We start from the raw sequence: 72,089 nt of genomic DNA on the forward strand, positions 1-72,089 counted from the left end.
GGTCAATCTAATTAAAAAAAGGAAAGAAGAAAAACAAATTAACAGTATCATAGATGAAAAGGGAGACCTTACCTCCAATGAAGAGGAAATTAAGGCAATCATTAAAAATTTCTTTGCCCAATTATATGGCAATAAATATGCCAATCTAGACAATATGGACAAATATTTACAAAAATATAAATTGCCTAGACCAACAGAAGAAGAAATAGAATTCTTAAATAATCATATTTGAGAAAAAGAAATCCAGCAAGCCATCAAAGAACTCCCTAAGAAAAAACGCCCAGGGCCTAATGGATTCACAAGTGAATTCTATTAAAAATTCAAAGAACAGCTAATCCCAATACTATACAAATTATTTGACATAATAAGCAAAGAGGGAGTTCTACCAAATTCCTTTTAGGACACAAATATGGTACTGATTCCAAAGCCAGGCAGGTCAAAAATGGAGAAAGAAAACTACAGACCAATCTCCCTAATGAACATAGATGCAAAAATCTTAAACAGAATACTAGTAAAAAGACTCCAGCATGTGATTAGGAGTGTCATTCACTATGATCAAGTAGGATTTTACCAGGGATGCAGGGTTGGCTCAATATTAGAAAAGGCATCCACATAATTGACCATATCAACAAGCAAACTGACAAAAATCACATGATTATCTCAATAGATGCAGAAAAAGCCTTTGATAAAATACAACACCCATTCCTATTAAAAAAACTAGAAAGCAAAGGAATAGAAGAGTCTTTCCTAAAAATAATCAACAGTATATATCTAAAACCATCAGCTAACATCTTCTACAATGGGGTTAAACTAGATGCATTCCCAATAACATCAGGAGTAAAACAAGGATGCCCATTATCACTTCTATTATTTAACGTTATACTAGGAACACTAGCAGTAGCAATTAGAGAAGAAAAAGAAATTGAAGGTATTAACATAGGCAATGAGACCAAACTATCACTCTTTGCAGATGATATGATGGTCTACTTAAAGAATCCTAGAGAATCAATAAAAAAGCTAATGGAAATAATCAACAACTTTAGCAAAGTTGCAGGATACAAAATAAACCCACATAAGTCATCATCATTTCTATATAGTTCCAACACAGCTCAGCAGCAAGAATTAGAAAGAGAAATCCCATTCAAAATCACCTTAGACAAAATAAAACACTTAGGAATCTATCTGCCAAGACAAACACAGGAACTATATGAACACAACTACAAAACACTCTCCACACAACTAAAACTAGACTTGAGCAATTGGAACAACATTAACTGCTCCGGGGTAGGATGAACTAATATAATAAAAATAACAATCCTACCCAAACTTATCTATCTATTTTGTACCATACCCATTGAACTACTAAAAAACTTTTTTACTGAATTAGAAAAAAACATAACAAAGTTCATTTGGAAGAACAAAGGATCAAGGTTATCCAGGGAAATAATGAAAAAAAAATACAAAGGAAGATGTCCTTGCAGTCCCAGATCTCAAACTATTCTATAAAGCAGTGGTAATCAAAACAATTTGGAACTAGCTAAGAGACAGAGAGGAGGATCAGTGGAATAGACTTGGAGTAAGTGACCTCAGTAAGACAGTCTATGACAAACCCAAAGACCCCATCTTTTGGACAAAAATCCACTATTTCATAAAAACTTCTAGAAAAATTGGAAGACACTGTGGGAGAAATTAGGTTTTAATCAATACCTCACACTGTACACCAAGATAAACTCAGAATGGGTGAATGATTTGAACATAAAGAAGGAAACTATAAGTAAATTAGGTGAACACAGAATAGTATACATGTCAGACCTTTGAGAAGGGAAAGACTTTAAAACCAAGCAAGACATAGAAAGAGTCACAAAATGTAAAATAAATAATTTTGACTTCATCAAATTAAAAAGGTTTTGTACAAACAAAACCAATGTAACCAAAATTAGAAGGGAAGAAACAAATTGGGAAACAATCTTCATAAGAAAAACCTGTGACAATGGTCTAATTACTCAGATTTATAAAGAGCTAAACCAATTGTACAAAAGATCAAGCCATTCTCCAATTGATAATGGGCAAGGGACATGAATAGGCAGTTTTCAATTAAAGAAATTAAAACTATTAATAAGTACATGAAAAAGTGTTCTAAATCTCCTATAATCAGAGAGATGCAAATCAAAACAACCCTGAGGTATCACCCCATACCTAGCAGATTGGCTAACATGACAGCAAAGAAAAGTAATGAATGCTGGAGGGAATGTGGTAAAGTTCGACATTAATGCATTGCTGGTGGAGTTGGAATTGATACAACCATTCTAGATGGCAATTTGGAACTATGCACAAAGGGCGCTAAAAGACTGTCTGCCCTTTGATCCAGCCATAGCACTGCTGGGTTTGTAACCCAACGATATAATAAGGAAAAACTCTTGTACAAGAATATTCATAGCTACACTCTTTGTGATGGCAAAAAATTGGAAAATGAGGGGATGCCCTTCAATTGGGGAATGGCTGAACAAATTGTGGTATATGTTGGTGATGGAATACTATTGTGCTCAAAGGAATAATAAAGTGGAGGAATTCCACGGAGACTGGAATAACCTCCAGGAAGTGATGCAGATCAAAAGGATCAGAGCCAGGAGAACATTGCACACAGAGACTGATACACTGTGGTACAATAGAATGTAATGGACTTCTCCATTAGTGGCGGTGTAATGTCCCTGAACAATCTGCAGGGATCTAGGAGAAAAAACACTATCCTCAAGCAGAGGACAAATGGTGGGAGTAAAAACACCGAGGAAAGGCAACAGCTTGAGTACAAGTTTGGAGGGGATATGATTGATGAGAGAGTCTAAAAGAACACCCTAATGCAAATACCAATAACATGGAAATGCGTTTGAATCAAGGACACATGTGATACCCAGAGGAATCATGCATCGCCTATGGGAGGGGTGTGGAGGAAAAGAAAATGATCTTTTTTTCTAATAAATAATGTTTTAAAATAACCAAACAAAATAATGTTTAAAAGAAATATTCAAAGACAACAGAAAGTAGCCTTTAGCATCTGAACCACATTTACCAAATAAAAAGGAATGAAAAAGTAAACTAGTGTTGGTGAAAGGATAGACACCGTGGTGGGCAGTGCTAATACTAGCTTTGGGGTTTGAGCTCAAGTCAAAATCTTAGAATTGTAAACCAGCTTAATAGAAATATTATGGCAGCATCATTGTACAGAACTGTTGCTAAACTTGAGGAAATTTTAGAACAGTGGCTATCTTTTTATAAATCGAAAGGCCCTCTTTTTTTTAAAATTCTTTCATTTTTTTAATATTTAAAAATAAAATCACATAGAAGAGTTCGATGTATGAGTACAAACTGTTTTTTTTTTAATGTTCCTTAGGAACCCAAAGTTCCTCATACTATGGTAGAATGGTTTGGAGAAAATTGATGGATGGGAAATGAATGACATGAAGTTAGTGATTTTAGTTCTCATAAACTAGTTAACTAAATTTTATTTCAAAACTTGCTATTCCATTATTTTTAGGTATTTCTTAACATGACTATATTTACTATTAGAGTATCAAATTCCCTACTGGTATTAGCTTGTATCAATGGCTAGTTTCTTTTTTAATTTTAACTTTTTTGAAAAGGTAAATAATGTGGGTGTAGTGACAGTAATGATTTATAAATTATATATTGTATACATATACACACTTTGTTTTTGTCATTTGTTTCTTTCTATGTGTATAGAAATATTTGTGTACATTTAAGAAAATTTGAAATTTTGTTGATGCGTTTCAATTGAATCAGTTTATACTTTAAAATAATGCATAAATAAATTTTATATTAAAAAACATTGGGGAGTCTCTACTCTCAACAGTCTCATGTTCAATTGGAAAAAACAAATATAAGACATTTATGAATATAAAGTATCTTTATTTTATAAAATTGGCATTAATTTCAAGAGAAATCTTGGAGATAGAGCAATTTCACCTGTCTCCTAAAGGAAATAAAGGGATTCAAGGAAGCCAGGAGATAGTTGAGAAGAGACAGAACATTCCAGGCATGAATACAGCCAGCAAAAAGGGAAGGAATAAATAAAAAAAGAGTTATATGCCAATAAAAGTGAGATAGTGTCACTGGAACAGAGTATATAGTAAAGAGTTGCATGTAAGAATAATGGAAACATAGTAAGTGGTATAAATGTCAAACAGAAGATATGTTTGATCCTGGAAGTATTAAGGACCTACTGAAATTTTTTGAGAAAGTGGGTGATGTAAAAACTGAGCTTTAGGAGGATTATATCAGTAACTTATTGGAGGTTGGTGGAGCAGGGAGAGAATTAAGGAAGGGGGAACTACCAGTGTCATTGTAAACACAAGAAAAAACTCATAGAGATAGTCATGTATCAGAATTGTAACACATATATTCTATAATGAGTAGGTAAGCTTTATAACAATCAAAATATTCCTTTTTAAAGAAACATAAATTTTAAAATAATCACTTTAACCAGCAAGGGGAGAGGACATGACATGTATAGAAACAAACAACTCAAAATTGGAACTCAAAGTACAAATGATGGGGTAAAATAAATTGTCAGGAGAGTTCAGTGGGGAAAGAGAATGTCTAGATTGAGAATGTGAAAGAAGGATTCCTAGAAGTGGCATTTGAAGTGGTCTTTGAAAGAGAAGTTGGCATCCAAAATGGAGAAATCAGTGATGAGACAGAGGTAGACAGAAAGGATATGAGGAGGGAGAATTCCAAACTTTGGAGGAAAGGTGAACAAAGTTGGACATCGAAAGTGAGTTGTCTTCAGGAATGAGCAGATGAGAATAATTTCTTCCAATAGCTATGAAAGCAGCAGAGAAGAAGGTGCTCAGAGCACTTAAAGCTTGGTGTGACATCAAACAAGCCAATTATCTACTACATCTGGAGGCATCACCAGTTATCTTAGCTTTTGTTTTACCACTGGACTTTGATGACTCTGGAAGAGAGAGTAAGGCCAATGACTACATGCAAATCTACCTCATTTAAATCCAATTTTGAATGTCTTTGAGTATGAAAGACAACAACCAGCCATGTGGTAAGCACTAAGCTGAGTACAAAAAAAAAAAAAAGTAAAACAGTGTCTCCTCAACAAGCTTACATTGCATTAATGAAGATACCATATACATACAGATGCATGCAAAATGAAACAAGATAATTTTAAAGAAGACACTAGGACCTTCAGATATCAAGAAAGCTTCATGTAGAAAATTATAGTTGAAGTGAGTTTGCATGGAAACAAGTGATGAGAATTGACAGAAATGAGGAAATATGTATATCATCAGGATAGGCCATGTAAAGACATAAAGATGAGAGATAGAAGATGAAATACTATATGTGATGGGCAATAAGAATGCCAGTTTTCATAGACTGCGGAGTTAGTTAAAAGGAGTAAGGTATATCAAAGCTTGAAAGGTCAATTATATAGTATTTGTGAAGTGCTAAACAGAGGAGTTTGTATATGATTTAAAAGGTGATAGGGGTGTGGTAGAGACTTGAAGAGAGAGAGGTTTTGCAGGACAAGCCAAGATGCAAGAAACAAGGCTGGGGACCTGTCTGTCAATCAAGAAGAAGGTTCCAAATGGAATGTTCCTAGGAGAAGGCAGTTGAAGTGGGCTGAAGGACCCTTGGGGGGCTGGCTTGGCTTGGTGCTATCTAACAAAAGGAGAAACCTCTGCTCTCTCTGGGGGGTTTGGCTGACCAAGGAAGGAGACAAGCCTGCCTGTAGTGGGAAGAAGCTGAACTTATCCTTGTAACTTCTGTCCCAGGCTAAAGGACCCTTGAGGGGGGCTTCTGAAATCAGGCTGAGAGAGCTTGGTGGCTTTGTGAAGATGAAACAAGATTTTAACTGTTGTCTTCCATCTCTCTCTAACTGTGTCTGAGTCACAGTTGTGACAAGACTGACTATTTCCATAACCCTCCTAAATTCTTATTATGGATTAGGGAAATCCTCAGCCCTCTTTCCTCAATCCCCACCCTGTTTGTTTCCAATAAACCCCTTACCTGAGAAAGGAAAAAGAGTATCTTTATAGTCCACTGGGGGGGCAGGGTGGGCGGAAGCCAAAAGGCTTCCAGAAGTGGGTGGTTAAGGGAGAGAGTGAGGGAGGAAGAGGATAGGAAATAGATTGATCCATTAGCCTTCAAATAGGGATCAAAAGGCAAACCCCAGAGCATTCCCCTGTGGCAGCATCCCTCTATCTCAGACAGTATCTCTCAGTGTCTCTCAAAGTACTTCTCTCTCCATCATTGTAATTAGGTACCCTCAGGTGTGTCCCCATACTAGTAGTAGCTCTTTCTAGTCACAAGCCAGAGTATATCAGTCACTGCAGCAACAAGAAATAGTCACACAGATTAACACTCTCTATTTCAGGGGCCACTTGAGTTCACTGATTAAGGGAGTGGCATGAATTTGTACTTTAGGAAAACCTTTTTGACATCAGTGTGGAATGTAAAAGACTTAAGGTGAGAAAACTAATGAGGGTCTTTTGCAACAATCCAGAAAAGAGATAATGAAGGATTAAATTAAAGTAGATGGCTTTGTGAGGAAAGAGAAGGGGACCATTAAGAGAGATGTTATGTAAGTAGAAAACACAGTCTTTTAAAACCTACCAGATAAGTTTCATGAGTGGGAATGGGAAGCTGAGGAAAATCCTGAGCCTAGGGACTTTGGTTAGGTGACTGGAAGAATGGAGGTAATTTAGACAGACATGAAAATTCAAAAGATGACTGGATTTGGGGGAATATATGTATTACCTCAGCATGAGAAATTAATACTGCCTCTCCAGTTACTTAATTTAGCTTTTATTTCTGTAAAATATGTTTTGTGATTGGAATCATCTATTTCCTTTTTGTTTCTCAGATACTTTATGCATTTTAGTTATCTTTAAAGGAGTTTCTTTTCCTATATATTTCTGGATTATTTTTTGTTCATTTTATATTGTAGTATATAGGGAAACTATCAATTTTTATGGAATTACTTTTGATCCTCTGATTTTTCTGACGATATTGTTGAAATAATTTTGAGTTGAATCTCTAAGACTTTCTAAGTTAATCATCCTAGCACCTCAAATGTGATAGATATTACAGTTTTCTTTATGCTTAATATTAGGATAACTTAAGAATTTGGGATTTAGTAGGATTAAGGTTGAGTGAAGGTGACTGTCAGCTCAGTTTTCAAGCCTAGCTTAGAACCTTGGGCCAGAGTTCCTGCTAGGAATTCTGAGGTACCTGAGGAGCTAATTTTCTAACTGTCAAAGGGTTCTCTTTGAGGGAAGCTTACCTTGGAGAAGCTGGTGATTGCTTGCTCTCTAGACTTTTCTGGGGAAACTTGGAATATCAGAGGGACAGTTTGGAGAGGAGAGAAATTGTCAGTTTGGGAGTGGATGGAGTGAGAAGACCAGAAGAAAGAAACACCTCTTCTTTTACCTCTTGGTGACTGCAGAGTTGTGTAGACTGAAGCCTGTCTAGGCCCAAAGCCTACTGGGCCCAGAAAAGTCACAATTGGAGGAATGAGCTGACAGAATCAAAGGAGGCAGTAATTTTAAAGATTATATAAGAATGTTAATAAATTAGCATAACTTGATTTAATATAGGTTTGGGGGGTTTTAGTGGTAGTTTTAAGGAGTTCAAAGCAGTCCAGGAGAAATCCTGTGCACAAAGCAAGTGCACAAGGACTAGTGGGAGTGGGATAAGGTAGCACCCTCTTAGAATTAGGGAACCTATCCTCAAACTTTGTTATATTGATCCTTTCCTTCCCTTAAACCTTTAAACTTATTAAAATAAGGTTTATTTTTGTAAATTGTCTTCAAGCTGTTCACTTGGTCAAACCTGACTAGGCCTGAACTACTCAACTTCAAAGAGCAATCAGCTGATCCTTTACTAATAACAACAAACAACAGAGACTATAAGATATGGTATCCAAATTATACTCAACACTAACCTCATTCTCTCAATTTTTTTTCTTTTTACTATATTTAGCATTTCAAAAAATACATCAAATAATCATTGTGAGAATGGACATCTGTGTTTTCCTATTGATTTTATTGGGAGTATATCCAGTGTTTCTCCTCTAAATAAAACATTGTTTCTTAATGGTATCTCTATTTCTGTGCCTGGGACAGCTAGGTAGTGCTGCTGATATAGTGTCAAACTTGAAGTCAAGAAGTCATATCTTCCTCATTTCAAATCATATCCTCAGACACTTCCTGGCTCTATGACCCTGGGCAAGTCACTTAACATCATTTACTTCAGTTCTTCCATATTTAAAATGAACTGGAGAAGGAAATAGCAAACCACTCCAATATCTCTGCCAAAGAAGAACCCAGATGTGCTCATAAAGCATCAAATATGATTTAAAAGTGCTTGAACAATAAATTTATCTCTGTATATGTTTATATCTATGTTTCTAATTTCTATATATGTAAGAACACATGCATATAATACATATAAAGAGACAAAACTAATGATATTAAGGAATAGTGCATTTATTATTTTTAATATTTAATGAAAAGGTATATTATTTTGTCAAAAGATTTTATGAATATGCTATTTAATATTTGGCAGTGATATTCATTGTGAATATTGATTAATAGATTTCTTTTCATATATATTTTTAAAATATATAATAGTATAATTAATTATTTTTGAATAATAGATTCTGCCAATAAATCTTTCAGTTACTGGCTTGTAAAAGGCTCCAGATTTGAATATATTGTCCAGCCATGCCTCCATATTCAGTCACCTATGGAGGTGGGCTATGTTCCCAATAATACTGAAAGATGAGGACCAAACACTTTTTGTCTCCAAACACCAGATCTTTACATTGGTTTCCTTCTTCCCTACCTGTCCCCATTAAAGGCACTGGCAGGCTTTTGATAGTTTTCATGTAGACAATCCTAGACTATCATTTACTTTTGGTTTTCTTGTTCCTTCTGATGCATTTTTAATATTTTGTTGGACTTTCTATAAAAATCTGGGCACTTCTCTAAGACCCCTTACATCAATATCCTAACAGAAATTCTTATTCAGAAATGTTCCACTGAACCTGGAGAACTGGTTGAAATAAGATTTGAAAGCTAAGTTTGAGTTAGATTGATGAGGGTGTTGTCAGAGCACTTTAATTCCTATGGAATCATAGTCTTTCTTAGTATTTAATTCAGCTTTTTTTCCTTCCAAAATATGCCAGGACAGATGATAATTCAAACAGTGGAAGGTTCTGTTCTGACGTGTTCTAATGAAGCACATATGTCATTACAGATCATATATAGAATTATAAATGGAACATACTAATGAATAAAGTAATTAATATTCTCCAATTCCTGTTTCCATTTTGTGATTTATTCCTTTTTATATTAAAATATTTAGTGAAATATGAATTCACAGAATGCATGCCACATTGGCTTAATTTTATTGGTAAGTCAGAACTTTTTTCTACATGAATACTTCAAAATTTATATTAAAGCAATATTAAGGATCTGCAGAATAAAATTAATCAGGAACTATACCTTGTGTACAATGAGTTGTTATACTAATGAGCTTGAGAATATACTTAGAATTTGATCAGTTTTAATTTATAACACATCTCCATCAAAGAAAACTTTATTTCATTACATAGTACATTAGCTCTCATGGTCAAAGTATGAGGATTTTTATATTTGATGTAAAAATGAAACTTAGGAAAAAAGCTTGTCGGTGAACTATTTGCATTTCAGGCCAAAAAATAATCTTTGTGAATCCCAATCTTTGCCTATGCATATAAATTAATTTTAAGGAAAAAAAATAAGTGATCAAGCTATTACAAATAATTAACTAGTCATTGTTTTATAAATTCTGTAGTTGATGAATATTTGTCTTAATTTTGGAAGGCCACCCATCTCATTTTTTTAGTGATACTTTTCTACCTCTTACATTTTATTGTTGTTTAGTTATTTTTCAGTTATGTCCAACTCTTCTTGCCTTGTTTAGCAATGTTCTTGCAAAGAGAAAAGAATGGCTTCTCCAGCTCATTTTAAAAATGGAGAAACCAAGGTAAACAAAGTTTAGTTTCTTTCCTTCTCTGTCCTTTTCTCCCCTCATAAAGGACTACTCAAAGTACTCATATTTTATCCTTAATGAATTTATTCATGATTTTTACTTAATATTAATTTGGTATATGTCATATCCATTTATTAGTTAAGCTCTATGAATCACACATATTTTCTTCCATCCTAATACAATGCACTCTACACAGTGTAGGTATGTAGCTTAAGTTTAAGAAATAAACATTTTATTATTTTAATTAACTAATTTTTCTGCAATCCAAGACTAAAGATCCAAAGACATAATACATAAAATAAATTAATTCTAAGTTGAGCTGGACTTGATCAATGTAATTGCTTTTGTTTTGTTTTGTTTTGTTTTATTTTGATTTAACATCAGAATGTTAGGATAGAAGGGAAATTGGAATTGAGTTAGAAGACTTGGGTTCATGTCCCAGATCTGCCTTTTGTTCTTTCTGTATCTTTGCAAATGCTTTAACTTATAAATTAATTTCCTTATCTCTAAAAGGTAAGAATTTAATGTGTTAATATTAAACATCTTTTACAACTCTAATTCATACCATCTTAAATTGTAGTCCTATAAATCCTCTTTGACTGACCTATAAATCTTCTGAAACCCAGAAACATGGCAGAAAAAACAACTCCTGCAAACTTATGTGTGTCTTGGGCAAATCACTGGGCTCCTATTTCCAAATAGGTAAAATCAGAGGCTTAAGCTCAATGGCCTCTTATTTCTCTTCCAGCTTTAGATCCATAATTCAATAATTAGAATATAACTCCTGTTATTGCAAAGCTATTATTATGTGGATTAGCTGATGGAGTCCAGAAAAAAAATAATAGTTTCTCTTCATATAAAACTAATTATGGAGTCTACAGCCCAAACTCTCAATTAGACCTACAACACAAATTCAACTAGTTAGAGTTCAAATGTCATTAAAAACAAGTTTGTCTGCCATTGGTCACAGTTTAATTAAAAAATACAAATGAAATTAAATTAAGAATTCAAAACAAAAATGAGTTCATAGGACACCATCTCATTATTTATTGCAAAGAATATGGGACTTATTTTGTCAAGCATAAGAAAGAATGATTAGTAAATCTTTGGATTAAATTTAAGGTATTAATTTTAATAATAAGTAATTTAAGTAAATCCTTTTTCTTTGATCAGAGATTTTATCATAATGAACATGATTGTCTTTATGCATTGATTTGGACACATTGCTAATTTGCTCAAAAGTATTTAATGGTGACATAGAAGTATGATGTTTATATGGGTTTATTTTATATCCTGCTAGTTTGCTAAAATTATTGATAGTTTCAATTATTTTTAGTTGAGTTTCTAGATTCCCTATCTATATAATAACAGCATATTATCTTTGAAAGAGAAAGTTTTATCACTTCTGTCCATTCCGATACCTTCAATTTCTTTTTCTTCTGTTATTGTTATTGCTGGTACTTCTAGTACAAGATTAAATAATATTGGTGATAATAAGTTTCCTTGTTTTACTCCTAATCTTATAGGGAAGGCATCTAACATCCCAATTCCAGACAATGTTTTCTGATGGTTATATATATATGCATATATATATATATATATATATATATATATATACTTCTTTTTAATCTAAGGAAAAATAAATTTGTACTTCTGTTTTCAAGAGTTTTTAATAGGAATGAATGTGAATGTTGTATTTTGTTATTTTCTGTGTCTATTGATATAGTCATATGATTTTTGTTATATTTTGTTGATATAATCAATTATGTTAATACTTTTCTTTTATTAAACTACCCTTCCATTCCTGGAATTAATATTATTTGATCATAATTTATATTCCTTGTGATGTATTGGTGTAATCCCCAGCTAATATTTTATTTAGAATTTTTGTCAATGTATCCATTAATGAAATTGGATGAAATTGGCTTATAATTTTTGTTCTCCATTTTTGCTCTTCCTAGTTTAGGTAAAAGCATGATACTTGTTTCATAAATAGAATTTGGCAGAATTCTTAACAATTGTTCTAAAAGATTTATTTAATATTGGAATTAGATGATCTTTAAATATTTTATAAAATTCATTTGTAAATCCATCTGGTACCGATGCATTTTTTTCCTTAGGAAGTTCTTTTATAGCTCATTCAAATTCATTTTCTAAATTATGCTTATCTAAATATTCTATTTTCTTCTCTGTTATTTTAGACAATTCACATTTTTGTAAGGATTAATCCATTTCACTTAAATTATTTTTTATTCAAAACTAGCATCTTTTTTTTCAAAATGGCAGCACTTGACACATACTTGTTTGGTCTCACAACACACCTGTAAGGTAGGTTTAAAGGTTGGTATCACTACTCTGTTTAAAAGTGTGAAATCCAGGCACAGAAGAGAAGAGGTTATGCCTGAGCCAAGAATCATGGGTAAACAGTGACCAAATTTTCCCATCTCTCTCATCTAGGCCCATTATTAGGAAATAAGATAACTCTCTATTCTGTCCTCCAATAAACATTGGTCCTGACATATAACTGAGCAAAATAAATCCTAGTAATTGCTTTGATTTCATCTTCATTAGTGATAAATTCTTCCTTTAAATTTTTGATGCTAGTGATTTGTTTTCATATTAACTGATAATTGATCTATTTTGTTGGTTTTCTCATAAAACCAACTCAATTTTATTTATTAATTCAATGTTTTCTCACAGTCAATTTTGTTGATCTCACCTTTAATGTTTATCATTTCCTATTTAGTAAATAATTGAGAACTTTTCATTCTTTTTCTACATTTTAATTGCATACTCAATTTACCATTTTCCTCTTTATTCTATTGATACAAACATTTGGAATTTTCTTGGCATATACTAGTGTGCTTTGCTATTTCCTTCTCCAGCTCACTTCACAGATGAAGTAACTAAGACAAACCAGGTTAACCAACTTGCCCAGGATCACATAGTTAGTGAGTATCTGAGCCCAGATTTGAACTTGGGAAGATTCTCTTTTCTACCATAGATTCTACCATAGATCTCCACAAGCTATGTTCCCTCCAATTTTAGGTGCCCAATGGCTAGATCCAAAGTTCCATTTAACCAATCAATATTGCTTAGCTTTTATAAAGGGATATTTATATAAAATAAAAAAAAAAACAAGAATCAAATATTTTCCCTAATATCATGGAATTTAATCCCCTTTAACACCACAAAGTTCTTTGAAGAATGAGAACTGTGATCATACAGTGTCTAGTTCCTACATAGCATTAGTCCCTCCAAATTCAGATTTACAGTGGGCAGTGATCCTTACGGAATCACTGATGGACTAGATTAACATCTATACTGGATTTCCAGATTCCTGGGTCCCCGTGGCTCATATTATTAGGTCAGTTTAATGTCTCTGCTCCCTGAATCTAGAACTGTGGCATTAGAGAGAAAGAAAAATGTTCTTAGACTTAAACTGCTTCTTTGAGGGGTGAGGGGAAGAAGTTACTGCATGTTTTGAATAAATGAAAGTATCCTTGACTCTCAAAAAAAAATTCAGCAAAAGTTTGGGGTTTTTGCTATCAGATAGTTTTAACTCAACTGAAAGTTTTAGTTATTTAGGAACTGGGGAAAAACAATGTTCCCATTCAAGTGGAAGGACAGTGTTGAATGTCCAGAAATGCTTCAGTTGTCTAGTCTCTAGCATCCTATATCATCTTACTTGGGGCTTATGCATGTAATAAACCCCTATCAGAATGCTCTTCAACCAAAACAATTATTGTCTATACTTTGAACATGATATGAAATCTCCCACCTCTTGGTCTTTGCATTTCCACCTGTCTTAAAATCTTTCCTTCTCTTTCTTCTTTTATTGAACTCTCACTTTTCACTGAAGTAATATTTCCTCCATCGAGCCTTCTCTGTTTTCACCATTAATTTCACTGTCTCTTTTTTGACATGACTCTAGTATTTGGTTAAGAAAATCTCATGGTGGGGGAGCAGCTGGGTAGCTCATTGGATAGAGAGCCAGGCCTAGATATGGGAAGATGGGAAGTCCTGGGTTCAAATCTGATCTCCGACACTTCCCAGCTGTGTGACCCTGGGCAAGTCACTTCACCCCCATTGCCTAGCCCTTACCACTCTTCTGCCTTAGAATCGATACAGAAGGTGAAGGTTTTAAAAAACAAAACAAAGCAGTGACCTGTGTCAGAAGAGAGAAACTCAAAGTTGTTTGGACAGTGCAGGCTCTGTTGAAATGTGAAATTTCCATAAACTCCTTTATGCTATGATTAGGTTTAAACCATACCATAACAATATTTCAAAGTTTTTGAATTTTTAAAACTATAAGTGAATGCTAATGAATTTTGAGTAAAATAAATCTATTTTAAAGCATCTAGAGGGTTATTTTAGGAACAGTTAAGTGGCAGAGTAGATAGAAAGCTGGGACTGTACTCATCTAGAATCCTCTTCCTGAATTCAATTCTAGACTCAGACATTCACTAGCTGTGTGCCCCTGGTCAAGTCACTTAACCCTGTTAGTTTCAGTTCCTCATCTGTAAAATGAGCTAGAAAAGGAAAAGCTAGAAAAATCTCTGCCAGGAAAATCCTAATAGTGTCAAAAAATTGAACACAACTGTAAAATGACTGATTAATAGAAACATCTTAGAATTATCACTAGAAAGAACCAAGCACATCAAGGGAGCTTGTGTAGATGAGATACAGACTTTGAACGTCCCTTGTATCCTCAGCAACACTACCTATTAAAGACTACAGAAAGAAAATTCTTGTCACTAATGTCTTTGGCACTGTCAAATGTTATACCATTTTCATATGAAAAATGGGAGAAGTAACAGGACCTACTTCACAGGACTGTGGTAAAGGTCGACTGTGATAAAAATATGGAAAGCTATTTGCCAAACTTTGAGTGTTATTTGTTTCCCATTAGTATTATTGACTTTTTTGCTCCTAACAGCCTCTCAGGGATTATCTTTAAAAAAAAAAAACTCTTATTTTCCATCTTAGGATCATACTGTGAATTTGTTCTAAGGTTGAAGAGTGGTATGGGCTCAGCATAGTTAAGTAAGAGAAGTGACATACCCAAGGTCACACAGTTAGGAAATATCTGAAACTAGATTTGAATCCAGGATCTCATCTCTTGGTCTGATTTTCTATCCATTGAGCCACCTATCTGCCCCCCTCTGAGGGCTAATCATAACTCCATTTTGTTATCTAAATGAGAAACTAAAGCTCAGAGATTCCAGAAAACTTTCCTAAGGTGTCAGATACAGCTAGTGTCTGTCATGAGAGTCTAGCCCAAGTCTTTCTGACTTTTTATCCATAGACTCTGCTCCATAGATGTAGAGTTTGGAAGGACTACCAGGCACCATTTAGTCCAATCCCATCATTATATAGTAGTAGTAGTAGTCTCTCAGTAACCGAGGATGACGATTGTCTTTGTGCGTTTTTGTGCACAAAGACACTTGTGCATAAAGATTTAAGTGGAAAAGTCGATGCACAGAGACAGTCCCACTCTCTCCACGTTGGAAGCCTGGGTCCAGTGGCATGAAAAGCCTTTACACCTGGAGACTTCCTCAGCTGCATTGGATGGCCGTGTTGTCCTTTGTGCTCCAACACGCCCTGAGCACTCCACAGTGCTTTGCTGCGTCGCCATCTCAGCCGTTGAACCTTCTTATTGGTTTCTTCCGTCTGTTCCGCCGAAGCAGTCTTCACATGCTGGGTGAGCAAAGCCCTGGTTCACCAGGGGTCGACGACCCAATGGCTACCCTCACAAGGTTTAGCCGGCCTGTCAAAGCTGTTGCCCAGGGTGTGGCTGCTGCCGCATGCTGTGAGAGCTGGGTGTCAGAGGCTGGAGAGCTGCCCTAGGAGGGCACAACAAGCCCTCCATACCAAAGATATTACTCCTCCCTGAGCATCCCATACACCCCAATGAGCACCCCATACACCCCCATCATTATATATATATATATATAGACAAATATATATATATATATGTATGTGTATATGTAACTGAGACTCAGGAAGGTAAAGTTATTTGCTATGGTCACACAGTTAGTAAGTAGGAGAGCTAAGGTATGAACCAAAATCCTTCTAGAACTCATGCTACTTCATAAAAAAATTCCTCAAATTTTTGTGAATGTGCTTACTTGAAATTTAACAACATATATAATGGATATGTGAAACTAATTGTAAAACTTCCTAAAATTATAGGTCTGTTAATTACTGTACTTGAAGTAATATGAGAAAAATCCATTTTACTCAGTTCAAAATAAAATGTCCTAGGCATTTTTCCAAGTCTTAGAAGCAATATTTATTGTTAATTCATTTCCTGTTGAACCCACTTAAGTTTACTATTAAAAAACAATATTGGATGCATATGGCAATATCACCAATATGCCTCTCTTTGAATCTATGCTGCATTGAGATAAACATTATAATAATAATCAGAGGATTTGAAGTTTTGCTGAATGCTTAAAAAATATCTTACTTATTCCTCATAAAAGACCATGGAGGTAGGCAGTGTAATTATTCCCATTTTACATTTGAGGAAAATAAGATAGGCAGAGGTGAAATGATTTGCACAGGTTCATATACCTGAGTCAGTTTTGAATTCAGGCTTTCTTGACTACAAGCCTAGGGCTCTCCCTATTGTACCAGCCTGTGTAAGAAAAATGAAGAAGTGTCCTCAGAGAACAGAGAACGTAGGGAATTTGCCATAATGAACTTTTCTAGACATAGCCATCTGTAGAAGATCAGTGCTGGAGGAGTTTTTGTTTAGTCAATTAGTCACATACATCTCTTGACTCCTTTTGAGGTTTTCTTGGCAAAGATGCTGGAGTCTTTTGAAATGTCCTTATTCAGCTAATTTTAAAAACAGAGGCAAACAGAGTCAAGTAATTTATCCAGGGTCACACAACCAGTAAGTGTCTGAGGCCACATTTGACTCCAAGGCCTATCCTTTATCCACTGCCCCACTTGGCTCCCCGTAGTTGAAGAATAGCATTTTCTTTTTCTCTAGGAACATATATGGATAATTTTGAGATGCTGACATCATTAGACTTTGTTGGAGTAGATGTTGGGGATTGGTGTGAAGGAAGAGGAGGAAAAAAAACTTGAGAATTCAAATATATCCCTCATTCAGATAAGGCAAATAAGAGAACCAACAGATAAAAAATCCTGTATCTTCCAGATTATTGTAAGGACATGGTCACTGACCAAAGTAGCCTTTCAACTTCTCTACTACATTAAAAAAAACTCATTTTTTGTCTTTAAATTAACTGGTTCCAAGGCAGAAGAGTAATAAGGTCTAGGCAAATAGTATTAAGTAACTCCCCGTAGGTCACACAGATAGGAAGTGTCTAAGGGCATAGTTGAGACCAGGACCTCCTTTCTGCAGGCCTGGCTTTCTACCAACTAAGCCACCTAGCTGCCCCTCCTTAATGTATTGTTGACAAGCATAAGTATCTCTCAGAAATATCACCTAAAATATAGATGATCCTATTAACTGGCAATGACATTCACTTGATTTTTATGGAGCTAAAACTTGGTCTATGTCAGAAGTTGTTCCCATTGGCAAATATGAGTAGAATTCAAGGAATCAGTGAACACGGATAGGAAAATGTATGGCTTTGGGAGTTGGTCTACAATAAAAGCCTAGAGCTACAGAATCAATGCTTTCCAATTATGGTGCTAGAGAACACTTTCGAGAGTCCCTTGGATAACAAGATCAAATCAGTCAATGTTTAAAGAAATTAATTCAGACTATTTGTTGGAAGGTCAAATACTGAATTTGAAACTTAAATACTTTGACCACATAATAAGAAAACCAGAATTGCTGGAAAAGATCCTGCTGTTGGGAAAATTGAAGACAAAAGGAAAAGACTGCAGAGGATGAGATGGACAGATAATATAATAGCAGCAGTGAACACGAGTGAGCATGGACAGACTTAGGGAGATAGTTGATGATAGAAGGACGTGGTGTATTGTGGTCCAGGGAGCCACAAAGAGTTGGGCATGACTAAAAGACTGAACAACAACATAGGCCTAGACATAGATATATATTTCTGTTCCCCAGGTTATGAGCTCTTATAGAGGCTATTAGGATTTAGAAATATAAGAAAGTCTAGCATTCACTCCAATCCTTTCACTTTATTAAAGAGAAGACTGAAGCCCAGAGAGGGAAGGAGAATACCCAGAGTCACACAAGCAGAAGGGGCAGTGCCAATATACAAGTCAAGCTACTGTCTTCTCAGATCCATTGTTCTTTCCTTCATACCACTTAGCTTTATGAGACTAAAATGCGCACATTTTTGTAAAGAAGATTATAAAACTTATTTTTAGGTTCAGTGAATTTTTTTAACTGGAACTGATTTCATTAAATAGAAAAATCAGGATATAGAAATTGTTCTTTTCAATGAAGATGGGCACTGATACTTCAGTTCATAATCTGATGAGGTGACTATAGCATTGATAAATTTAGTGCCCAAGGTCACAGAGCCCCTGTGTTTCAGATGCAGTACTCAAATCCAGAATTTTGACGATTCTAAGGCTGGTTTCTATCTATTATCTCAGTACTGACTAATAGAAAATAAAAAGGCCCAGTAAAAAATGCACTATTCTGGCCTCAGATACTTCGTAGCTGTGTGACCTTGGGCAAGTAACTTAACCCTCATTGTTTAACCTTTACCACTCTTCTGCCTTGGAACAAATACACAGTATTGTTTCTAAGATAGAAGGTAGGGTTTGGGGTTTTTTGTTTTTTTTAAAAGAAAGTCCTATTCTTCATTCACTCTTAGATACAGCTAGAGTTGTAACAGTTGGGGTTATTTTATGCCTGTAGAAGAAACTGCTTGGTATTTGTTTTTGAAACATAGTTTTAGGCTATGTATAAATTTTAAATTATTCAAAAGGTGTTTTGAAAAACACACAGAAAAAAAAAAAGTCTGTCTGTAAAAGAAACCAGACGGAGATTATGCTAACATTTTCAGAACTAAGGAGAGAAAGGTGGGGAAAAGTAGGATTTCTGTTGAAAACAAGGCAGGGAAACAGTGTCTTTGCTGGAAGCTGTTATTGGTTGCCAAGGTAACAGTTAGTCCTTTTGCCAGATTGGCAGGGAAATGCCAATGGGTTGGATCAAACCAGAAGGAATGGAGACCTTTCTCCAATTTTTTTTCTGTTTTTTTTTTTCTGACTTTAAAGAAAGGGAAGAAATGAGAGAGATACCATCAGCAAAAGAGCTCTCTTTATTTAAATCTTGCCAATGATTGGCACAGATAAAGATGCTGGCTGGGGTGTGAGAGTAAACAGTTTAGGACTTGATGCCTACAAGGAAGCAAGTTAGAGAACAAGAACTATTTAGTGAAGATACAGTAAACTTCAGAGAACCTATAATTTTAAGCCTCCTCAAAAAGAAAACTGGAGTTATTGCACCAAAGCTGAGAGTGGTTGCAGAGATTGTGTGGTCCCAAAGTCCTTCTAAATGGGGTGCTTTCTGAGTTTTAATGAAGAGAAATTAAGTAAAATGGAAACAAGCTGGATGTACAGAAGAACATAAATTAAAAGAAACCCCGCAGAGAGCTAAAATTCTCTCTCTCACAAAATGTGATTAGCTACCAGGCTTTGGTTTAATGGGAAGCTTTCATTAGAAAGAGATAAGGAAATTTTTTTTCTCAATTAAGACAAACTCTACCTAGCTATATACTAGAAAATCAGGACTCAGAGATGTGCGGCCCAGCTACTGGCTGGGGATCAGTAAGACTAAAATTCTAAGGAAGGACAAAGGGTTAATATTGTTATTTTTTTTTTACTTCTCAATTATAAAATTAGGGAATTGCAATTTCTACAGCAGTAAATGGGATCTAGGATTCTTTTTCCTTGTATCATGGCAAAGAGGACTAATAGCTGAAATCTATACAATAATTTAAAAACATCATATTATGAGATTCTCTAAGACACCCTTTCGAGGCAAATGCCTTTCTCATCTCCATTTTTCCAATGGGAAAATTAGATTTGAGATATGAAGTGATTTACCCAGGACCACACAGCTCATAGGTAAATAATGGAGGATATAAAACAGGTCTTCCTTATTTCAAGTCAAAAGTTATTGTCTTTACTCTTTAAAGTACTTTAAAGAAATGGTTGGTAAATTTTGTTAAATGGCCACATCAATGAAAGTAATAATAATAATGGGTATGCCTCTCATCTATGCATATTGAATTATTTTAAATATTTATAAACAACTACCAAAATTATGATGTTATAAAACATGCAAAACACATCTTTAAAAAAAATAGACTATATTTTAAAAGAATTAAAAGGCGATTTTTAAAAGGATGCCATTTTTTCTGGGGATTTACAGAAAATATTTCTTATAGTAACAGTTCAACAGATAACTCCAAGATCTCTTCCAAATTTGAAATTTTGTGATTCTATGAACATGAAAATTCTGTTCACATTAGAAGATGAGGTTCATGTGTTTCAACAATGTATTGTCCCTCCTTCTTCTATCTTTGAGGACAAACATGGTTTGTTCAGTTAAAGGTTTTTGAAATACCTTCTCTTTTCCCACTGGTGCACTTTATGATTTTTAACAGGTTTGAAATGGAACATTTTTGAAAGGAGAAGAGGAAACTTTACAGTAGTCAAAGTATATCTTGTGGAACACACTTTCTGCTAATCTTCATTCTCTTATTCCCTTATTTCTTTCTGTCAGAGAGAGGGTTTTTGAAAACCATTTTTATTAAAAGTCCCTCAGTTTAACATGTTCCCATTTGTCATTGTAACTGCCACTGATGACACTTTTGGTCATTTCCCTTTCCAGCATGGAAAGCATTAAGCAAAGTTTTCCTCAATTAGTTGTTAAAAGTTGGAGAAAACTCAATAGTGAGTTCATCTTCCATCTGATAAGGGGGTTCTTTCTCCGCTTTTAACAATCCAGACAGGCTTTCCTTTCTCAAGGAGGTTTGTCTATTAAATCATTTTCTTTAATTGTGCTCTCATCCTTGCCCCTCTTTTCCCTACCTATTTCACTCAGGAAAATTCCTTAAAGAAGCTTTCATTTAGCATTTTTTCTTTGTTACTTAATCTAAACATTTTAATTGCATAAGCCTTTTCCTTCAAAAATACTATAGAATGTCTGGAGGTGATTTCTTTATTCTGGTTTGACCTTCTCCTTTCCCTTGTCACTCTTTCTGAACAGATAGCCTTCTCAGAATTTGTTTTCATTTTTCGTAGCTTTTCTCTAGTTATTTCACCCTCACTTTTCTCTATATGTACTCAAAAGCTTCCACATTTAAGATTATCTAGCTTGCTGAGTAAGTCTTATGCTTTATTCTTTTCTTTTGTGAAGACTTCTTTCATATCAATATGTAACTTGCCTGTTCCTCTGGCATCTTCAAAGGGAAACAGGATATCTCTCCCCTTGATGATTTATCTTAAGTTCTTCCTTTTCTAAATGCAATCTCGGGGGGGGGGGGGTTAGGGGGGAAGAAACCTTCTTGGCACAGATAGGAAGTTCACACAAAATTCTCTAATCTCTAGCATTTGATTTACTAAAATATTTTCCATGGACTTGTTCCCCATTAAAATAATTATCATTATCTCCACGACATATTCATCTGTTGAGCAGCTGCTCTTATGTTGTATGAAAATCGTACTCCAAATAAATTCTTCTCTTGAACATTCCTTGAATTTAGTTTTTTCTCACTGTATTCACATTCTCACAGAGCCCTTCTTTGTTGTCATTTAGCTTCCCTTTCTTGTCTTCTATCATTTTTCTATCTACTCATATAAACTTCATAGGAAAAAAAAATCCCACAACCAGGAGTACAGAATCTTCTGCCCTTTCTTTTAGCTTACTCTACTCTTGTACCTTCTTATGAGCTTCCCTTTCACATACCATTCCCAAATCTCCTGCTTTTTAAATTGATTTTTCACTTTTTCCAGAGGACAGATCATAATGTTCCCTATGACTGGTCAAAATTGAAAGTTATTGCCCAATAGTTCATCAAAAGAGGAACTGTGGGTTTTAAATGGTCTTGTTTTGTTTTAGGGGGAAACTCAGGATTGTGAGGAGAACAGTATAATTCCTCAAATGGCATGTCCCTCTTTTCCTAACTCATTCAATCAGTTAACAAGTATTTATAAAGCATCTACTGTGTGACAGACACCATAGATATAAATACAAAGACCAAGACAGTACACGCATTTTGGATCCAAGTTCATCGTCCACTTTATGGCACACAGTTAAGCATAGACATGTATACTTGTGAGCACTACCTCTCCATCCATCCCAATCATTCAGAACTGTGAAACTACTCTTCCTATTCGTAACCTTCTATCCTTCTATCCATCCCTATATTTGAGCATTCTTAAATTTACATTTTGCTTTCATTACAAATTTGTATCTTCGCTCCTACCTGCTCTTTTGTCAACAGGGTCACAGATCTTGAGGTACAAGAAGCCTGCAAGGCCATCTAGCTCAATAGCATAATTTTACAGAGGAGGAAACAGAGGAGGCAAATGGAGATTAGCTAGACTTGACCAAAGACACCTAACTAACAAGTATTAGAAATATAACTAGAACCAAGGTTCTTTGATTCAAAAGCCAATGCTTCTTCTATTGTGAAATGTTCTGATCTTTGGGTCATTCTTCACTGTCTTTCTTTAAAATTCTTAATATCATGATAAATGGAGTTCAATGTTTCTTTGTCATCTCATTTTAAATCACTTTTACCTGTTTCCTTTTACCACTCATTATTTCCAAACCCCTAAAATGTTACCACCCCAATTCTACTGATCTTACTTATGAGCTATTGTATGACACTGGAGGAAGTCACACAAGCAATGCTTAATGGACTAAGAAAAGCTCAAGCAGCCCTTTGCTGCACATGAAAAGAATTTTATTCTTCCCTCATTGATTCTCAATATTAGCAGAAGTGTCCAACTGAATACTTATGGTCTATAAGTAAAACAAAACAAAACTCCCAAGTATAGTCCAAATTCGATTAAAGAGTAATTGAGAAATGTTTACAAGATGAATAAAAATGAAAATCAGATAATGTTAATTCGTGATTCTCTAAAACAATATGTGACATCTGAAACCCCACAAAGTGTGTTCCAAGGTTCTTTTTTCTCCACAAGCCATGCAATTGCCCACCTAAGCCTAAATCCATTCACACTGCATACTCCCCTTTACTCAAAGTAAAGTATCTTACCATATACTATTTAAAAAACAAAACAAAACAAAGACCTTTAATCATGAGCTTTCTCTTCTCCACTGTTCTACATCCCTCAAACCCATTCTCTTCCTCTTTTCTTTCACTGTATTACCTTTAATGCTAGTGTTACCATTGACTAATACTTTCTTCTCTTTGACAAAAAGGGGGGAGTATTTTGTGGCATTCTCAAATAAGATCTGAAGTACAAATAAACCTCAGTTCTCTTTAGCCCTCTTCAGAGAGGATGGCTAGATGATAGAAAAGCAGGAAAAGATACCAAAAACTATTGTTGTAATGTATTACAATGAGATAAGTAAAAAAAAAAAGAAACTCAAGTAAACAATCATATAAGATTGAAATTACAATGTTCCTCAGTACATATTGTATCTAAATTCAATAGCATGATTTGGTAAAATTAATATACTTTAGAATATTTTTACCATTAATCTATATAATATTTTTGTGGTAATTATTATAAAGGCATTCATGAGATACCATTTCCTATTTCTCGCTAGTAATTTCAGAAAAACTATCTACTAATGTTTTAATTCCATTTAGCTATTAAGTTTATCTATTGAGAATCCTTTGTGAAATGTTAGCTCGGAAACAAATTGTCTTGTGATTTCTTTTATTAGAAACTATTAGCTTATATTAGCACTGTGCATTTATCTTCTCTACTAGTTGATTGATATTTCTTAGTAACAATAATTGAGCCCTATTGTTTACTTTCAAGAGCATTTAATATTCAAGTTAGTTAAATTCCAATTTTCTCCTTAGCTAAAAGGGAATTACCAATTTCTCCACCAAATAAAGGAGCTGTCATTTACTCCTGTTCCATCTATTACTGTAAACATCCTGTCAGAAATATTTCACAGAATTCAAGTTGTGTTCTCATTCATTGTAAATGTAAGATGAAACTTAAGCTCTACTTACAATATCTTGTATATTTAGCATTCATTAAAACACACCTTTCTCTAGTTAGAGCATTTTATCCTGTACAATAATATTTTCAAGATGAATGCAGTAGTCTTTCATTGGATAGTAATTATTACTGTGATTGATTTAATAAAAACACCTTAAAAACAGGTTAGGAATTAGAAAAAAATCTTTTGTGCTTAGGCACATTTTATGAGATTTTAAGAAATTATCATTGACAAACATTACATGTTCATTTAAAATTGTTTTCTTTTACAAAATAAAATCTCCACTTTTCAAATTCACTCTTCATTTCTCATGATACCACCACATACTTTTATTGTCCTTTCCAATTTCTCTCCTTCATCAACTATATTCAATTTATCACCATTTTGTAACAGTTATTTCACCATGATATCAATGAATTAGTCAAGGAAATTCACCAGACATGACCATCTCTTCTTCCTTCTTGATTCTTTCCTAATCAGCATCCTTTATAATGTCCTTTCTCTACTTTTCTGTCTCCTTTGTCTGCTTAACTTTCTCTGTGACTCATTCAAGTTGAAATGGGCAAAAATGAAAAACTCAGAGTAGTTCAAGGGTAAGATTACTGGACCTAGATTCAAAGAAACTGATTAAAAGTCTTATCTTTGTCACCTTTTCTTTTGGTGATGTCATCAACTCCTTTGTGTTCAGGTACCATCATTATTCTTCTGCTCTCTCAATGTTATGTATGCAGCACCCATTTCTCCCTTGGGCTGGAATTATGATTTTCTGCTAGCAACTCAGACTCAATATGAACCAAAACTTAATCTATTACCTTTCCCCAAAAAGGTTGCCTAATTCAATCAATAGTGCTATAATTGTACAAGTTATATAGGACTCCAAATTTAAAGCCATATTTATCTCTAAAGAATGGGAATAGAATATGTCATATTCAACCCAGAGAATATACCTTGAATTCTAGACAGCCTTATAGAATATAATATATTCTACATTAATTATATAGTTATATATATATATATAAATATATAAATATATATATTCTATAATAATAAAAAGGAAAAATGATGCTAAAATCAAAATGAAAATAGTAATCACAGAGTCAATATGACTTCATCAAGGGCAAGTCTTGGTGAACTGAAATAATTTCTTTTTATTGAGTTCCTTAGTCAGAGTCCTTAGAGAGTCCTTAGACTCTCTAAGTCTTTAGTCCTTAGAGAAATATTTTAGATATCATCTACTTAGATTTCAACAAAATATTTTATAGTCCCTCAAGAAATCATTTTGAATAAGAGCTAGCATTTCCTTAGTGCCTACTATGTGTTAAGTTCTTTTAAAATACTATCTCATCTGATTTTCATTACAATCCTAGAAGGTAGGTTCAATTATTATCTTTCATTTTATAGTTGAGGAATCTTAAGCAAACAATGGTTAGAGATTTTCCCAGGACAACAGACTGAGGCTGGATTTAAACTTCTGTCTTTCTGATTTCATGTCCAATCCTCTATCTGCTGTACCTCTTAGCTGCTTCAAATAGAGAGATACCAGTTAGATAATAGTAATATTGGGTGGATCCATAGCTGGTTGGAGAGCTGCACACAAAGAGTAGTCAAATATGGGGTTTTGTTTTTCCTGGAGGATAATACCTTATGCAAACTCCTAGAATATTTTCAATTTAATATTTGCATCAATGACACAAAGGCATATTTATCAAAGAGTACCATGGTATGCTTCTCTGATCCAAAGATGAAACAAAGATATAAGGGATAGCTCATACACTGAATAACAAAGTCAAAAACTCCAAAGTTTTTTTTTTAAAACAGTTTAGAACCTTCAGCTAAAAGAAATACAGTGAAAGTCAATAGAAATAAAATTTAAGTCTTGGATGTATTCTTTCTGCTTTGTACTTTGACTTATAATTCTAATAATTCTGAACAAATTTCTTTCAATAAGGTAGGTTCAAAAACTCAACTTGAGAGGTATAAGTAAAAAAAGATGACTAGGCTGGAGGAAACACAGTATAGTGGAAAATTAACTGTCTTTCATGTAATCGGATCTTAATTCAAATCCTGGCCATCACTGACTCTGTGTAATCTTGAATAAGACACTTAAGCCCTCAAAAATTCATTTTTCTCAATTATAAAATGAGGGAGTGAATTAGATGACTCCCTAAAATCTCTTCAAACTCAAAATAGCAGTTCTGTATAATTTTTTTTAAGCCCTGGGGTCTCAATCCATCATAAATCCAATTTGATTAAATAGTATTATGAAGATTATTTTGTTTGAATGAACAGAGTTTGGCTTGCAAAAATAGAAGCACAGGTGTTCAGAGTAAGGGGAGTGAGAGTCCCAGTGGTCTTCTATCCAAGTCAGACCACAATGAAGTTCTGTGCTTAGTTCCATGACCCACATTTCAGGGAGAACACTGATTGATTAAAGAGCTTCAAAGGGAAAATAGACAGAATGGCACAAGAAATTGATCTTGTTTTGCAAGAATATTTTGATAGAAACATGATATTAAAATTGGCAAGTTAGAGCTTCCTTCATGTAACTGAAGGTCAGTTATGTAAAGGGGAGAGTAATTTTATGGTTTTTTAGCCCAAAAAGGCAGAACTGGGAGTAACGATTGGTCTCTTCAGAGGTAGATTTTGACTAGCTATGAAGAGAAAAACAAGAGAAAACAAACAAACACAAAAACAAAAACCTCCATCCAGATATGGCAGTACAGACCTCTCATCCGTGCTGGTGGGGGAGGTGAGGCTTGTAGAACCCTTGATTTGGGGGAATTCTGAGATGATTAATTCTAAAACTAATAGTGTCTGGAACATTTTGGCATCAGTCTGGTGAGCTCCCAGAAGCAGAGCACAAGGCTACTTAAGGAGGAGTGAACCAGTCAGGGTTAGAATAAATGAAGCAAGCTAAAGATTCTAAATGAATCGGCACTAGAATGTCATATGAGTGCCTGCTACACTCCCAGCCTGAGGAAGATGGGGCATCCAGTCACCAAAATGACTTCAAAATCATCATCATTCTCATCATCATCATCATTCTTAACAATAGCAACAATAATAATGCAAGCTTCCAATCATTTTGAACTATCCCCCCCCAAAAAAGCAAAGTAACGGGTTCACCTTTCTTATTAAAGGTATCTAGGTTGTATAATGGAAAAAGCAATACACTCTGAGTCAGGAAGCCCTGAGATTATATCCTGTCAGAGATATTTGCTAGCTGTGTGACCATGTTCAGATCACTTAAATTTTGCTTGTTTCTTCATCTATAAGATGGAGATATAAAAGCTCTCCCCTTTCATGGTTGTTATGAGGATAAAATACGATGGTATTTATAAAGCACTTTCCAAAACATTTAAGTTCTATGTAGATAAAACAGTTATTATTAGATGTTTTCAAATAAAGCCTGGCGTTTCAATATGAGTTACTGGCCAAGGACATCCTGGCCTCAGAGCACCCTTCTAACTCTGAGGTAGTCCCCAAACACCCTATTTTACCTTCCTGAATAAATTCCAATAATTATGCCTTCATAATAGTCTCTATCATATTTTAATTATTTTTCTTATCTCTCACTGTTACCACCCTAGTCATGTCTCACTGAGGCTCATATCTTCCTAACTGATTTCTCTGAATTCACTGTTTCCCCTTCCTAGCACTTAATCCATGTAGATGTCAAATTAATCCTGAATACATCTGACCATGTCACTGCCCTTGCAAAAGAACTTTCAGGAACCTACTATTGCCCGTCTCTAAGATAAAATGCAAATTCCTTAGCTTGGCATTTAGAACCTCTATAATTTCTCATTGGTTACAACCTTTCTACCCTCATTTCAATTCATTTTTACTTGTATATTCTACCATCAGCAGTATCTAGCTGCTTTAGAGAAGATTGAAAGAATATGATGGAATCTATTTTCCTTGTCAAGAGAGGCACATTGATGGAAATGGAAAGGAATGAGATAATTACATTAATTTCTGATCCATTGCTTCCACACCTCAGCTGCCTCACTGTCTGGAACTTCTTTGTTCTAGAATATCTCATCATACACAGTGACTTTTTCACTCTAGAACATCCCGTTGCTATTCTGGCTCTTTCCTCTCCTTGACTAACTCCTCTAAAGACATCCCTTTTGAGAAGGTGGTCCAGACCAGTCATCCTTTATTCCATTTCACTCTTTATTTTGCTCACAATTTTACAAACTTGGACCACATGCCCCCTTCTCATGGACAACAAGGTCCCTCCATGTTGTTTTCCCTTTGTTTTTTTCTTGCTCCATTTAAATAGAGGTATGACTTTTATATTTTTTCCCTTCTGTTTATATCCACAGTGCTTAGCACAGTGCCTAATATATAGTAGTATCTGGTTGATAAATGGTTGGCCTGGAAAATTGGAATAGATATTCAGTAACAATCCCAAAGCATAAAGTAAGAGTTAAAAAAAAAAACAATACACCTAAACCAAGCAAACAAAAAACAATATAAGTATCTCACTCCTTCCCATTGTAAGAAAGTTACTTGCAATGTGGCTCTTTTAATTTCTCAGTTTTTCAGTCAGCCAACAAGCATTTATTTAGTATTTACTGTGCTAACACAGGACACTAAGTGGTACAGTGAATAGAGATTTTGACCTGGAGGCAGGAAGATCTGAGTTCAAGTTTGACATTTGTTACATATTAGCTATGTGACTCGGGACAAGTCACTTAATCATTATCTGTCTTAATCTCCTCAACTGTAAAATGAGAATAACAGTTCCTACCTAACAGAGTTGTTGTGAGGATTAACTGGGATAATAACTGCAAGGAGCCTAACACATTGCCTCGCACATAAAATGATATTCTCTTTCTCCAACCTCTTTCCAGGAAAGAGGACATAAGGAAAGAGAATTCCATTCATGAAAGGTGGCCAGTGAAGAAACAAAGTCAATAAATGGAGCATCTTGTGTGAAAAAGAGGAAATAAACCAATATAACTGAATTAAAGGGTGAAGATGGGAAAGGTCTATCAGGCAACTTAGTCCAAAGTCTTACTCTTGGATTCCAAAAAGATGGCCAATTTTGTTGCCTGTTGGTTTCACTGAGATAACTCTGAGAACTTAAAAGCTATGCCAGTAAAAGTACAAGCTTTGGCAAGTTCACTAAAATGTGCTAAAAAGTAAGAGGATTTGAAGCATGGACTTGGAAAAAGATTAGATCTCAATTTTCTGAGCTCAGACTTAGTTATATAGTTATATTCATGGAGGCTCATAATGAATTTTGTTGAAGAATGACCAATTTGTGGATTACTATAACTCTTAAAGACAACCTAGCAAGGCATAGAATGTTTCATTCCAAGTCACTTCATGCCAAGGACCCTTATTAATAAAATCACGCATCCTCAGGTTATGGAAGAATGTGTTTGTCAACTAATAAATCCGGTTTTTATGTTTTGTTTTGTTTTTCACTCTAAGAAAATCTCAAACCACCTGCCTGAAAAATTAATTTGGAAACATTTCTATTGCTGGGTAATTAATTTATTAAATATTACTTGTGGAATTGAATAAATAACATTTGGAAGTATTGCTGTCCTTCATTCAGGATTCTTGTTTGGATTCTTATTCTGCAACTTTCTCATTTCCTTCAGTTCTTTGTTTTATCCATTTTATTTTGGTGTTAGTTCTTGTCCTGTTTTCCTTCCGTGCTAACTCATTTTAATTAGATTAAAAAGAATAAAAAGAAAATCTTTCAAGCAGATGATAAGACCTTCACTAGGTGATGATTTTCATTTATCCTCCAGAGATTTACCAAATGACTTAGAGACAAGGATGTCATCAGTATTGTGCTTTGTTCATTCTGCACCACCAGTAAGTTTGGAATTATGTTCTATATACAGCCTACATGTTTCACACTTTGGTTGCGAGAATTGTAAGGTACTTATTCACTCTCATCATCCCATAGTACTCCACCCTTGCCTATATTTCTTCTGTCATTACTTCCCACTCCTCATGGTTTTATTTTTTTTCCCCTGACACTGTTTCAACCTGGCACTTAACCACTCCCTATATTACCCCTACTTCCAGTGCCATTTTTGTACCCTCTTCTTTATTCAGTTTCAGTTAAAAGGTATTTGCATCTGAGCCATCAACCACTAGCTCAGTTTTTTGGTCTCAATTTTAATTCAATTAATCCCTTAAGTGATACTTTACAGTGTTTTCTACACTCCCATCCCTAAAGGAAATGTGCAAGCGTTGTTCAGAAGCCAATTTACAAGGTTAATTATCAGTATAGCAAAAAGAGTACATTTTTTTTCAGTGGAACAGGATTTTGTTAGATATATGTGGGAACTATGTAAAGTGGATTATCTCTAATTGTTTATGCCTCAATGTTTGCCCAATTAAAATGGCAACCCTCCTGGATGTATGGTTCTCTTATGAAAAGCATATTGTGATTTTTATATGCAAAATTAAATTATTTCTATTACAAGCATTATTAGGTAAGGTAATTTAAAGAAAGATAATTTAAAAATATAATTTACAAAGTATAGTTTTTTTTTTTGTTGTTGTTTTGTTGTGGTTTTTTTAAACCGTCATCTTCCATCTAGTAATCAATACTTTGTATTGGTTCCAAGGCAGAAGAGTGGTAAGTGCTAGGCCATGAGGGTCAATTGACTTGCCCAGAGTCACACAGCTGGGAAGTGTCTGAGGCCAGATTTGAACCTAGGACCTCCCATCTCTGGGCCTGGCTCTCAATTCACAGCCACCCAGATGTCCCCTACAAAGTATAGTTTTATGATGATGAAGATAAGAAAGAAAGGTAAAGCACAAGCATGACATTTCTTGTAGTTTTGTGGCATCACCATTTTTAACTGATTCTGAACTAAATTGCAATTATGGCTGATGCTTTTTAGTCTTACCACACACGCCTAACAAAATATTGTACTACTAATAAAAAGATTGTGTTATGAGTAATGCATTGGTAATTAACCTCATAAACTCGAGTTTTGAACAGTGCTTGTAAAGTCTAGCTTTTGACATTTAATAGCTAACATGGTGTTTATGACTGGGTCACATCTGCAAATGAGAGTGTTAGTACTTAGGAAGAAGAATCAGACTTCTTTTTTATGTATCATTAAAACACAGCTCCAATGTGAGAGAGACAAAGAATACAAAATAGCTTTTGGTTTAACATATAAACTCCAGGCTAGGGCATCATCCTTGTGCCCAACTTAATATTTCAGGTCCGACCCCAAAAGCTATCGCATTAGCATATAGATGATATTCTACCAAATAACCGAATTGTTGAGAAGCAATGAATTGCATCAGTCAGAAGTGATATAGCATAGCCAATTAATAATTTGGAAAGGTATAGTTATACTTTAAAAACCAATACCAATAACTGAGGGCAAATATTTAATTTTAATATGCTAGATCTCACTTTATCACATGCGATTCAAATGACACATAAGAAATAATATAAGCAAGGATGGATGGAACCTTCCAACATAGAACAGTAAGGATTCAAGAAAGTAGACATGAAGCGGGAATACACCACACCCTAAATTGTAAATTCAAGTCATGAAAGTTAACTGGCTTAAAGGCATGCTACACTGGAAGGTTTCATTCTTCTCTACTTATTTTATTTCCTATAGATCTTTTGATATTCTATCAAACATCTCAAGTGTTCTTTTCTAAATGATGATTTATCTGATTCCTCCTTCTAGACAGCAATATATCTCCCCATACATTATCTCAAAAACATTTATCATACATATATTTTGTATATTCATATATATGTAAAATCTCTCCCAAAAAAGTTAATCTTATTGATAGCTGTTTAATTTGGGATCCTGTATCCCCAAAACCTAACATAGAACCTGGTCCTTAATAATTATTTGTAGATTGATTATTTGAGATACATACATACATACATATACATATATATATATACATATACATATGTATATATATATATATATATAAAGAGAGAGAGAGAGAGAGAGAGAGAGAGAGAGAGAGAGAGGGAGAGGTTCCATCTTATTGTAAGCTTTTTGAAGATAGGTACTTCAAATGATCTGAAATTGATGTCCCTATTCTAAACCAAAGCAAAATAATTGTGTTAAATGACTACTATTTAACAGGAACTATGCTGGGGTACTAGGAATACACAGTAAAATTTAAAAAAAAATAAACAAAAAAGAGTCCATGTCTTCAGAGAGCTTGTAATATTTTGGGGAGATACCACATGTATGTAGATGGGCAGATCAATGGTAATTTGAGGGAAAAACTATCAGCTATAGGGATCATGATAAATTTTTTGTGGGTGGTGACAGTAGCTTCATAGTTCTTTGGATAGAACACTGCTCTTGAAGTCAGTAATATCTAAGTTCAAATCTGGCCTCAGACAATTATTAGCTGTGTGATCTTGGCCAAGTCACTTATCCCCTATTTGCCTCAGTTCCTCATCTATAAAATGTGGGCATTTTATAGGAGAAGGAAATGGCAAACCATTCCAGTATAGTTGCCAAGAAAATCCCATTTAAAAAAATCTATGAGGTAATGAAGGGTTGGACATGACAGAATGACTAAAAAAATATGACTCATGAATTGAGTCTTAAAGGAAGCTACTAGAAAAGAGAAATGAGCAGGAAATGTATTACAATAATGGAGCATAAATGGGTATCGGTACGCAGTCAAGAGACAGAATGTGGATTTTGTGAAACTTCAAGGCAAGTTTGTCTGTAATATATGTGAAGAGTTTATAGAGAAGAGAAACATGAAATGATCATAGACATTTATTATAAAGAGGCCACAGACATTTGTTAAATGCTCACTTGCTATGTGCAGGCACTGTGCTAAGAACTGGGGATATAAGCCCAAGGAAAAAGATAGTCTCTGTCCTCTAAGAACTTATAGTGTAATGAGGGAAGAAAACAGATAAAAGGAAGTTGAAATGGGGGGTGGGGAAGGGAAGGAGGACTTTGAATCTAAGCAAGATTTGGAAGTGTAGGGAATAATAGCAAGATCCAGAGTCCAAAGAAGAGTTGGAAAGTGAAAAAGAATGGTCTTTTTGGCTTTTTTCCCCAGGAAAAAAGACACAGATGACACTCACGGTAAGAGAAAGGGAATCCAGAGGATAGAAAGGATGCTCCTAAGTGAAAAGTTCTTAGATGCTATAATTGAAGTTGCAGAGTGAGGAGGAAGATATGATGGTGAAGTCTATAGAATAACAGAAGGGTAATGAAAGATAGCTAGACGAGTGCTCATTGTTGTCCATTCATTCAGTCGTATCTAACTCTGAGTGACCCCATGGTGCAGTTTTCTTGGCAAAAAAATGGAATAGATTGTCATTTCTCCTGTGTTTCCCCAACTTATAGAAGACAAACTGAGGCAAATAGGGGTTAAGTGACTTGGACATGGTCATACAGCTATTGTCTGAGGCTAAATTTATACACAAGTCTTTCTGATTCCACCCCCAGTACTCTATCCACTGTACCACCTAGCTACCCTCAGGCATCCAGAACCTCTCCTCAAATTGTAGGACTAAGGAAGAACTAACCAATAGCTTAGAAAAGTTAATCAGATCATGCAAGGTTTTAAATGCCAACCAGATGAATGTATATTTTATCTTAGAGTCAATAAATGTCTTCTAGGGCATATGAATTGATGAAAAGAGTAACCAACCACATCAGGGTCAAAAGAAACAAATAAAAATTCATATCAAAAGTAGATTTTATCTTTACAAGTCAACAAAACAATAAGCTCTTTATTAGTTATAGTAGTAGTCTCTCAGAAGCTGAGAATGATGATTGTCTTTGTGCATGTGCACAAAGATACTTGTGCGTGAAAGAGATTTAAGTGGAAAAGTTGATGCACAGAGACAATCCCACTCTCTCCACGTTGGAAGCCTGGGTCCATTGGCACGAAAAATCATTATGCCTGGAGATTTCCTCAGCTGCATTGGGTGGCTATGTTGTCCTTTGTGCTCCAACACACGCTAAGCACTCCACAGTGCTTTGCTGCGTTGCCATCTCAGCCATTGAACCTTCTTGTTGTTTTCTTCCATCTGTTCCACCAAAACAGTCTTCACATGCTGGGTAAGCAAAGTCCTAGTTCACCAGGGTTCAACAACGACCTGATGGCTACCCTCACAAGGTTTGGCCGGCCTGTCGAAGCCGTTGCCTGGGGTGTGGCCGCTGCCGCATGCTAGCAGCTACTAGGAGCCACAAGTGAGAGCTGGGTGTCAGGTAGGGGTCAGAGGCTGGAAAGCTGCCCTAAGAGGGCACAACAAGCCCTCCACACCAAGGTGCTACTCCTCTCTGAGCACCCCATACAGCCCCAAGCTATTTATTAAGTTTTTACCATATATCAATCTTTGTTGGGCATTCAAAGAAAATTAAAAAACAGGACCCATCCTTAAGGTTTTCTCAATTTAATGGCCGAGACAATTTTAACAATAATATAGAAAGAAGATAGAAAGAGAATAATCTAGAGATAATTCTAGTAGGAAGGCATTACCATTTGGATGGGAATCTAGGTAGGCTTGTTCTAAAAGCTGGTATTTTTGCTGAGATTTGAAAGACACTAGAAAAACCAGGAGGTATAGAGTTAGAGGGAGAGCCTTCTAGTCTTGTCAGACAGTCAAGAAAAATGCATGGAGTTAGAATATGGAATGTATTGTGGGAGGAATTTTTAAGGTAAACGAATAAATAAATGAATTATGAATGAAATAAAATTCTTTACACTGTGCTGGGCATTGTGCTAAGCCTAGAGATTCATACTAAAAAAAAAAAGAAGGAAAGAAGAGAAAAGGAAAGGAGAAAGGAAAGGAAAGGAAAGGAAAGGAAAGGAAAGGAAAGGAAAGGAAAGGAAAGGAAAGGAAAGGAAAGGAAAGGAAAGGAAAGGAAAAGAAAAGAAAAGAAAAGAAAAGAAAAGAAAAGAAAAGAAAAGAAAAGAAAAGAAAAGAAAAGAAAAGGAAAGAAAAGAAAAAAAAGAAAAGAAAGGAAAGGAAAGGAAAAGAAAGTCCCTATCCTATCACAGATTTGGCATTCTATTCATAGGTATTCTTAACTTGATTTCTAAGATTAGGGGAAAAAATTAAATATATATTTTGACAAATGTATTCCCACCTAGTTTCCTTTATAACTCTATGCATTTTGTTTTAGGCATTTTAAATCTTTTTTTTCAGTGAAGTGTTCCATAGTCTTAATTAGATAGCTAACAGGCCTGAGAAGCAAAAAATAAAATAAATAAATAAGTTAAAGTTTAATAATTCTTATAATTATGATAAGATAATACAAATAGGGAAATAGCAATCAGGGAAAGGGATTTTGTTGTGAGGAATCATAAAAATGATGAGTTGATACAGAAGACAGATACATCCTGGGTTGGAGGGAGAAAAGGACAGATGATGAGATAGTTGAGTTGGATGGCTCCATGAGACATGAAGTGTTATCTGATCTGGAGTTGCTGAACTAAAGGTACACTATTTGAGTTTATATGCTTTTTTTTATCAATCAAGGTAGCTCGGCCTCTAGGTGATATTTCCAAAAGTGAGGTCATTAACAGTGCCCAGGGGTTTGATTTCTGGAGATATGAGACAAGGAAGGTTACTGTCCTGGTAGGGAGAAGCAAGACAGTAGAACAGAGGACCATATGGCCCGAGTGGATATCTAAATGAAATGTGAAAGAAGGCAAGATACAATTAGATGTTTTTCCTCTCAATTATTCTTGTTCAGGCATGTCTGACTCTTCATGACTCCATGTGGGACTTTCACAGCAAAAATAATGGTGTGATTTGGAATTTCCTTCTCCAGCTCATTTTATAGATGAAGAAACTGAGGCAAACATGAGTAAGTGATTTGGTCAGGATCACATAGCTAGTATATGTCCTAGAATGGATTTTTATTGTTGATTCTAAGCCCAATGCTCTACCTACCACATCATTTAGTTGTCCTTCCTCTCCAGTACTTAACTGTAAAATTTCCTGGTTACGTTAGCCATGGAAATATGTATACCTGGATCCAAAGAGATGCTATCAAATTATTTATTTCATTGATTTGATTTTTAAAAAATATATTGTGTTCATTCTGGGATTTACCTGGTGTGAAAAGCTAGATTATGTCTTGGCTACTGTCTATGATTTCAGAAGCAATGTGATTTAGTGGGAAAAGTTGTCTTCTTAGCCAGGAAGATCTGGGTCCCACTTGTGATACATACAAGCTGTATGACTCAGACAAATTACTTCTCAGTGCAATAGGCACATTTCTAAGACTAGAAGTGTCAGATAATGTGTCGACCTACTTTGGAAGAAGCAATTTCTTCATGAGGGAGTTCTCTAGGCCAAAATAATCACAAGTTCATACACTACTCTATCTATAAATTATCCCTCATATAGACATAATCTCTTTGTCTCTCTTTTTTCTGTGTGTGTGTGTGTGTGTGTGTGTGTGTGTGTGTGTGTGTGTGTGTCTGGGTATCTTTCTCAGTCTCTTTCTCATCTATATATCTCGCTTTCTATATTTCTGTCTCTTTCTCTCTCTCTGTCTCTCCTACTAGAATGAAAAACTTCTAAGGGAATGGATATATGAATGGAAAAAAAGACAAAATATTTATTAAACACTGTGCTAAACCTAGGCATATGGGTGCAAAATAAAATATAGTCCCTATCATCAAGGAGCTTACAGTCTAGAATCATAAAGCTCATCCTACAAGTAGTAAAATGGTATAGTAGGTGAAGTGCTAGACTTAGAACAATGAGTCTTAATCAAATCCTATCTTAAATGCTTAATATCTCTGTGACCAAAATCACTTAATATTTCTTAATTATCTCATCAGTAAAATAGGAATTATAATGGTATCTATCTTATGGAATTTTTACTTAGCCTCTATCAGTCTCAGTCTCTTCATCTGTAAAATGGTGAAAATAAAATGGTTGTTTTCAAAGTCAAATAGGATCATTTATGTAAAGCAATTTGTAAGACTTGAAGGCTACATAAATGATTGTAGTAGTGGTAGTGGTAGTAGTAGTAGTAGTAGTAGTAGTAGTAGTAGTAGTAGTAGTAGTAGTAGTAGTAGTAGTAGTAGTAGAAGTAGTATCTGCCTTTGGAAAATATGAAATACCTGTCCTTTCCACACCTGCCATGTTCCCTGCCCCCTTTTCTTTCTCCTTTCTTTCTTAGAAGATTATTGCTGCACCTATCCCATATGCCTAGGCAGTCTGTTCAGCTGGAGTATGATGAGGCTATTTATCAACCCTGTTAGCTGATTTCCCTTAGCAACCCTCTTAGCAACAGGCTTTATTACAAATTGCCTCAGGAAATTTGAAGAGTCTATCTCTTACCACCAAACAGAACATTTTGAACCGAATTTGAACAGGGGGAAAAAAAATTATCATGCACTACCTTACTGATTTTTAAGGTCTTATGTGTACCTTATATTCTCACATTTTGTGATTACATAAATCACCAAAGTAATTCGAAATTGAGTAAGCCCTGTGGAAATATTTCTGCTACTTTGTTCTTAAAAGATTACACCCTTTATTATTGAATTTTTTTGACTACTCATAAAAAATTCTCTTTAAAGAGCTTTTTTTTCTATTTCATATATATATTTGAACAGGGAGAATATATATAATAACCTCTTCTATAATTTGTGCCTTACCAATTGGGATTTCTTCAGATGCTCCCGGCACCAACATTATGCCTTAAAAATAAAACTATATAAATTCCATTTCAACTTTTTTTAAGCAGTTAGCAATTTTTATTTAAATGAAGCAATTCTGTCAGAAGTTTAGCATCGTGTCTATCACTGGACTCTCTATATTAGTAAAAAATGAAAATAAAAAGTACAAGACTGGGCCAACACCTGTAATATAGGACTTAGCAGAAGAAATATGAAGTAAAAAAAAACTCAAAACCTCTAGGTTCAGAAAACCATTAATTGTTGCTTCTTAAAATACACATTCACATGCTCTATTACTTATTTCATTAGTTCTAACTCAATATGGTTATTGCAAGACAGCCAAGGCATAAATACACTTAACATGAAGTAAAAAAAAATCAATAAACTCCAGTGTTTCTCTATTACATTCAGCAGCAAATAGAAACTCCTCTATTTGGCAAAAATTGCCTCCAGCCTACCTTCCTTTATTATGGCACTTTAATCTCCTTCCTGTATTCTTCAGAACCACCTTGTGTACTTTTTTAGTTTCTCCTGTATCACATGCCTTCTCTTTTCTGTGAACAGGTTAGCAGTTATGCATGGCATTCATGGCCCCCCCTCACCATTATACCTGACAAACTCTAATTTCCTACTCAGTTCATCTCCTTTCCTGATTCTTCAAATTGCTAGTGCCTTTCCCTCCCTATTATATTGTGGCGTTCCCATGTGAGTGTGTATATAGGGGCCAGATACACATTATATATGCATATACAGTGGGCATATATGTATATAGTCATATTAATTTATAGGCACACTATATTCAAATAAATTGAAATCCTAGATTTTCCTCTTGAAAGTCTTGAAACTTTTGATCTCATTAATGAAATAGAAGTATCTCAACAAACTTGCTAATATATGCACATACATCTAGATTATATATGTACATACACATTTATTCAGGAATTAGTAGATTTGTGTGTATATACATGTTCCCTCTCCAAAGAAGGGAAAGATGTACATTTCTTCACACCTTTGAAACCATACTTTGCCATTATAGTGAAAGGAACTTTAGTTTTATCTTCTGATTCTTTGCATTTACACTTTTAGAATTTTCATTATAGGTTTATTTACTATAGTTGAAATCAAGTATATATGTATATATGCATGCATAGATATTGAAATATACCTATATGCACATATATGTATGTTTTTATATAGAAACACATGCATATATGCATATATAAATATATATTACTGTATATGTTGTGCATATTTTTTTCAGTAAAGAATAAGCCTATGTCAAGGTTCATCCTTCCAAAATTCACTTTTTTTATCATTTTGTACTAACAGAATGCCTGTCCCACAGATGGCCCTAAAAAAAGAAGAGAGAAGGCTTTTTTACTAAGTAGAAAATGTAAATTCATAGTCATGATCCATAGAATGCTCTCTAAGAGTTTAATGGAAGGAAAAGTTATTTGCATTTGGAGAAATCATGGAAGGCTTCCAATGGAGAACAGAATACTGACCTGGAAATACAAGCTCTAGAAAGGTGAGTAGAGTTGCAAATTGCAGAGATAGGAGTGCTCTCTCCATTTACATAATATTTTCTATTTCCTGGCATTAGTTCAGGTGGCTATATGAACTCTATTTGTCAATAATTATTGCACAATATACTCTTATGTCATTTCTAGGTTTTAAAATGGGTTACCTTTTCCAAAGGCATCTCTCTTAATTTACATTTTAATTATATGTTTCATTTTTCTTAAAAGTGACTCACTCCTAAATGACACTGAATATATATTTTAAAGGATTAAAGAATTTGCTGAGTGTCTTCCTCTTTAATTAATAGGCCTCAAAAATTCAAAAGCTTTTAATAGCAAAATCTGGCATTTCAACTGATTTGAACTTTTTTCCCCTTTGCTTTATAGCTGTCTCATTCTTTGCCTCGCTTCATGCAAAAAAAAAATTTTTTTTTTGCTTTTCTCTAATTTATTGCTTAAAGGCAATAGATTCTTATCCTCATTTAAGACCCTACCATGTTAGTTACTATGCCCCACTCCCACTTCCATGACCAAAAAAAAGAGTATCTGAGGGAAGCAAAACTTGAACTTAGGTCTCCCTAAATCATAGGCCAGCCCTCTATTCACAATGACGTATTATCTTTAGTAATTATTTGGTTCAACCTCATGACTCAAGTTAAAGAACTCCCTATAAGGAAACTCTCTTGGTATAAGAACTGCATTAATGTATAACAATAACTTTTCTGCCCATTTTGCTCTTAAAGAGGATAAATGAGTTCCACAGATCCAGTATATATCAAAGATAGAGCTTGAACTGAGATCTTCCCAAGGCAGGAGTCTTCTACCTTCTTTATAATTCTGATTTTTAATTACTGATCTTTAGTAAAATGTCAGTCTTTCTCAGAACTAGTTTGCATATGCTTTCCCATATACTTTTGTACAAGAACTGTTCAAAGATGTGGATAAATTTTAAAGTAAATAAAAAAGAGAGTAATAATGTAAATAATTTAGTCTGGTAGAGAAATAACCTGAGTTTCTGAGATCACTGAATTGGAAAATATTGATTGTTTATAAACAATAGTAAAGTCAGAGCTGAATCAATCTTCAAAGAATACCCCATTCCTAAGCTTATAAAAACCTGTAAAAGCTGATTGTATTGTTCAGCAGCCTCCGCCTAACTTGGTTTTGCAAGATGGCCTTGAGTGATGCATCCAGTCTCTTATCCTTAAGTCAACAGAGCATCTCAAGAGCAAAGAAATAGATTTATTATGGTTCTGGTTGCCAGAGAGTATTATGGGATCCTTCAGGAAAATGGCTCACCAAAAGATTAGAAGAGCTGCTTTAACAAAAAGATGATAACTGTCTCACCTGGCTAGTAAGCCATTCTCAGAATATGAGCACCTGAACTACAGTTAAAGAGCTTTCTTCATTTGACAAGTGGGAGTAAATAAAGATGGTTCATCAAGGTGTAGCCTTTTTAATGAAGGGCTCAGCTGTAGGCATGAACTTCGGCAGCCTAGAGGGCAATCTCACCTACCAAGAAATGCAATATCACCAACAATGCCTGACTCACCTCAATTTTTCAAGTTTTAGTTTTGTTATGCTACCTCTTAGAGTGGATTATATGCTATAAAATATTATCATGTTATAAGGTATTACTCTAGTACATATTATGTTGTATAATATATGTGTAAATATATCATTTTGTTTAATTGCATTAGATTATGCTATATCGTGTAACATTACATCATATGTATGATGGTGTTTTGTTATTTTATATTATTTTGTTATGTTTTGTTATTTTTTAATTATTATGTTATGTTACATTTTAAATCATATTAGTCAAGGATTTTGATTTTATTTGTGTAGGGGACTTTTGGAGAATAGTATGATATAGGGAAAAAAAAAACATTCTAGCTCTACTGAATATGGAGCTGGAATCCCTTAACAAATGATAAAGTCCTGCCTCTGATGCTTATTAGCTGCATGATTTCAGGCAAATCACTTAGACTTTCTAAGCCTCAATTTCCTGCTCTGTAAATTGAGGGAACTGGCATATTGAAATGCCATATAGTTGACACCTCCCTGAAAAGTGAAAGGACTAGATTGAGGTCATGTGGCTTGTATATTTCTGACACAGGAATCTATCCATTTTGTCTCTTGATAGTAGTAGCTCTTTTTTTTTTTCCAAAATGGCTCAACTCAATTGACTAATTTGGGATATATATTGACTGTTTATCTAGTCTCTTAATAGTATGTATGGGAATGGGTAATTAATACCTTATTTCTTTAGCAGCATTGCTCTAAGTACCTCTTCTAAGCGCTTTAAGTCCTACCCACAAAAGAAAATTTTTTTGTTTCTGACTCAAGGATATTTTCTATCTGGTTGCTTCATTAGATCCTATCACCAATGTAGTCTTCAGAAATTTTATAACCAAGTAGAATTACAAAACCCTTCTAGAATTAGTTTTGTCGTATTAGAGGGGCTTATAAAGCACAATGGAACTATGAGCTATGCTAAACAGGATTCCTTAAGATATATAGGTCAAGGTGAAAAGTTCTAAGAAAAGTTGACCCACTAGAAAGGAAATGGCAAATCACTCAAGTATCTTTGCCAAGAAAATCCCATAGGCAGTGTGAAAATGTTAGACATTGGAAGATGGGCCCTTTAAGTCAGAAGGTATCTAATATGAGGGCCTGGGTGTGCCAAGGCAATTGGGGTTGCACAAGTGAGTGACTTAAAAATGACAAGAGTTCAGAGGGTGACAGGGAGAAGCAAGTATGAAAAGTTCTTTTCCATTATCATTATGTAACTAAAAGTCAATATTAAAGGAAAATAGGATCATAAACTTGTCAACATGGAATCTTGAAGTCCCCCAAATTATATTTTTTCTAAATCAACAGTCTTAAAACTAGAAAGGATTTTAGAACTCATTTAGTCTAAATGTATCATTTTAATCCAAAATCACTATGAAAGGTAACAACTCCTGTGGTAGGCCAAATGTGGTGTCTGCTCATATCTGACCCTGAAAATGTCTATCTCTTCTATCTTCTACATACTTCAATATTTGATGGAGCTGTTAGTTCACCAAGATCAATACTTCTTTCATTTAGCATCTTTTCCAACCCATCCATGGCTGAAATGATTAGCATCATCAGAACTATGTTCCAATCTTTACTCTATCACTTTGTTACCTGAATAATCTTGGGCATGATCTCTTCGAGTCTCAGTTTTCACAACTATAAAATTCAGAGAATTGGATGAGATTGCCTTAAAATTTATGACATAAAATTTCCCTTAACATTTAAATCTTCGATCCTATAAGATTCTTGTCCTAATATGCTAGGGACTCTTTTTTCTGGGTCTTGTAATATTCCATACATATCAGAAGAACATTTGGTTTGATCATCTGTTACCTCTTTATTTTGCTCCATATATAAATATCTCATATGTTGATTATGCATGTCCTAGATGGTCTATTTTAGGTCATGTCTTACACTCAAATTGATAATATTTTGTAGCCGAGTTATCCTTCTGTCAGTATTTTATATAGTTGTCATTATAATTCTCCTGAAAAGGGGGGCATTTCATCATTAGCAAGTATATAGCATCATCAATATGGATATTTACAAGATGTACTTTCATGACACAGAAAAGCTTGAATTCACTGTTTCCTAAACAATAGTCATGTCCTTTAGTGACAAAGAACAGCTTAGGTTCATTGAAAATACTGGGTAATTTCTTAAGTGCAATTTAATCTGGTTTAGTTGTATATCTCCTTTTTTAGCACCATATATAAATTATTTCTCCCTCTATGGGAGTGTTTTTAATGATGACTTTTAAAATGCAGAATAACTTAGCAGGTACTTTTTTTCCCCCTGAAGCCCAGAGAAGCCTAAATTAAGTGAGGAAAGTGATTGTTCTATGTATAAATATGATGAAGATAGTGATATACTTTATCAATAATCTTCAGAAAAAATAACATCTAATTCCTCAATCAAAATCTGCCTTCCTAAGACCTAACCCAAAAAACTAGTAAATCAGTTAAAAATATATTCCTTTCAGGAGAATAAGATCGAAGTATTTCTTTGCTAAGAACACTTTTAAAAGGAGTAGAAAGATTTTTTTTCATCTTTTGTTTTGGTGTCATTGAAGCAATGTTTTATAGGTTGAGAACACCAACAAATTTAAGTATAAGGCTAATCTCATAGGTTTTGAGTTGGAAGAGACCTTTGGGGTAATTGAACCCAGCTCTCATTATTTTACAAATAGACATTGAAGGCCAAAGAAGTTAGATTACTTACTCAAGGTTATTTAGTCAGTAAGTAGCAGAGCTAGAATTTGAACACAGGACACAGGATCAAGAGAGGACAAGATTACATATGTAAAACTAAATGGGAATTTAAAGATCACCACTTCCATCTCTCCCCCTCATTTATAGATGGGGAATCTGAGGTCCCCAGATATTGAGTATTTTTCTCACTGTCACATAGACAAAATGTCACATGGCAAAGCTGGGAACTGAACACATATCCTCAGAATCTCAGATACTATACCCCTTTCACTCTATGAAGCTGACACACTACATGCAGAGGGCTTATCCTTCTCTGTGTGATTGTCAATATGTGCATTCTAATATAGTTATGCTTTAATTCTGTAAAATGATGTGCAGATAACACTAAGTTCTCAAAGACTATGCCAATGGAACACAAGGTCTATAGGTCTTACTAAAGATACAGGGTTAGTACAAAGTGTGTCTGTTATCTGAAAGACACCCTAATTAAGTATAGAAAAGGTCATCAGCCTAGGAGCCAATACACAGTATTGACTCCAAGATGGAAGGTAAGGGTTTAAAAAAAAAAAAGAAAAGGTCATCACCAGAAGTTGGGCAAAGGAAAATGATTTCCAATCCCAACCAATAGCATTTATTTATTAAACATCTACAGTATTCCAGACACTGTCCTAAAGACTGGGGACATAATTAATAAAAGAGATATCCCTTTCCCTCAGAGAGTTTACAATCTAAAGTGGATGGCAGCACATAAATAGAGACATGTAAAAGGATTGGGATGGCAACTTGTTTCAAGAAGTTGAAAATAAGTAGGGAAACAATTACAAAATGGAGTGATCTGAGAGGTCAGTTTCTGTCCTCTATAAAGAAAGACATTGGGAAGGGTTTGGTGCTCTACCCTTCACTCAGAGGGAAAAGGAGGATGATAGAAATGGAGTCAATCAATCAGGAATTTTTAGAAGCCTGGTGATGAGTTCTGTGAATTTCAAAACTACTCAACCCTATTCAGACCATTCTTTAGAAGATGGGATTTAGCTATTTCCTGATCAACAACAGTAGAGATACTTGGAATAACAGAATCAGGTCTTGGAAACTACAATCTCCACCCTACTCAGGGTAACAAGATCAGGAAGGGCTGCAGCAAAACTCAAGATTTAATTATTTGAGAATATGGCCTTCAATAGACATGTGCAAAAAGGACAGACCTCTGGGCGGTCCTAGGTTAAGCTAGAGCCACCATTGGTACAGGGAGACATAGGAAGTGAGGTAGAGGACAGCTCAGGAGTTCTAGGGACTTCCTGTGTGGAGGGAGAAAGTGGTGGTTGGAGCCTGGTGCTTGGTGTGGAGGAGCCCTGAAACTGTTTCTCCATTTTGGTCACATGAGTGATAGGGACTGATCTCTTTTCTTTGCCTCGGCTATCCAGGGCCTTGGGCTTTTGGCTCAGCTTAAGCAGAGTGGGTATTTAAGCCCTATTTCCTTCTCTCCCTTTTCCCCCTCTCTTTCCCTCTAATACTTTTCTTCCTCCTGTTTGTAATTAAAACTCCATAAAAGGTTGACTGCTGACTTGAGTTTTCATTTAGGAATTACATAGCTGAATTCCTTGGCTACCTTAAATTAATATATATAAGTCTTTTAAAGTGATTTCCATATCACAGTTCAGAAGTGATGAGCTAATCCTAGGAGTAGCATCTTGTTCCCAGAAAATGCAAAATGGAATGGATCAATTTCTCTAGATAATGGCAAGATATAACACCAAGTCAATGTAATTCATATATTACACACACACACACATATACACATATATGTGTGTGTGTGTATATATATATATATATGCAAGCATAGAAAACAATCATTAAATTTGAGAATTTCTATTTTCAAGGGGTAGAACTCAAGACTTTGAATTAGCATACATTACTTGAAAAAAAAATGAAATCATGGTAATACAAGCAAGGGATAGATACTTTCTCTTGAGATGACAAAATGAAATAATCTGTATTTGGCTTATAAATTCACAGATAAAAATTTAAAAAGAATCCAGAAGGGAATATTAACTCCCTTATTTTGCAGAGAAGGAAACTGAGGTCTATGAAAGTAAAATAGTTTGCCCAAGGTAATGTGAGTCCCATAATTAATAAAATTCAGACATACTTGGGTTCTTTTCTGACTACTTCCCTCAAAATATTTTAGTGCAAATCATAAAAATCACCCAAATGGACTAGTGGTAAAATATGGAAAGCCATATTTAAATTTCCTTTAATTAAAGAAAATTGCTCATCAGACTACTAACACAATATTAATTTTTAAAAAATATTGTTTTTGTTTATGTAGAACTATTAAAATATTCTACCTTTTGGGTTATCCAACTTTTACTGCTTCTTGTGTTTTAAAAGGATTCTTACTCATCATTCTTCAGAAATTCCCCCCTTGTCAGAATAAGAATTTGAACTCAAGGCCTCTTATTTCACATTCAGTAGTAGCTTTTCTTATCCCACCGCACTTTATATATCACAGAGCACTTTGCCTAACAAACACATGATTTGTTCATATTATTATATCACAATGACCTAAAAGAGATTTGGTAATGTTTTCATTTTAAATCACTAAAAAGGAAAATTTGCATAGGGCATAACATATGACATTGGTAAAAACATACATGGTATAATTTTGTTTTTAATTGAATTTGCACTGTTTCCTTTGATAACCACACATTGTGATCTGATTGTCATTTCTGATGACTGTAGACTTATTAAGGTTAGTTCTAACAGCAGCCTGTCTCATCTCTGTATTGTGATAAGATATAGACTAATCTACATGGATAATGCTTACCAGAACCACAATGGGGTTTCATTAGTATGGACTTAGATGGACTATTTAATTTGTCAGTTTATGTAAGATATCCATCTTGGTTGTTTTACAGAGTACTAATAGTAAAATTTCTCCCCTGAGAAGTTGTGACTTTCCCATGGTCTTAGGGTTGATATGTCGGAGGGAGCTCCTGAACTCTCATTTTTCTGATTTCAAGATAGTCAGCCCTTTCTCCATTTTTCTTTACTGTCTGCCTCTTATTTCTTTCCCTGAGAGGAAAAATGCTGAAAAATAATGCGTAGGAGTCTTTTTGAAAATGGGAATCTAGATACCCCCCAAATGAAATTCTTTAATAGTTCTAATACACATAAAAACAACAGACACTCCTGATTGATTAACAGTATACTAGTAGCCTAAGCAACAACTTCCTTTAATTAAAAGTAGTTTCAAATATGACTTTCTCTAACTTCAAATCAAAAAAATTCAGTTTTAATCAACAGTACATAGCAAGGCATTTTGTAACTCTTCCTGAACTGTCTAGATAGAAGCAATGAAAAGGGGCCCCATGTGGTCTTGAATTTCATTATATAAGTCCGTTTCCTAACAGCAAACCTGAAAGAATGCCCTAGAAAATTTCTACAATATGGTACCCCTAAATTAAATCTTCCATCTCAGTGTCTACCCTTCTGAATGAATAGAATTATAATGGAAAAATTACAAAAAAAACCTTTTGTAATGAATTCCACAACTCTTCTGGAATTGAATTCTCTTAGAAGTGTCTTTACAAAATAGACCTGGAGGAGTTTGTGCATTATGGTCACCAAATTGGCTTGTAGTAATTATGCCAAGGACAACCAATCATATCCTCCTGAGGCTTAAGTAAGCTGAAAGCAAAGGTTAAGAAATTATGAGCTAGAATTGAAATTTGATAAGTTAGAGCGACTCTGGGGAAAATTGTGAAGTAGGTGAAGTTTGTTAGTGAATTTTTGATGTTCATGATTCTGTTCTTTCCCTCCTTGGCATCATATCCTTCTCCAGCCTTCCAGGAGACTAGTGCCCTTCAATCCCAAATTCACTCCCTCAGCAATCAGTCCTATGAAAAACTGAATCAAAAGAGTAATTCATTCTCATCTGGCAAAGTTATCTCTGCTAAATGGGATCATGTGATTGGTTGATTGACTCAACCAATCCCAACGCCTCTACTTATATTTATTCATATTAAAAGTGGAGAAGTTCTACCCTTTTTTGAAATATTTACAGTTTTACAGGGTGGAATTTGAGGCATGAACTGATGAATAAGATCAGACTGTGTGTGTGTGTGTGTGTGTGTGTGTGAGAGAGAGAGAGAGAGAGAGAGAGGAAGAGAGAGAGAGAGAGAGAGAGAGAGAGAGAGAGAGAGAGAGAGAGAGAGAGAGAGAGAGAGAATCAGACATAGCTAGAGACAAAAAAAGTCAAAAGAGTTGGGGGGATACATGGAGACAGAGTGAGAGAGGTGGAGAGAGAGAAGAGATAAAGAGAAAGACAAGAAGAGAGATGTACAATAAAAGAGAAAGGAAGGGGAAAAGATAGAGAGACAGAAGAATACAGAGGCAAAAAAAAAAAGCAGGAGACAGGGAGACCTTGTCTTCAGTTGTCACTAAGACAACAAGCATTTATTTCGGTGTTGTTCAGTTGTGTCAATCTTGTCTGGCTTTTTGTGACCCCATTTGAGGTTTTCTTGGCAAAGATAGTGGAGAGGTTTGCCATTTTTCTTTAGCTCATTTTACATATGAGGAAAATGAGGCAAAAAAGGTTAAGTGACTTACCCAGAATCACACAGCTACTAGGTGTCTGAAGTCAGATTTGAACACAGGAAAATTAGTCTTCTTGATTCTAGAACCAACACTCTATTCACTGTGTCAACTAGCTGCCAAGCATTTATTAAACACTTACTATATTCCAGGAATTGTATATGTCTCTACAATGAAAGGTAAAATACTACCCTGCCCTCAAGGAGCTCACATTCTAGTAGAGGAGACAACATGCAAATAAATAGTATAACAATTCTTATCCCTGCAACCATTTGTCTCAAAGGAAACATGGAGCAGGACAAGAACACTAGATCTCATCCTCACACTTCCCTTCTGTTTGACTCTGGGTAGGTCATTTACCTTTCTAGGTCTCAGTATGGATTCCTGACTTCTCCAGCCCTTCATACCTCTAACAAAAAGTATGAATTACAGAATGTGAGAGCTGGAGGAGGTATTCCAAACCACCTACTTACTTCTTATTATTCCGCACATGATGGAATTGGAGGCTCATTGAAATAAGAAATAAGACAATCTGTCCTACAATCTTAGTGTTAGGGCTTGTCATAGGTAAGACTAGAAAGATCCTAGATCTCCTGCTTCACAGTTAGCCATTCATCAATCAATCAATATATATGACTATGTCTGTGTATATTTGTAAATTGTGTAAAACACTTACCATGAGCTAAATTCTAAATTAAAAAAGATAGGGAAGATAAAGAGGAAAAATATAGTTCCTGTCCTTAAGAAGCTGAGATTCTACAATTTCAGGACTTTTTCTACAGCATACAATCAGATGGAAATGCCTTAAAGCTAGAGATTATGAGTTCATGGGCTTGCTGAGTTTGCATTGGGGAATATTATATTTTTATTCAAAATAAGTTGATTCCTTTGTGATCTTACATATGTATTATATGCATTTTAAATGATTCTGAGAAGAGATTTATAGGCATTATCTCTCTGCCTAAGGGATCTATGACTCAAAAAAAATTAATAACCCCTTAATTATAATATTGACACTGACACACAAAATCATTTTAGTAAACATATTATGTAAATCTGTTTCCTGGGTTTAGCATTGCTTCATTTGAAATATTATTTCATCTAAGAACACAGAGCTTCAATTTACTTCAAACTCCATTTTATAGATAGGAAGACTAAGGTTCTGAGAAGAAATAAAATTTACTCAGAACCAAAGCATAATTGAGATTTGAAGTTAGACATCTTTGAACTTTCTTTCATTATTGTTATTGTTTTATTTTTATATATTTTCCAGATTACATGAAAAATAAAATTTTAATAATAATTTTCCAACATTTTTTGATCCATGTTCCCTCCCTCCTTCCCATCCTACCCTTATTCCTGACATGGCAGATAATATGATATAGGTTGTACATGAACTATCATGCAATATATGATTCAACATGTTCTAAAAGAAGACACTTATTGTTTATACTAGAGAAAAAATCACAGAGGAAATAAAGTGAAAAATCTTATGCTTTGATCTGCATTCAGACTCTATCATTTCCTTGTATGAAGGTGGATTGCATTTTTTTGTCATGAATTGATCTAGTACATCTTTCACCATTCTCTATAATTTCTCTTTATTTTGGATTCCTTGAAAATCCTCTAAAAATCATCTTTTTTTCTATTTTATATATGAACTGTTCCAGGAGTGGAAAAATTAAGAATATTGAGCCTAAAGAAGATAATTCTTTACTCTTGAGAGTTTTAGGCCTATCTGACAGAGGGTGAGTCAATGTCAAAGTAAAAACTGTGTTCGTCAATATGACACTCCAGGACTCATAATCAATAATTAAGCTTTTGACATTTATCTTAAGTTACCTCTAGCAAGTCTCATACATAGGGAGTATATAAAGGTTAGCACTGAATTATTTGTAAACATTAGAAATCACAGAAGTGGATCTTTAAAACTTTCAGGACCATAAGCCGCAAGGTAGTTGGTGAGTAGCAAAATTCTGGAAGTTTGGAGGGGAAAAAAATAGCTGTAAAGAGTACCTTCCCCATTCATGGTTACAAAGAGGCCTAAATGAAGCAATGGACATCTGGGAGGATAGGGCATAGGCATCTCTTCTCTTTTTTTCCCCTTTTTCTTTATTCGTCTCTTTACTAAAAGTATTCCTTGACTAGAAAGGTTATGAAGACTTTCAGCAGTTTTTGATGTACTAGGATGACTGAAAATGATATGATCTTAAGTATGACCTTATTCATGAAAAAAGAGAAGAAATAGCTGCCCCATTACAGTTGATTGAAGGCCACCATGGACCTGGAATTGGCTATCAATGTTACCATTTATTATCTATGTGCCTTTGGACAAATCAATCTCATGATCTCAATTTCCTCATCTATAAAATGAAGAGTTTGGATCACATGATTCCTAATTTTCCTTCCAGATCTAAATCTATGTGCTTAACAAAGAATCAGCTGTGTTATGTGATTCACTGTAGTTATTTGAAATTGGTGATCAGGCAGTTTATTACTTTAATCTAAGCAAAAGGCCTTTATTAAATTACATTTATATAGGCTTTCATCCAATTGCTTATGTTGGTCCCATTTATTTTAAATGGTTTTAGCTAATTGTGGGGTCCAAAATACTCAAGAATTGATGCTAAATTATGTAACCCTTACTATAAATGATAGATCCTCATTTTTCTTACAGTCTTCCACAGCAAAATTTGAAGTAGCTTTTGCTCATAGTGTTTTTGAAAAAAATATGAATTTGTTTCAATTTCTGAAAGCATTCATTGTCTCTCATTTAGTACTGCTGTATTATTTTTTCCTTTTTAATGTCGATGTAATTCTTAATAACAATTTTCTGACATTTTATAATTCATATTCTGTTACTCCTTTTCTCTATACATGCACTATCATGCAGAAAATACTTCCATTTTCATTGTGTTCTGAAAGAAGACATATCATTTATTTAAGAAAAAATTCTTGAAGATAAAGGGGAAAAATAAGATTCAGTCTGCATTCAAATTCTGTTGGTTTTTTTCTATGATAGTGAGTAGGTATTACTGCATCTTTGTTGACATAGAGCTACTTTCAAAATGGATGATTCCCTCCAAGCATAACCCAGTCTCATCCAGAGCTAGCAGTAATAATGTTCATAATAATATCTAGAATCTATATAGCTCCTAGGGCAGGGGAGGTGGTGCAGTAGATAGATTTTGGTCTTGGAATCAAGAATACTCATCTTCATGAGTTCAAATCCTACTTCATACACTTACTAGCTGCATGTATGACCCTGGTCACACAAAGCAATTAATACTGCTTGTTTCAGTTCTTTATCTATAAAGTGAACTGGGGAAGAAAATAGCAAACCACCCCAGTATCTTAACCATTCCAGTTTTTTCCAAGAATACCTCAAAATAGAGACATAAGGAGTCAGACACAACTCATAACTAAAAATGATTGAACAATAACAAAGGGTTCATAAAAATTTCCAAAGCACTTTACATGTATTCTCTCCTTAGATCTCCATAAAAATGCTGCAAAGTAGGTGGTATTATTATTCCAATTTTTTTAAAATGAGGAAACTGAAGTCTATTGAAATTTCCATATTCATAATGCTAGTAAGTGTCCCAAACAACATTCAAACTCAGGACTTTCTCATTTTCAAGTTCATAGTTCTATACTGTAAGAATTAAATTAGTCTCTACTGAAAAAAGTATTATATTTTATGAGATTTATTTAAGATTATTAGAAATCAAGGACACAAAATAATAAGCCACGTGCCTAGGGCTAATTAGCCCATTCAAAACCTACCTACTACATGTTGCAATGTTTCAAGTCGAGCAAGAGGCTCTTGGGAGACAGAGAGCCCATTAAATACTAAACTGTGATCTCCACCTGGAGGAGAGTCATGTGAGATTATAGGGAATTCTGGGAAGTACCAAGGACTTCCAGGGATTGAAGTCTAGGGTTTAAATTTCCATTTTACATTCCCTCTGTGATTGTATTGGGAAACCAGTTTTCCCAAAAAGATCATGGAAACATAATCAACTTAAAGATTACAATAATTTGAGGATAAGAGGAAAAGAGAACAAAACCAATAATTGCTACATGCATTGACAAAAAGCCACTTAGGGGGCAGTCCCCTTTGTCATGAAAGTATACATACAAATAAATATTCAATCAAACATACCCAAAGTTCATTCTTGAGCTTCTTGTGCACAGCTTGTGGTCTGTGGAGGCATCTTCATGGTGTCTTCTCCAAACAGTTCAGTTTCTGGATTCAGAGAGGTATCATGTTTCTGAACCTAAAATTTCTCTCTCAAGGAATTTAAACTTTGCAATTTAAAATAATAATTATACATTCCCCCCATAAGGATAATTCTAGCTTTGCGACTTGAAATCTATTTAATTTGGTCACCAGGGAAAATTCCCAAATAATAAAATACCCAAGTCTTCTGGGAATTATGGTGATTTTAATTAATAGAGAGAGAAGGAATTAAGCAAGAGAGAGAGAGAGAGAGAGAGAGAGAGAGAGAGAGAGAGAGAGAGAGAGAGAGAGAGAGAGAGAGAGAGAGAGAGAGAGAGAATTTATAATTAATTTAAACTGCTCTGGCTCAGGCTGAGCCAGGCAGTAGTTAAAGGCCTTGGCCAAAGTGGCCTCCCTGAGCCTAACGGAAAGGGAATCAGTGTTATCACTCACCACAAGACTGTCTCCAGGGAAGCTGTCTGACTGAGATCCTCCAAGCTGAGTTCCAGTCCTGAACTGAACTCCGAATCCAATTTCACTCCAAATTGAATTCAATTGCCCAAACTGACTTTTTTAGCCTCCTTTTAAAGAAATTTTCTCTTATGTCACCTCCCCTAAATTTTCACATCTATCAATCACAGAAGATGCTTTTTCCAGGACTGCCTATTCTTTAGTTCTCGCCTTCTTTGGTTAGATTATATCTTCTGAAGTACTTCACACTTCTTTGTTAAGCTTACCTTTTGTGAGTTACTTGACCTTTGTGTGATTAATTTAACCTTTATAGGTACTTAACCTCTTTTTGTATTAGATCTAAAAATAGACTTAGCTTAAGTTTCTAGCTTCACTATAAGGTATGAGTTAAGTACTTTCATTGTTCAATCAGGAGATTACAATTTTATTTTCCTCTAAAGTACCTCTAAGTAGGGTGGAGTAATTTCCAAGTTCACACCCGCTGAAGATGGTGATTAAAAAATACAGGCTTCCCTTAGGGATGCATGGCTGAGTTATGAGGTTTATGAATCAATTGGTAAAAGAAATAAAAAAAATTTTAAATCCAAATTTAAAAAAAAAGATAATTTCTGGATGAAATATAGACTATCAAAGTCTTATGTGTAAAATTCCAAGTGAAGGAAAAATAAATCTATAACAGGTTCTTGAATCAGGGCCCAATTAAAATGATATAAGCAATTAAGCATTTACCCAGTCAGTAGCCAGGGCTACTGAAAGTTGCCACATTATGAAAGATGGAAAAGGGACTAGATTATAGGAGCCAAGTAGGAGCCAAATTTGAGATATTTGTCTGTAAGTATTTTCACAGAGTGTGGATACAAGGAAGGCCTACCTCTTAACGTATGTTAAGTGTCTCAACCTTGAGTCTTCACACTAGGTTCAAATCCTTTGTATTGGCTTAGAAGTGCATCAATCCTACCTGGATTGTTTTTTTCTTTTTTTCTTTTTTTTTTGACCTGTGTGCTCTTTTGGCACATGTGATATGGAAATCACTTTAAAAGACTGATATAAATTGATTTAAGGTCACCAAGGAATTCAGCTATGTAATTCCTAAATGAAAACTCAAGTCAGCAGTCAACCTTTTATGGAGTTTTTAATTACAAACAGGAGGAAGAAAGGTATGAGAGACAGAGAGAGAGAGAGAGAGAGAGAGAGAGAGAGAGAGAGAGAGAGAGAGAGAGAGAGAGAGAGAGAGAGAGAGAGAAGGGGAGAGAAGGGAATAGGGCTTAAATACCCCCTCTGCTTAGGCTGGGCCAAAGGCCCAAGCCCTTAGATAGCTGAGGCAAAGAAAAGAGATCAGTCCCTATCACTCACGTGACCAAAATGGAGAAACAGTCTCAGGGGCCTCCACCTCCAGCCTTCTTCAGAGCAAGCCCTCCTCTCAGACCTCTCCAGGAGCTCTCCTTCCAGGACCTCCCTCCTCTCAGACTCCTTCAGAGCAAAATCTCCTCCTCCTCTCCTCAGACCCTGCTGTCTTTAAGCAAACCATCTAAGTCCCCTCCCCTCAGTTCTCACATCTACCAATCACTGTTGATGTCTTCCCTGTGCCAATGGTGGCTCTAGCTTGACCCAGGATCACCCAGAGGTCTGTTTCCTTTGCACATGTCTGTTGAAGGTCATATTCTCAAATAATTAAATTTTGATCTTTGCTGCAGCCCTTCTAAATCCTGTTACTCTGAGTAGGGTGGAGATTGTAAGTTCCAAGACCTGGTTCTGTCATTCCAAGTATCTCTATTGTATCAATTCTAAAATAAATCATGACTCAAAGAACTTCCTGTTCTATGCTTAAGCATAGGTCAAAGCCCTTTCCGTTGTTTAGCAAAAGGTTTCTGTCCTAAAGTAGTCTTAAGTAGGGAGGAAAAGGATCCTCCCATGCCAAGGAGTTTCATATTCCAATAGAGTTCTTACTATCAGTAGGAAATTTTTTCAAGTATGAAATTTCCCAATGGGGAAATTTCCAACATTCATAAGTCTAAGAAATTTTAAGGTTTACACACAATTCAGGTTTTGTGCTTCTTTGGCCCTGTGCAATGGCTCTTTTGTATATCTTGTCCTGGAATCAGACAGAATCATTAAGCAAAGTACCATAATTTTTTTAAACAATTAGTGGCATCATTTTTACAGTTTCAAGCTTTTGGGGGCATGCATTGACATTATAGCAAATGTATTTTAAACTTATGTTACTGAAAAATCAAAAAAGTTAAAGAAATCTTAATACTGGTGACATTTGCTTCAAATATAAAAAGGGAGAGAAAAAACTGAAATAGTATATTGCACATGCAAGAAAAATATAATAATAAGAGTTTTAAATTCAAAATATAGCTTATAATCATTGACACACTGTGTCAGCTAAGAAAACATAGAATACAAGGTTTTCTCACCAAAAATGAGATCCATTTCCTCTTCATACCTGGCCATGATCCACTGTGAGTACAAGCAAATGAATTTTACAAGGCAACAGGATTTTTTTTTATAAAGAACAGTAGTACAAATATGTAGGTATCAATATCTCCAAAATTCTCAAAAGCCCAATTAATTACAAGAGCAAAAAAAACCACCCACTATCATATTTTACATGACTCTGCTGTATGACATTTAAAGAAAATGGATATTTGTCACAAGTTTTTCAGGTGTAGCAATGTTTCAACCTTGGCAAGCATATTTTTAAACAAAATAAAACTTATTTGGGTGTAGAACCTCATCAAGAAATCTAGCGATCATAAAAAAAAAATGTGGCAGAGGAGTCTAGGAAAAATCCAAACCTCTCTACTGTTGATGTTGGGCAAAGTGAGCTGAAGAGTTATAAATGAGAGATGCTCCTCTTTCGGAAGTCATCCAGAGGGGTACAATGCCCTGGGATTAACTTCCCAACTCCTTTGGTATGAGACTGTGATGTCCCATCCATTCACATTTTTATAAATGTGGGAGGTGGGGATTATAATTGTATTTCACTTCAGTTACTAAAATGGGCCTTACCTCCTTTTAGGGGCAGGCAAATGACCAGAGTTGTTGGAAAAAAAATATATAAAAAGCATGTCTAAAAGACTCCTTAAAATCAATTTGAGATATTTAACTAAAACTTATTAAATTTTTCAAAGGTTGTTATACAATTGTAACCAGTTCTGATGAAGTCCATCTATCCTCTATGTGACAATTACAAAGTCAAAAATAGAAAAAAGCTGTTTTTATATGGGCTTATTCAATAATATTTTTCAGTATAGTTATATGGGAAAAGCAACAGAATATAACAGTAGTTATACTACTTACATATACTACTTAGTTATACCAGTACATTAAAATGATTTAGTGTAACAGAATAGTATTGAATACATTAATATATGAACTTAAAACCAACAAAACTAAATCTTAAACAAAGCAATCAGCAAAATGCAATAAAATACAAAGGTTTTTATAAAACATTGGAGTCTGAAATGCCTTAAAATATAACCTCTAGTCTCTTTAAAGTTCCTTGTTTTTTTTTTTTTTTATCCATTTAGATGCCTACTGTCAGAAGGCAAAAGATTGGTAAGGGGTAGGCAATGCAGGTCAAGCGACCCGCCCAGGGTCACACAGCTAGGAAGTGTCTGAGGCCAGATTTTAACCCAGGTCCTCCCATCTCTAGGCCTGGCTCTCAATCAACTGAGCCACTGAGCTACTCCCCCCATAGTGAGGGTGGGTTTTTGGAATCTCAAATTGGGCCAGAGTTGCAAGGAGATGAATTTTTCCCTTGAATCCCAGGTGAGATAAATAAGAGAATCAGTGCACTCAAAAGATGTCTGTGAAATACACCATGCTTGTAATCAACTTCCTGTTCAGAAAAGTCTCTTCCTTCCCCTCGTTTTCCCCTCCCCCCACCACCATGATCCCTGTAGTCTAAGAAAGAACACCCCTGTTTTTACCAGCTGATGTTTGTGAGTCCTGAAGAAACTGAGACAGCTACCAGCAGGCTGGGTCCTGGGGCTAGGGCCAGGGCTGGAGCCAGGTGGGTCAGGACTGAGAGAGCAATCTGGGTCAAGCAGGTCTGGAGATGCAATCAGGGATAGCAGGAAGCAAGAGCAGGCAACAGGAGAGAGCTGATCAAGAGCTTTTCTGAAAAGCCTTGGAGAAATGTGGTTTGAAAAAAAAATCTAGGCAGTAGCTATTAAAAGCTGAACTTAGTCACAGCAGAGAAAAGATTTAGGAAAGTTAAGTAGATTGAGGGTATTTCGTCACAACCAAAGTGGTCAGCCAAACTGTAAGAATTAAATTAGTCTCTACTGACAAAAGTATTATATTTTATGAGGTTTATTAAATATTATTAGAAATCAAGGATACAAAATAATAAGCCATGTGCCTAGGGCTGATTAGCCCATTCAAAACCTACTTACTACATGTTGCAATGTTTCAAGCCGAGCAAGAGGCTCTTGAGAGGCAGAGAGACCATTAAATACTAAATTCTGATCTCCCCCAGGTGGAAACTCATGTGAGATTATAGGGAATTCTGGGAAGTACGAAGGACTTCTGGGGATTGAAGGCTAGGGTTCAAATCTCCATTTTACAATACACCATGCCATTTGGCTTAATCCAGGAATCAAATCCCACACTGATATTCTCATTTATCTATATCAACCAGCCTTGTATAATAGAAAGAGCATTGAGCCTTAAGTTAGAAAGACCAGATTTTTTTTCCATTGGAATAAGTTTATTTAGTCAATTTAGAACATTATTCCTTGGTTACAATGATCACATTATTTCCCTCCTTCCCCTCTACCTACTCTTCCCATAGCCAACAAGCAATTTCATTGGGTATTACATATGACCTTGATCAGAACCCATTTCCATGTTGTTGTTTACACTAGGATGTTCATTTAGAGTCTACATCCCCAACAATATACCTTCAACCCATGTATTCAAGAAGTTGTTTCTTTTTTTTGGTGTTTTTACTCCCACAGTATATCCTCTGGGTGTGGATAGTGGTTTTTCTCGTAGATTCCTCCAGGTTGTTTGGGGTCATTGCATTGCCACTGATGGAGAAGTCCATTACATTCAATTATACCACAGTGTATCAGTCTCTGTGTACAATGTTTTCCTGGTTCTGCTCCTCTCACTCTGCATCACTTCCTGGAGATTGTTCCAGTTCACATGGAATTCCTCCACTTTATCATTCCTTTGAGCACAATAATATTCCATCACGAACATATACCACAATTTGTTCAGCCATTCCCCAATTGAAGGGCATCCCCTCATTTTCCAATTTTTTTGCCACCACAAAGAGCACAGCTATGAATATTTTTGTACATGTCAGAAAGAGCACATTTTTGAAGGCAGTTGGGTAGCTCAGTGGATTGAGAGCCAGACCTAGAGATGGAAGGTCTGAGGCTCAAATCTGACCGCAGATACTTCCTAACTGTGTGACCCTGGACAAAACACTTAACCCCCATTGCTTAGCCCTTACAATTCTGCCTTAGAACCAATACACAATATTTTAAGCAAGTAAAATAGAAGGTAAGGGCTTTAAAAAAAACAAAAAACAAAAAAACAGATTTTGAATCTTATTACAGGTATTTACTAGCTATGTTACCTCAAGCAAATCATTTCACCTCCCTAGGATTTTAGGATTTATTATTGCACCTCCCTAAAAGTTTGGAAGTCAGAAAATCCAAGTCTTTTATCAGAAAAGGGATAAATCCATATCTGGTCATTTACTCAGAGTTTGGCACCACAACTTTTACAGGGTTCATGCCCTGGACTCTGGGGATATTATCCCTAGGAGTTTCACAGCACTAGATGATGACTCCAAGGAACAAAAGAATTTGATGAACCTATATACCATTTGGGGGATCTAGGGGCAGGGAAAGATGATTGATTGGCATTACCATGGTTACAAGGAAATGGGAGTGTTCAAAACTATACTGACAGAATACAATCAACCTTGGGAAAAGAATCATAGCTAGAGGCTAGGGTGTAAGGGAAGGGTCTGCTTACTATCTATATTAAAAGGGTGGTCCCTGCCCAGGTGTGGGTCTTCTTGGGAAAGGGTCTCTAATACAATAGGGTCCAGTATTTAGTTTGAAACTGCTAGCCTGAGATTCCCCTCAGGATGAATTCTCACAGGAACAGCAAACAAACTTTGAGGTCTCCAATTTACAATCTAGTCCTGAAACTTGGAGTTCATCAGATCTTACTAAGCTATAAGTTTGGGGTTTCTAGATTCCATGTTGACAGCTTCTTACATTCTTTATTTCTGATTGAGACAGCTAAGTCATTCAATGAAAAGAGGGTTGTACTGGGAATCAGGAAGACTTTTTATTTTACTATCTCAGATGCTTATTAGCTAGATGATCCTGGAGAAGTCATATAACTTATATCTACCTCAGTTTCTTCATCTATGAAGACAAAATAAATAATGTCTTCATAAATAAATAATGTACCTCTATTATAATTAAAATGATTGAGGTTGTAAACAAATAGTTATGGTCATAAAATGTGGTGATTAAAAGAACGGGAGTCATAAACTATAGTATTTAAAATAGTGGAAGAACTAAATTGTAGTAGATATGAGTGGGTGAGTAAATTTTGACCACAGAAAATATGTTTCACTAGAGTGTCTTAGTTTTTTAATCAAATATAAGGTGGTCGCCAGGGAATATATTCCCAATCATGAATATGCCCAAGTCAACTGGGTTTTATAGAGAATTTAATTTATAATACAATGAGGAATTAAAGAAAAGGGAGAAAGAAAGAAAAAGGAAATAAGTATAAAGGGCCTTAAGCCAACATGGCCTAGACCTGAGTCTTAAGAGAGAGAGATCAGTCAGTCAGTCTTTTATCACTCACCATAAGGTTTGTCCAAGTAAGGGATTCAGACGGACAGAGTCTCCCCAGAGGGAGTTCCAGCCAGAGTCAGCCTCCCTTGAGAGACCTCCTTAGAGAATTCCTCCAAGAGCTCCTCTCAAGTGATCCTCATAAGAGATTTCCCCAAAAGGATTGTCTTTCAAGAGATTCTCTTTTTTCTTATATAAGGGGTTTTCTCCTATGTCACCTCCCCTAAGTCCTTACATCTACCAATCACAGTAGATGTTTTCCAAAGGACAACCCATTCTAAAAACACTGCTGGGTCGACTAATCCCCTCAGTAAATCTGAACCAGAGAAAACACAGCTGAGTTGACTAATCCCCTCAAGAGAAAACCTCTAAGTAAGTTTTCACCTCTTTGCTCCTGGCAAGTTTACAAGTTCCCTGACCTTTATAAGTACCTAGCATCCCATTGTATCAATTCTAAAAACAGGCATGGCTCAAAGAACTCCCTGCCTCATCATAAGCATGGGTCCAAGTACTTTCATTGTTTAGCAAGGAGTTTTCTCCTTTAAAGCAGTCTTAAGTACGGGTGGAGTAGAGGTCCTCCCATTTCTGATCCTGGCGAGTTCTCACAATCAAAATAGGGAATGTTCCCAGTAGGGAATTGTTCCAATTGAGAATTCCCCATTGGGGAAAATTTTTAACATTCACAAGTCTGAGAAATTTCAAGATTTACAATCCACCTGATGATCATTGGGAGACTAGTCTCCCCATTGATCATTTAACATAATCAATTTGTAATCCTAAATGCACTTCTAACTATAGATATACACGATATTCAAATTTCTAAGAGGAATTAGAATAGTGAGGGAGGAAAAGAGAAAAGAGAAAAGAAAAGAAAGCAAAACCAATGTTTTGCTAGGTGCATTGACAGAAAGCCAAATTAGGGGCAGTCCCTTTTGGCATAAATGTGTACATTTACAATAAATGTTCAATCAAAGTTCAGTTCAATCAATCATATCCAAAGTTCATTCTTGATCTTGATGAAGTCATCTTTTTTTTTTCTGTCATCTTTCTGCAACAGTTCAATTTCTGGATATAAAAGTTTTAAGCTTCTTTCTTGAAGATCTTTTCTCAAACAAAATCAAAATCTTGAATTTTTATAAAAGTACAATCTTAAACAAAAAATCAAAATTCTTAGATTTTTATAAAAATACAATCTCAAACAAAAAAATTCAAAAATTCTTAGATTTTAAATTAAAATACACCTCACAGAATTGTGAGGATCAATGACATAATTTGTGTAATTTCTATGCAAAACTTTAAACTATTTAAATATTGTTGTTATTTAGTTTTTTTAGACTCTTCTTAACCCCATTTGTGAGTTTTCTTGGGAAACACTGGAATAATTTGTCATTTCCTTCCTTAGTTCATTTATAGATGAGGAAACTTTGGCAAACTGGTTTAAGTGACTTGCTCAGGATCATCCGGGTAAGTGTCTGAAGCCAGAATTGAACTCATGAAAATGAGTCTTCCTGACCCTAGACTTGTTGCTTTATGTACCTTGTCAACATGGAATCTAGAAACCCCAAAGCCTAGTAAGATCTGATGAACCCCAAGTTTTATGACTATCTAGTAAGTTGGAGACCCCAAAGTTTATACTGGTTCCCTGTTCCTGTGAGAATCCACCCTGAAGGGAATCCCAGGCTAGCAGTTTCAGACTGAGTGGGGGACCCTCAGGTGAATGACAATCCTAGTTGGATGGAACTAAGCAGATACTAAGGACCCTCTTTGTTTTAGGTAGTCTCCCCTATTCTGTTAGAGACTTTTTTCCCAAGAAAATCCATACCTGGGCAGGAACCATCCTTTAGTATCCCAGGTAAGCAACTCCTTCTCTTATACCCTAGATTCTAGCTATGATTCCTTTCCCAAACTTGACTGTATCCAGTCAGTGTAGTTTGAACACTCCCATTTCTTTGTAGCCATGGTAATGTCAAACATCTTTCCCTGCCTCGGCATTTCCTCCTGATGGTGTATAGGTTCCCCAAATTCTTTTGTTCCTTAGAGTTGTCCAATCTAGTGGGGTTGGATTTCCCAGGGGTCAGTATCTAGAGTGACCAGAGTTCAATCCCTGGACTCTGCATAGGCTTGTGGCACGTAGCTCTGTGTAGAGGCCTATTATTGCATTGAACCCCTTTCTGTTGATTAAAGAGTGATTTTTTACTATTTAATAGTTTAGTGGGTTTTTTTTCCCAGTCAACACCTTCAATGTCAGCTTGCTGCCCAGGAAATACTATTATTATTAATATTTCTAATAGTTCCTGAAAATTGCCTGGCTCTATGGAAATTTCTCTCCCCTGCTTTCTTGTGTAGCTTCTACAATTTTATTTTTTGAGCCCACCTCAGGAAAGATTCTATTAACTTCAAATTGACTAGCCTACCTTTGATGATCTCTTCATTGTGACTGAGCTGTTTGATTGCATTAGTTTATCACATGCTATCAAATAGCATTTAGAGCCAAATAATCCTACTCCTAAATTCAAAATTTAGGCATTTTTTTTCTCCAAAACCCCTTTTCTTTCTAGTGGTAGGACATGTTATCATCCACCCCTCTTTATTTGGCATACCAAAGGCCATTTTCAACTGTTTAATTTAATCCCACTAGGATGTTAGGGATGGGTTCTTTACTTTTGTCATTTTAATAATAACTTCAAAAGTAAATTTCACATTACTTCCTCTTGGGAAGTCCAGGAGGGAATCATGACTACAACAGTTCATAGATCTTAATTCTGTAAAAATGGAGATTTGAACCACAGACTTCAATCCCCAGAAGTCCTTGGTAGTTCCCAGAATTCCCTATAATCTCACCTGAGTGCAAAATCACAAATTATTATTTAAAGGTGCCCTCTGCCTACTTTACTCTCTCTTCTTCAGCTTCTAAGCACACCCGTCTCTCTACCTGGCAGGCAAGATATAAGTGGCTGTGAATGGGCTATGTGCCCTAGGCACATGCTTTCTTATTTTGTATTTCTTTAGCCTTGATTTCTAATAATTTTTAATAAACCTCTAAAAAATATAATACTTTTAGTAGAGAAACTAATTTAACTGTTACAAATCTAAGGACCCAAGTATTTAGAGCAGAAAGAGGTGGGGGCCCAAATTTCCTCAAATGAAGCCCACTAGCCTGCAGATCTTAAAAAAAAAAGAGATCACATGCCCCTGAGCTTTTATACCCACCTGGCTTCTGAGCTACCAACTCTCCATTGCCACTCAAAACCTCAGAAAACAACATGGAATGATGTTGGGGTCAAATTTTAGAAAGTTGTTCCACTGGCTAAATCATTTCCTCCTCAGTAGGTAAGGAAGGAAAACAGAACAATTCTAAGTTCATTTTAGTCTTACAGGTATATACAGAAGAGATAGAAAGACAACTTTAAATGATTAGTGTACCCTTTTCTGAATGAGGAAATACATTTAAGTGTCATAATTAAATGTTTACTGTAACAGAACCTAAAGCATCACCTCATTAAACTTCAGTTAGACAACTGCTCTGTTCCATTTTTTCACTTGCCTCCATAATCTGGTAAATTTTTGCAGATGTATAGAGTCTTAAGTTTAATTATATACACTCATTAAAAATGAACCTGAACCATGAATTATCTAGTGTTGACATTCTTTAATACTCAAGGGAACTAAAAAGAAAGAAGAGAAACAGAAGGAGCCTTCTACTCTTTCCATCCTGAACCCTCTACCAACCCCCAAAATGGTTGTTATTGCTAAAGGTAATTCAGATCCATTATAATCACCTGCCTGGACTATTTACTTTAGATTTCCATAGGCCTTCTTAATTTTTCCCCCCTTAATGATACTCCATATAATGTTTTAACTTTGCAAAGAGCTAGACAAAATTATTTACACTTGTGACCCAATGGCAATCCATACTATTTCACCTTTCTCCTTTTCCTATTCTCTTCCTCTCCTTCCTTCTTTCTCCCCTTCCTCTAGCTACCTACTACTCTGGTGATATCTTCATCCTGAACTCTCATTTACCTGATTGGTGATGGCCTACCTGGCCACTATTTCAAGAGGGGTAAGGACCCCCAGCTTCAGTTTACTCTTTCTTTTCTTCTCTTTCTTGCCAACCACCTTCTCCTTCCTCTTTTTTGAATTCCACTTTACGTGTTGTCTTTCCTTATGAGAAGATAAGTATTTTAGTGGATGGACCACTGGTGCTGGAGACTGGAAGATCTGAGTTCAAATGCAGGCTTGGACACTTTTCTACCTGTTTTACCCTCATGCACATAACTTAAATTTTGTTTGCTTTGGTTTCATAATCTGTTAAATAGAGATAGTAATAGCACCTATTTTATTTGGAGTTGAGGTAAGGATCAAATTGTTATGGGGTGCAGATGTGTACCCCTGGGGTTTGGGAAGGATACCTTTTGCAAGAAGGCAAGACTCCAAAACTTAGCTTAAAAACAAAAAGCGAAATTTATTCATTTAGGGAGTAATGTTGAGAATGGCCAGGAGGATAGCAAGGTGGAACAGCAAGATGGGAAGTAGTTCTTTGGGAGGACAGCATGAATGGAAAGGCTGTCTGTCCTCCAGAGGACATCAGTTCTGGGGATTTTATACTTTTTTACAACAGATGCTGTGTGTCCTGGTGTGGAAGTGACCTAGAGTGCTAGTCACTCAAGCATTTGGTGGGGTGAGGTGGTCATCTGACTGGAGTCTGCCTGGAGGCATAAAGATTCCTTAACAAACAGATAACTTGAGATGTAGCCTGATAGGATCTAGGTGTAGCCTGGAGGTGCATCTCTCTGTCCATAATACCTTGCCTGAGTTTCTGGGGATACAGTGCCCAAGTCAAAATGAAATAATATTTATAACATTCTTAACACAGTGTTTGGTACATAGTAGGAACTTTATAAATGCTGTCACCATCATCAGATTCATTGTTATTATGAACTTAATAGTTTGTATTCATATCCCTAGTACTTATGCTTGGTCCATATTAAGTACTTAATACATGTTATTTTCACCTAAAAATCTATCTATCCATTTGAAGTACACAAATTAGTCACTCCAATTCTTATTATTATCGTCTTCATCTTGTATAGGAGATAGCTAAGGCTTACAAATCTTAATGCCTTACCTGATGTCTCTACATTTCAGAAACAGAATTCCAATTCATATCACTCAGGATTCAAGAATAGAGTATGCGACAACATTGTCTTCATTCTTTCCACTTTCTTCAAATGAAGTACTTATATATTCGTTATATGCAGTTAGACATCCATTCTTTTATCTGTGAATAGGCAAATTACTCTGAATTTTATTTACATTTTAGAATATATTGTACTATATTTGAGTTCATGACTTTGTGAGAAAAGCATTGAGATGAGACTCGGAAAACTTGAGAGCAAATCTTTTGTTTCCTGTTGTTTCAGTGACATAGTTTGAACCCTCTGAGCTTCCATTTTTTTAATTTATACCATAAGGAAAATGGAATCATAGAATGCCAGAATATATATGTATCAGTATGTGTTTATATATATATATATAAATATTTATATGCATATAAATATATTGTGTTTATATCTATATATATAAATATATTTATATGCATATATATGCATATAAAAACACATATATACATTTATTTGAATCCCCCTGCCCCAGTAGAATGCCAGTTCTTGAGGACAAAGGTTATTTCAATTTGGTCTTTTGCATCCTCAGCATCTAGCATAGTGAAGAGGATTTACTAGGTAATTACTTACACCTGTTTTATCACTTAGAGACAGTTAAGAAATATAGTAAATAGAGGGCTGGACTTGGAATCAAGAAGACAATTCTTTTCCAGTTACTTTCCATCTATGTGACCCTGGGTAAGTTGCTTACTGTCTGCCTGCCTCAGTTTCCTCAATTATAAAATAAGATAAGAAATATAATATTTGTAAGGCACTTTGGAAACCCTTAAATTGCTGTACTAGTGTAAATATTAGTATGTCAAATTTTGGTTTCATGAAAGCTTGATTCCTGATGATGTGTACTTCCTCTTGAAAAAAATGTGATGGCTTTGTGGATCCAGGCTGATATTGTCGGCTGGGAAAAAAGCACAGAACTATTAAATAGTCAAAATCACTTTAATCAAGTGCAAAAGGGGTTCAGCACTAGTAGGCCTTGACAAAGAGCTGAGTGCCACACACAACTGTACAGAGTCCGGGGATTGAACACTGGCCACTCTGGTCACTGACCCCTGGGAGTCCCACCACTCTAGATGACAACTCCAGGGAACAAAAGAATTTGGAGAAACTATATACCATTTGGGGAATCCAGGGGCAGGGAAAGATGATTGACATTACTATAGCTACAAGGAAAATGGGAGTGTTCAAACTACACTGACAGGATACAATCAAGCTTGGGAAAGGAATCATAGCTAGAGGCTAGGGTGTAAGAGAAGGAGTTACTAACAATGAATACTAAAGGATGGTTCCTGCCCAGGTTTGGGTCTTCTTGGGAAAGGGTATGATACCATAGGGGAGAATACCTAAGACAAAGAGGGTCTTTAGCATATGCTTAGTCTCACCCAACTAGGATTGTCATTCCCCTGAGGGTCCCCCACCCAGTCTGAAACTGCTAGCCTAGGATTCCCTTCAGGTAGATTCCCATGGGAACATGGAACAAGTACAAACTTTGGGGTCTCCAACTTATAAGCTAGTCCTGAAATTTGGGGTTCATCAGATCCCACTAGGCCACAAGTTTGGGATTCCTAGATTCCATGTTGATACTATATGTGTTTTCAGATATAATTCTTCATGTTGATTTATTTGGTTTCACTGTTTGTAATAAGTGAGAATTCTGTGAATTTGGTTTGAGAGTGAGAGTTGATTAAGAAGTTTTATTTATGTTGCAATTAGGTAGCTTTGTAGATAGAGCTCCAGGCCTGGAGATAGGTGCTGCCAAGTTCAGATATGACTTCAGACACTTCCTGCATGACCACAGGCAAGACACTCCAACTGCCTAGCCCTTATCACTCTTCTGCCTTGGAACTGATAATTATTATTGATTCTAAGACAAAAGATAAAGGTGTTTTTTTTTTTTAAGTCTTTGTGGTAAGGGATGACTCTATGGCAAGAGGGAGGGAAGAGATATTTAGAAAACTAATAACTATGAACTTGCCAATGAGGATGATGTCAAGGCTCCTTTCTTTTCTCATCCATGCTCATCCAATCAGAGAGATATTACCAACCAGGGACTTTGTTCATACCATTAAATTCCATGTAACATGGTGGGTGAAGCAATAACAGAGTCTGAGAATCTAGATCCTGAATCCACCTCTAGCTGTAATGCATTTTGCCACTAGAAAAATCATTTTACTTCTCAGGGAAGCTAGGTGGCTCATTGGATAGAGAACCAGACATGAAGTTGGGAGGTCCTAGGCTCAAATCTAATCTCTGACACTTCCTGGTTGTGTGACACTGTGAGAGTCACTTAACACCAATTACTTCTCTTCTGCTTTGGTGTGTATGGGGTGTTCAGGGATGGGTAGTACCCTTGGTATGGAGGGCTTGTTGTGCCCTCCTAAGGCAGCTCTCCAGCCTCTGACCCCCACCTGACACCCAGCTCTCACTTGTGGCTCCCAGGAGCTGCTAGCATGTGGCAGCGGCCACACCCCGGGCAACGGCTTCAACAGACCGGCTAAACCTTGTGAGGGTAGCCATCGGGTCTTTGACCCCTGGTGAACCAGGGCTTTGCCCACCCAGCATGTGAAGACTGCTTCGGCGGAACAGGCGGAAGAAACCAACAAGAAGGTTCAATGGCTGAGATGGCGATGTGGCGATGCAGCAAGGCACCATGGAGTGCTTAGGGCGTGTTGGGGCACAAAGGACAACACGGCCACCCAATGCAGCTGAGGAAGTCTCCAGGCATAACAATTTTTCATGCCACTGGACCCAGGCTTCCAAGGCCGAGAGAGTGGGACTGTCTGTGCATCGACTCTTCCACTTAAATCTCCTTCACACACAAGTATCTTTGTGCACACTCATCTATTCCAACCCTGCCTACCCTTTTCAAGACCTCCGGCAATGGGGGAGTGGCGACCAGGTGACCACTGGCAGTTGTAGTCACTGGATCCAATACTTAATGCCTATTCTCAGATAGAAGCAAGGATTTAATAAGAATAAAATAATAATAAAAATAATTCTACTTCTCTCTCTGTGACTCTGTCTTTCTCTTTCTTACTCTCCTCTTTCTCTCAATGGGGACAATGTTTTTGATTTAACCACTCTGAAAGGATATGAAGATAATCTATATATCTATGCCTATATGTAGATTACATACATAATACATTTTTCTGTTTTATATATATGTATATACATATATATATGTGTGTGTGTGTGTATACATATATATAAACTATTCACCCACACATACATACACTGATACTTGTTAGCTGTGTGCCCCTGGCAAGTCACCTAACTCCAATTCTCAGCCTTATTACATATTAAAAAACACACACACACACACACACACACACACACACACACACACACACACATATATATATATATATATATATATATATACATATAATACAAGGTATTATTAAGTAACAGAAAAACTACTCATTGTTGGGTTCCTGGTAACTGTTGTGTAGACATGAAAACTTTCTGTATTTAATACTTGCAGAGTAAACTTCTAATCTTCACATGCTTCATCTTATCTCCATGTTCTGGATTTGTGGCCCATATTAATTAAGAACAATATCATCCATTATAACTGGTGTCCTCACCCCTTCCCCAGGGTGTAAACATTGGCTCAAGATTTTTGTTCAAGATTCCTTTACTATAATTGGTATACTGTCCACTGGCAATTATATATGATGATTGGTTTCAAGGGTGATGTAGATGAATCTATAGGCAGGATCTTTTCTAGCAGACTTGTTATCTCCTGTGAACTTCCATCTCATAACTTGGGAGGAGAGTGGTAGATGATGGATGAAAGAGTTTGACAAGCAGACAAGGTAATAAAAGCATAGAAATGAATGCTTCTGTCAAAATATTGGTATATTTGTTTATGCATGTGTATCTTCTGTCCTACAGTTTTTTGGGTGCTAATGTATCAAAACCACATTCCTAAAAGCAAAATAACTCATCAAGTATTATAGACACCTTGCAAACAAACAGCTTAGATGTCAAAAGTCAGAAAGATCAAATGATTTACCAGAGGTCAAATAGGTATTATCAAAATGTCATGGGCATTGTACCCCCAGAAACTCAGACAGACTCCCTTACACCTTTGGACTCCCAATCCAAATCATCTGACCCTGAGAGGATTATCCTCCTTTGATTGTCCCATTGATTTGAGATGGACAAAGAGACACACCTCACCCATCTGTCCTCCAAATCATAAGACCCACCTCCATGCCTTCAGGGAAACCTTCTCCCCACCCCCTTGCCCCAGAGTCAAGTCCTCATTGCTGTAAAAGAATATAAAACCCCCAGAACTAAGGCATTCTGGTGTGCTGTCTTGCTTGCCAAAAATTCAACATTACTAATAAAACTCTCTCTTTACTTTTAAGTTAAGTTTCAGAGTCTTGCATTCTTGCAAAAGGTATCATTCCCAAACTCCAGGGGTATACCTCTGCACCCCACAACAAAAACAGTGAATTTGAACTCAAATGCTCTCATTCTAAGACCAAGAGATTTTGCTTTTTGCACTGTATCATTCTGCCAAAGCAAATAAGTAGGTTCTTTATTTTCCCCATTTTCCATTTGTGGAAACTGAGGCAAAGTGAAGTTAAGTGAAAAGGGTCACACAGCTAGTAAGCATCTGAATTAGGATTTGAACTCAGATTTTCCTGATTCCAGTTCTAGAAAATTATGCACTAAGCCACTTAGTTGGCTTCTAACTTTTGCTCCAATTTTTTGTTGCTCAATCTTTTCAGTCATGTTTGACTCTTCATGAATCCATTTAGGGTTTTTTGTTTGTTTGTTTGTTTTTTGTTTTTATTTCATTTAGTTAATTTAGAACATTATTCCCTGGTTACAAGAATCATATTCTTTCCCTCCCTCCGCTCCTCCCACCCCTTCTAGTAGCCGAGGCACAATTCCACTGGGTTTTACATGTGACCTTGAGCAGAACCTATTTCCATGTTGTTGATATTTACACTAGGATGATCATTTACAGTCTATATCCCCAATCATATCCTATTTGGGGGGTTTCTTAACAAAGATTTGGTAATGGTTTGCCATTTCTTTCTACAGATCATTTTACAAATCAAGAAACTGACACAAAGAAGGTTAAATGACAGGTCACACAGCTAGTCAAAGTCTGGGGTTGGATTTGCACTCAAACAAGAGAATTGGAATTATCTTTTAAGAAATGCCTGCTGAGCCAACTTTTCACTCATATTAACAAATTGCATCTTATTACCTCAGAAGGTAATTTTATCAAGTTGAGTCAACATCTTAGTACAGCCCAGAATGGGTAGAATTTTGTTTACAGAGACTCTGTGTTCAAATTCCAGGTCTCTTGCTTATAAACAAGGTGTTCTTGGTTAAGTAAATTAGCTTCTCAGAGGATCAGTTTCATCATATATTAAATTAGAAGGTTGAAATAGATGGCTTTATTATACTTTCCAGTCTTAGTCTACGATCCTTTTCCTTGAAACTAATAACTCTCAACTGGCCAAAGAGGCTGATGTTGAGGCCCTTTTCTTTTTTCAACTATTGGAGAGATATTACTGTGCAGGAAAATACAAAAACAGCAAGCAGGAGGAGAAAAGGAAAAAAATAAATTTAAGGGTTTGAATGATTGAAAGCAGCTTTTCTATGGAAACCATTCTCCTTTTTGCTATGATGTTTTAAGAGGCTTTTATATTTTTATTATCATTTAGCACTTAAATTGATCTATGATCTGGTCAATTTGGATACTCTCTCCAATATTCAGTGTCTGCTAATGAATTAAGTACTCATTTTATCTATCTGTCATGTTTACTTAAGAAACTTGTTTTTGTTTAATGGTATGTGCTGATTTTTACAATCTCAGCATGAAATTTAGCTTAAGAGTTTCCTTCAATATTACATTTGTGCCATGAAATATGTGTGTAAAAATACTGAATTTACAATCTCCTACTGTTTATAGTTTAGGAATATACAAGGATCATTTTTAATAGAATAGTTTCCTCAAATGGATTGTGATATATGAATTGTTATAACAGCTTTCTGAACTGTTTGTGTTAAACAAATAAATTATTATTTTGCATCAGTCACATTCAGTCTACTTGAAAAATACTCCAAGGTCATTCTTTTTTTAAAATAATTTTTTATATTTTTTCCAGATTACATGTCAATACAACTTCTTAATATTTGTCTGCTGATATTTTGTAATCCATGTTCTCTCCCTTCCCTCTTCCTCCCTCCCCAAGAAGAAAGGTAACATGATATAGGTTGTTCATATATTAACATATAATACATATTTCCATCTTCATGTTGAAAAAGAAGACAAATATTGCTTTCACTAAAGAAAAATTCATGTAGAAAATAAAGTAAAGAATGGTATGCTTCATTTGGATTCAGACTATCTGTTCCTTCTATGGAGGTGGATATTCTTTTTTTGTCATGAGTCTCTTGGAGTTGTCCTGGATCCCTGACTTGATAATTAAAGTTGTCATTCACATTTGATCATAATACACTATTGGTGATACTGTGTACAACAATCTTCTTGTTCTGCTCCCTTCATTTTACATCACTTCATATAAATCTTTCTATGTTTTTTCATTTGTCTTTCCTCATGGCTCAGTGGTATTCCATCACAATCATATGCTACAATTTATTCAGCCATTTCCCAATCGATGGACTTGTCTTCAATTTCTAATTCTTTGATACCACAAAAATAGCTGTTATATGTTCTTTCTGCCTATATTTAATCTTTTTGGAATATACACCTAGTAGTAGTATTGCTGGGTCAAAGAGTATGCATAGTTTGATGGCCCTTTGGGCATAGTTCCAAATTTCTCTTTAGAATTTTTGGATCAGTTTGCAGCTCCATCAGAGATAGTGTCCCCGTTTTCCCACATGCCCTCCAACATTTATCATTTTCCTTTTTTGTTATGTTAGTCAATCTGGTGAGTGTGAATTAGTACCTCAGAGCTGTTTTAATTTGCATTTTTCCAACCAATAGGATTATTTATTTCACATGATTAAATATAGTTTTCATTTCTTCAACTGAGCACTGCCAATTTATATTCTTTGATCATTTGTCAGTTTGGAAATGTTTTGTATACAGGTTCATCTCTGCTACGTGAATTCATTTAGCAAGAATTGATCATTGGATCACAGATAG

This window comes from Monodelphis domestica, chromosome 5, assembly GCF_027887165.1.
Source record: "Monodelphis domestica isolate mMonDom1 chromosome 5, mMonDom1.pri, whole genome shotgun sequence".
Classification (NCBI taxonomy): Eukaryota; Metazoa; Chordata; class Mammalia; order Didelphimorphia; family Didelphidae; genus Monodelphis; species Monodelphis domestica.